This window comes from Pleurodeles waltl, chromosome 1_1 (genome assembly GCF_031143425.1).
Source record: "Pleurodeles waltl isolate 20211129_DDA chromosome 1_1, aPleWal1.hap1.20221129, whole genome shotgun sequence".
In the NCBI taxonomy this organism is placed as follows: Eukaryota; Metazoa; Chordata; class Amphibia; order Caudata; family Salamandridae; genus Pleurodeles; species Pleurodeles waltl.
In genome coordinates this window covers 912,833,458-912,905,546 of record NC_090436.1, presented here as the reverse complement: position 1 = coordinate 912,905,546, position 72,089 = coordinate 912,833,458, and positions in this window count along the sequence as shown.

Below are 72,089 nucleotides of genomic sequence, written 5' to 3'. Positions count from 1 at the left end.
GATCTGTATAGAATCAGAAAGTTGAAGACACTTTATCAAATCGGATTTGCAGATATAGACAAAGCTGAACGAGTTCAATATTCACACGGTTTTCTTTAGCAGCTTAGTCTCTTATTGGTTAGCAGCTTTGTCTTAAAATCAGTTTCAGAGTCAATCAAGTTTAGCAATGTCTTAGCCGGTTTAAAAGTCAATCAGGTTATCAATGTCTCATTCAGTAAAGTTCATGGAGTTTCACTTCTCAAGTGCCAAAGTGAAGTTCTGCCTCTTCGTTCTCGAGACTGAGAGATAAGAAATCGTCTGACCAATCGTTAGCGGCTATGTATGCCCACTGCGGACCAGAATACCTTCTGCTCGGTATTCTTTTTCTTTTCAATTTTGCATCTCCCTTTGATTCTCTCTCACGGGTGCTTTCTTCCTTGGTCAGGTCTTTCTCTTCACTTGGTGTTGCTTTTGCAACAGACACTTCTTTTCTTTTCTCTTTCAACTTTGGTTCTTCATTCTCATTTGGTATTTCTTTGATCCTTAGTTTCACTGATGATATACTTTGCCTCCGTTTCGCACTGTTTTCAACTGAGGGACCTGCAACCGGTTCCAGAAGGGGTTGAGCGATTTCACTTTGTCCCTCCTCCTTCCCTTCCTCCAGGAGGTCGATCGGATTTTCCTTTTCCTTTCCTGTATCGTCTGCTTCTGGGAAAGCCCTCCTCTGATCAGGCTCTCCTGCTTCTTCGCTTGTTGCAGGCTCTTTGTCACCCTCAGGGTCTCCGTCACTTTCTGATGTCTCTCCTCCGTTCTCCTCAAATGGATCGGCTGTTTCTTCCTCGGAGAGTATCTCTCCCTCTTCTAATTCTGCTTGTTCACCTCCAGGTTCTCGTTGCTTTGTCTCGGTGCCTGGTACTTTCTTGTCAGTCACTGGTGATTTCAGTGCTTCAACTTCCTCTTCTATGGGGCAGGTCACCCTTTTCGTGTGACTGGCGTGAACCCAGTTGGGAACTCCTGCACACTTTACAGCAGTAGTAGTCGTCAGAATCACTTGGAAAGGCCCTTTCCAACGAGGTTCCAGACACGACTTCCTCACGTGCTTCTTTATCACAACCCAGTCACCTGCTTTCAGGGCGTGTCCTGGACCTTGGATCGGTGGCAGGGTGGTTGCCTCCACCTGGTGAGAAAAAGAGCGTACCACATCAGCTAGACCTTTACAGTAGTCCAATACCATATCATCTGTAATATTCAAAAGAGCATTTGCAGGGACTGCTGGAAGTCTCATGGCTCTGCCCATGAGGATCTCGTGCGGGGACAGTCCAGTTTTCCTATCAGGGGTGTTTCTCATAGACATTAACACCAAAGGCAATGCATCAGGCCATTTCAAGTTTGTTGATGCACATATTTTCGCCATCCTTGACTTCAGTGTGCCATTCATTTGCTTCACTAGACCTGAGGCTTCAGGGCGGTAGCTACAATGCAACTTTTGCTCAATGTTCAGCGCTGCACACAGTAATTTTATTACTTCGTTATTGAAGTGACTTCCCCTATCTGATTCTAAAGAGATCGGGAATCCGAAATGCGGTATTAGTTCCCTCAAGAGTAGTTTGGCAACTGTGAGACTATCATTTATACGTGTGGGGTATGCTTCAATCCAGTGACTAAAAATACACAGAATCACCAACACATACTTCAAGCCCCCATGCACAGGCATCTCAATAAAATCCATTTGCATCCTGCTGAATGGACCTCCAGCTCTCCCAATGTGGCTCAAATTTACTACTGTTCCTTTCCCCGCGTTCATTTGTTGACAAATGGCGCAACGGTGGCAAACTGCTTCAGCAACTTGACGGAATTTGGGATTAAACCAATCAGTTTTGAAAAGTCTGACCATGGCGTCCCTTCCAAGATGAGCCTGTCCATGGTAGAATCTGGCCAATTGCGTCAACAGGCTGTTAGGCAGAACCAATTTCCCTTCACTTGAGACCCACAAATCATCTGGTTTCTTTACACATTGCAATTTACTCCATGAGAGTTTCTCATCTTCACTAACATCGTTCTGTAAAGACTTCATTTCATCTATTGTATCTGCAACCTTTAGAGCAAAGGCTTCGCTTGGTTCAAGTTCTGGTTCATTTATCAAGTTCCATTCATCTCTGAGCAATATACAGTTCAATGCGCAAAACCTTGCGACTTGATCTGCATACCCGTTTCCCAAAGAAACATAGTCTTGTGATTTCGAATGTGCACTGCATTTTACCACTGCAACTTCTCCTGGCAACTGAATGGCATGTAACAGTTCTCTTATTCTTTCACCATTTTTCACTGGTGATCCTGAAGAGGTCATGAAGCCTCTTTGTGACCACAACTGTCCGAAGTCATGCACTATTCCAAATCCGTACTGACTGTCAGTATAAATGGTGACTTTCATTAATGCGGAAAGTTGGCAAGCTCTCGTAAGTGCTACCAATTCCGCTACTTGTGCAGAGTAAACTCCTTGAAGCCAAGATGCTTCCAGAACACCTGTTATCGTACATACAGCATATCCTGCTTTCAATGTTCCCAGTGCATCTCTTAAACAGGAGCCATCAACAAAAAGGACTTGATCATTTTCTTCCAACCGGGTGTCTTTGATATCAGGTCTTGGTTTTGTACAAAATTCAGTCACCTGAAGACAGTCATGCTCGACGTCTTCAGCGTTCTCAATTTCGACATTTTCACTGGGAAACAAGGTTGCTGGATTCAACGTAGTGCACCTTTTTAGTTGCACATTTGGTGAACCCAAAATTATTGTCTCGTACCTTGTAAGCCTAGCACCAGTCATGTGCTGTGTTCGGGAATGGGTCAGAAGTATCTCAACTGAGTGAGGGACCATGACTGTTAAAGGATGTCCCATCACTATTCCTTCACTCTGGGTTAGACTGATACCAACTGCTGCTACGGTACGCAATCACCCTGGCAGTGCTGCTGCGACCGGATCCAAAGTAGCTGAAAAATATGCTACTGGTCTGTTAACGCCACCATGGGCTTGAGTCAAGACAGACAAGGAACATGCATCACATTCATGACAAAACAATGTGAAAGGCTTCGTGTAGTCAGGCATACCTAAAGCTGGAGCCCTGCACATGCATTCCTTTAATTCAATAAAAGCTTCCATCTTGTCTCCTTTCAACTCTATTTCATCCAGCGCATCTTTCTGGGTCAGTTTCAGTAAAGGTTTTGCTAGAGTTGAGAAGTTGGGAATCCATTGGCAACAATAGCTCACCATCCCCAAAAACTTTCTCACTTCTTTTCTCGTCTTCGTGGACTCATCTGAAGTTCACTTGTTATCCTTTCTTTCATAATTCTTCGTGACCCTTTCTCTATTTGGTGGCCCAAATATTTCACTTTCTTCTGGCAGAATTGTAATTTTGAAGGGGACACTTTGTGTCCGTTCCTTCCCAAATGGTTCAATAGGGCAATGGTATCTGCTGTACAGTCACTTTCTGTCTTAGATGCAATTAGCAGATCGTCAATGTATTGCACCAAGGTTGATTCAAATGGTAACTCCAATGATTCCAAATCTTTCTTTAGAATCTGATTGAAAATTGATGGTGACTCCGAAAACCCTTGAGGAATTCGACACCAACTGTAGACCCTGTCTAGGAATTTGAAACAAAAGAGGAATTGGCTGTCCTCATGAAGAGGCACAGAAAAGAATGCTTGTGACAAATCGATAACTGAGAACCACTCAGCGTCACAGGGAACTTGAAACATTATCACAGCTGGATTTGATACTACGGGACCGCATTTGACTATTATGTCATTTATCTTCCTCAAATCCTGAACAATCCGGACCTTCCACTCGGTTTTATCAGTCCCATAATTGGTGAATTACATGGACTGCTTAACACTTCCTTTAGTACTCCCTGTTTGACAAACTCATCAATGAGTTGGGCGACTTTCATGAGGGTGTCTTGCGCCATATGGTATTGTGGGGTCTGAGGAAAAGTTACATTGGGTTTCACAGTCACTTTCACTGGTTCCACTCCTTTGACCAATCCTACTTCTTTCCCGGTCATATCCCACACTTCCTTTCCGACTGTTTCCTGCAACTCAGCTGGAATGTCTGCTTCAGTGAGCATTGGGTAAAGAGTAATCAGGGGATACTCTTCATCAACAGTTTCTGCTTCGTCCCCTTCTACACTGTCCTCTTCTTCCCCATCACTGTTTGTCTGAATTTTCATTCCATCATTTGAACACATAATCGAACATCCCAATTTGCACAATAGGTCTCTCCCTAACAGTGATATCGGGCTTGAGTCACACACCACAAATTTATGTGACCCTTGATAGTTACCAATTCTGACTTGCACTGGGTCAGTGATTGGGTTTGTCAGGTACCTATTTGCTACTCCCACTACTTGAACTGTTCTCCCTGAAAGTGGCAAATTTGGTACTTCGATGCTCCTGACAGTAGAGCGTGTAGCTCCCGTGTCAACCAAGAATGAAACTCGATGACCCATAACTCTTCCTTCCACATACGGACCCTTTTGATCAACTTCCAAAGATGCTGCAAGCATACAATTTCCCTCCTCATCTGAACTTTCACTTTCCCATACATCATTTATTCCATCCTCACTGTGTAAAGGGAATTGGTGTACTGTGTCATTTTGGTTCATTACTTGACCCGTGACCTGTTGAGGAAGCATTACCTGTTGCTGATTCATTGGTGCTAAGGGTATTTGCATTTGCTGATTAGGTACCATGGGAAACTGCTGTTGCATTGGCTGCAACTGTGCCATTTGTGCACGGGGCATTTGCACCTGTTGAAGTTGTATGGGTTGTAAACCCTGCATCTGATTCATATTATTCTGAAAATTTGGGTTTGGACCCCTCAATTTCGGTCCTCTCATATTCTGAAATGCATTGACATCATTGTTTTGCTGACCTACACCTTCCTGCACCATCATTGGGCACTCCCGTTTCCAATGCCCGACGATTCCGCACGTGTGACATGGCATCACCTTCTTCATTGCCTGTATACCATTTGGAATCATAACAGTATTTATGTCAGGACCATTATTCACAAAACCTCCTCGACCTCTGCCTCTCATCTGCGGCTGAAACATAGCATTTCCCTGCTGTTGCTGTTGCGGCATCTGTTGTTGAAACCCTTGCAAACCTTGCAAACCTGTCTGAGCTGCTCTAAGCTGCATACCATCACCTTTTCTTTCAACTTCTTCTGTTTTGTCTCAATCTCATCACTGCAGTACTTTGCATAGTTCAACACTTCATTGATTGACTTTGACTGCCAACAAATCAAATGCATTTTAATCATCTGACTGACCTAGGGTCTCAGCCCTTCCACAAATCTGAACATGAAATGGAGCATGTCCTTTGCCTCAATCGTCTCCGTGCCACTGTAATTTTTAAACGCTTTCAACAATCTCTCATAGTACGCATGTATCGATTCTTTGGCCTCTTGTGCTGTTCTGTCAATCCTCTGCCAATCCACATTTTTCGACGCAACCTTGGTTTTCAAGTGCTCAATCACCTTATGGTAAAGGCTCATTACAGTAGGTGATGGTGCACCTGTATCCCTATCTCTCTCTGGTTCACTCGTCGGCCAACCAACAGCTCTTTTACAGTCTTCCCATAAATCTGCCGGAACCACTATTTCAAACAAGGTATTCAGGTCTTCCCAGAGACATTTTGCGAGTTTCACAAATCTATCTGTCTGTTGATACCATTCAATCGGTTTCTCCCTCAATTTGGGGAAATCATCAGTAAAGGATTGAATATCGCACCTGTGCCATGGTACATGTACAAGTTTTCCCCCTGCCGTCTCTCTCATTGGCAACATGGTTATTAGATCGTCATTCTGTTGTGCCTTTTCATTCCGATCTGGGGTACTTTCCTTCTTTTTGTCCTTTTTCTTTACCCATCTGCTTTCCCACTTATCTAGGCATCTCCATACCTGCGCGCTCTGCAGTATCTCCTTGAGGTGCGTTTTCATCCCTGCCGATCTCATGTGTTCAAAATCTTTTGTCTCAAAGTCTAGCCTGTAACTTCTGCTCAAGTGTTTAGTTTTACCTATATCGATCTCATTTCTGTCTGCAATTTCTTGTAACTTCTTATGTATGTTGCTCACTTCTCTTGTAATCCTGGGGCACATGTATCTCAGCTCTTCTTCTGTGTATGACTCTAACCTGTTCAGACCCATTATTCCTTCTACTAGTTCATCTGCTTCCATGCCCAATCTTATCCTATTCAGGTATTCTTCTCCCTTCCCACTGGATGTACTCTGTGGGGAGTTCAGACTGTTGAACCATTGTGCTAGCTGTTGCGCGTTCAGTCCCATCAATGTAGCACTTACATCAACTGCTACTGATGGTTGCGGTAACGTTTCAGTCTTTGAGGTTAACAGTATTAATAGTGGTGGATTTGACCTTACCACAGTCGACGGAGCACAAATTGGAATTGGACTAAATTCCGACAACGACCCAGATCCATTTGGCAGTGTTGCTATCGGAGTTGTTTCTGGAGTAATTTCTATACATCTTCTCCCTGTCTCACTTTGTGTCACTATCCCTTGATCGCATACGTTTGGGTTTGCCTGTATATATAACGGGACTGGCGGACCCACAGTAATGGGCAGAGATATTGCATCTGGATTCTGTCTGTTCCCTGAATTCTGTGGCATGTTAATCCCCACATTATGGTTCATTATTGGTGGCACGCCTAACTGGCCCTCTGTTACTCGAGTGTACCTTGGCACTTCTTGCACCTGCTTTTGAGGCATCAAAATTTGTGTTGATTCAGCTTGAATCAATGTCGGTCTTTGGTAACTCTGTCCTTCCTGAGCCCATAAGCCAGAAGTTGTTCCCAAGTTATGCTCATCACAGCAGTGTCTTTGAACCTGCGGCTGATAAGTATCGACAGGCTTCAATCTAGGCACATCAGGATATATACTCTGGACTTGTGGTATTTGTGGTGAAAAAGGCATATTGGGACCGCTCTGCCTTTGTGATATTCTCAAATTCGGTGTTACATTACCCTGTGCTGGTTCTGGAGGGGCAGTACTAATGCTTGATCCTTTTTCGCTTTCCACATATGGTGGCGGGCGATCATTCAGCAATTGTATGATAAACTCCTCATCGTCTGACTCGTCTGACCTTTTTGAGTTTCTGTTATTTTCTCTATCTCTGGACTGACTCCTGTTTGTTTTATAGGTGGCTTTCCTTCCTTCCGCCTCTGCCTCATCAGTAATTGCTGGGAACAATTTAATTCCCTGCAGTACGTCTGATCTCCAAACCTTCTGTGTGCTATCCCATCTAGCATCCGCTAGTGTCTTTTCTACTTTTCTTATTCTTGTCTCAAATTTCTTTTGTTGTTGGTTTCTAGCTATCAGCTCCCAAATTGCTAGTGCCTCAAACTGTGCTGGCCTTGGAGGTACTTTCATGTCGTATAGCACAAATCTTAAATTCTCCAAAACCCTTAGGTTAAACGACCCATGGATAGGGAACGCTACGCTTCCATGCTTCTCTGTTAATTTGCACCATTGCTTCAACCAAAGACATGGTGCTACTCCCTTTTCTTCAATCACGATGTAAGCTGGTGTACCCTCAGGTGGTGTTTCTTCTCCAACATTTGCTTTAATATAAACGTCTCCCATCATGGCAATCTTAAATGCTTTGAAAAATTTCATCTTTCAGTCTTTTATTTTTCTAAAATGTGTAATCAATAAGTGACTTTAATTCCCGGAATACTCTTCGCTTGCCTTTCCCTTCCAATTGCGCTTTCACGGACTGCGTCCAATCCGTGCGCGACCCTTCTCACCAACCAACCTATCCCAGCACGGCTCCTAGTGATGTCACACTCACACACTGTGGCTGACAAAGTCCTGCGGCTTGTCCTCTTTCATTCAGCTTTACTCGAAACTAATTTCTGCAATATATCGCGAGCACTAACCAAAAAGAAGAAAACAAATCTGTTGGTTTACTACAGGAAGGGTAACACACTCGCTTCAGAGACCTTAGGGATTTTTCACTAGCCTCTGCAGTTATTCCATCTTTCTCAGTCTCCCACTTTCGCAAGTAAAATTTGACCCGCAAACTTTACCCTCAACTGATCAATGAACTATTCTAGCGCGCTTTAGAATTCGTCAAATCTCAGTCGAAAATTTCTTTCATGCCTAAATATTCATACCAACTTGTTGACCACGCCCGATCAACCTATTAAACCGAACAGATTACAACATCAATCAAGTGTCTCATACACTTTTCAACATACTCCGGAGTCTCTTGACCTCGCAGGGCCCGTCTCAACTTCAACAACCACGTGGACATTTTTTCTGCACAAAGCGCTACACACATGTGAAGGTCGACGACTTCCCTACTCTCACACTTTGGAGTCACACTCCTCTAAAACTTCAACTGGAGTTCGTAACCCCCCTAAAATCCTTACAAACTTCTCAATTCATCTGCGGCAATAAGCTGTGCAAGCGCAAAACCCTAACTTCACTCATACCGTCACTAGAAACGCCGAAAACATTCTCACACCTCCATGTCCTTCATTAGCAAGCTCTGAGATCCCGGGAAAGTCACTGGGGACTTAGGGCATCATCATCTCTCCAACTTGTTTAATCAAAGAAAATTCTAACCTAACTCCGTCTATTGCTCGGATGGGGTCCCAAAGGGCGAAACCATCAATCTCTGCTACCATCTACTGATAACGCATCCAGCCCTTATAAATTACTTGTACCTGGACACATTGGAGGTCGGTGAACCTTTTAGCCAAGTTGGGCTCTCCTTATCCTTGAATAGTCGGGTTATTTAAATCAATAATCAATAACTGTTGTACGCGTTAGCCAATACTCGATTAGTGGATCAAAATAACACATCAGGGATCAATAACAGTTGATATTTCGACGCACCATGACCTTTCAGTCATGAATAACCACACCGGTTTATTCAAAGTTAGTGAATTTATTTCTCTATATTAACAAAGCTAATACAATGTATATAAGTCTCAAAACCAAATGATATATGTATACGAACATTACTAGCTGTCCATAGCGGCGGAAGAAACACAATCTACGAAATATCTGAATGATAGTACATTCAGTTATGGCAGTACAAATCACTAACATAAGCAACTAAATTTGACTAATTTCATACATCGGTCAGCATGACAAGATTTCAATTCAACATGGGGCATCAAGTTCATACCTCAACTAACCTCTAATTAGCATTGGCATATGGGGCTTCATGCAAAACGAATTTAGTGAACAGAAATTTGGAAAACTTCTAGCTTGGGCCCTATCAAAATAGCAGTTGGTACCTAAAAGGAAAAACACAATGCATAATACAATTATCCTTTCATATTTACCAATTACAATCAGCATTCAAGAAAGTCTTCGTCCTTCAGGTACCGGTTTGATCAGCATGGGGCAGAGTTTCAAAAGGGCAAAGTTGAGGGCAAGTTTCCTTGCAGCAGCAAGGTAAATAGGGCAAAATTACTGCATGGGCAAGACGGGGCAAATTAAAGTTAAAGTCTCTAGGGTGAGAATTCTCAAAGTCTCTTTGTCAGTAATAGAGAAAAGGGCATCAGGATGTCGTCTAAGATGGCGTCTGGCATTTGGCATCAAAGATGGCATCAAGGAAAATGGCTGACTTCTCTTTGTCCAGTGGGTTTAAGTAAGAAACATTCCAAATTCTGCAGAGTCTTCCATTGGAGGGTTCATAGGGTAGCTTCAAATTGTCCAATGAAAATTGTCTTTTTACTAGCGCTCATTTATGCATACATTGTCCTTGAGGCCTTGGAACACAAGTTGCAACATGGGTTGCCAATTATTTTACTATCTGTACCTTCATTGTCCGCACCTGCAGAGACTGACCTTGTATCAAAGGGGATGAAACCGGCCTAGCTCGAAACCTTGGAGATAAGTGTATTAGTCATCTCTACTGGAAAAATACAACTTCAAGCAAGAATATACGTTTCATTAGTTCAAGGAAAAACCATGCAGTTAGAATTTGAGACCAGGCAACTAGGCCAAAGCCTCTACTAAATTGAAGCTAAGCACAAACAGTTTCAATAAGAAATCATGGCACTCATTTGCAATTATGACGGATTACTACAATTTTCAATTCTTCATGATTAATAAAGCACGTTTATAATATTGGCGAACTACCCCGAGGGCACAATTTCCCCCGTACATTATTTTTCTTTTCTAAAATCACACTACATTATACGATTTTGGTTACATGACATATATGAATATATGTACGACCCTCTTTTTCTGCGTCATCAGTATCCATCATACTAAATGTTGCCAGGAGATCAACTCCTAGTCAGCATCCACCATTAGACTGGAGTTCTGCACCCTGTCAAAATCCAATGTGCCGCTGAATACAAAATTGTGATTTCATTGGGAAGAGCACTTATTATATCAATTTGAGATTTCCTCCCCCTTGAGGAAGGATTTAGATGTTCATTAACAATGCATTCCTCATGATAATATTACATAGAAGCCCTTCTATTATCAAAGCTTGGGCATAGGATCAATTTGTGGCTAAATTTGTGACCCTGCAGTTCACGTTAATGTTAATATATATTTCAAACCCTACACAGAATGGCCTTTTTGTGGCACTTTAAGACTTGCAAATTAAACTCTGAATAATTCTGAAGTGAGAAGGAATAAGGTAGGCAAATTTCTTGAAACATCAGGATCAAACTGAAGTAAAAAATTCCATGGCATCAGAGTCTTGACTTAATGAACTGATACCATGCACATTCCAAGAGCAGAATTTCAGAGGTGGGAGGGACTTTGAGCCTTTTGAACAGTGAGTGAATGTTTGCTTCTCAATATGCCAATTTTTCTTTTTTGGCAATAATTAGTAGGCAGCCAGCTTAAGTCCAATGAGTTGGCATGGTGCTCTAAGGGTTGTTGATCTTAGAAATTATTCCTGATGTCTGTAAACAAAAAATGTTAACATTCAAGTTTGGGGGGTAATTTGATCTGAGGGTCTTAGGACAGATATTACAACTGACTCTGGAGTTCTCAAATTAAGGCCCTCATTTCAAGTTTGGCTGTCCGAGGACTGGCACGGTGGAGGTGGCTGTAGCACTGCCTCTGGGCTAACAGAGCAGACAGTCATATTCTGACCATGGAGGTGTTCCAAACAGAACACAGCCAAGTCACCACCAGTACCCCCAGTGCGGGTGAGCATGTTTCTGCTGACCATATTACAAGGTTGCACTCTGCCAGGATATCCGCCACTGTTGCCCCGCCACAAAAAGCCTGGCGGGAATAAACACCTTCAGGAACACAGGCGCAGCCGCAGCCGCCATGAAACCCGAACTTGAAGTCTTCCTAATGCTTCTTCCGGCCATACAACTCCAGAACCATCAAGCGCGATGAAGATACCATCCTTAAGTACACCCCCCTAGCACACACTGGAGGGAAGGCCATTAGTACACACACACAACACACACACCTGCACAGCTAGCGACTGCCATGCACACACACACACAAAAAAAAACACATATACCAACACACACATATACACACACAAACCACATACAACAAATCACTTGCAAATATGTAATACTATTAAACATAAACATCACTTACAGACCAAGACACAACACCAAACACCTAACCAGAAAACTAACAGTCTCTGATCTGCTTCTTTATGTCCAGACTCTGAGGTGTATCAGGTCACTCTTTAAGAAAGTATCTACAGTCTGCAGCTATCAATAAACATGATTTTTTTATTTAGGCGCTGTGTCTTCCCCTGATCCTGTATCCATCGGAGTTCTGCAGGTGTCCAGTAACAAGCGCGTGGTGAGATGGGATTCCTTTCAGAACTCTAATAAATTATGGGGTAAACCACGCGCCCTAGTTTCCACCCATCATCTTTTTGTTGATTACTCATTATTTACTCCATTTGAGGTCATGTCGCTCCATTTGGACCTCTTTTCTACTCTCAGAAATGTGTTCTTTAAATCTGTTAGGGTAATAGCCCATTTACCCTCCCACTCCAACAACAAGTGGTTTGACAAGAGATGCAGAGAGGCCAAGAGTTCCCTGATAGAAGCATTAGGAACAAAAGACAGAGATGCAAATGCTAATGCTAGCCGAAACTATGTTTCCATGTGTATGTCTTGCAGAAATGACTGGGAAGAGGTGTTATGGAGAGAACTGGCTCAGGCCGCCAGGGCCCCTGATCCCAAACGTTTCTGGTCCTTGGTGGCCCGAAGTGATCGAAACCAAGTATCAAAGCCAGAGTGCTACATTCCCCCTGAAGTTTGGCTTAATCACTTCAGGGAACTGTATGGCTCTCCATCTGACCATGACTCTGCAAGTCCTGGGGAGGCATTACTTTCAGATCTGCCCTCGATCACCTTGACACCCTTCTCACTGAAAGAAACTGAGCTCGCCATCACTGCCCAAAAACTAGGGAAGGCTCCAGGGCCAGATGGCATACCCTCGGACATGTACAAAACAGACCTGAACAACTGGGGCCCATATGTGAATAGGGTCTCAAATGCTGTTTTGATAAATAGATCTTACCATCAGTCATGGAAGGAAGCAACCATCATAAAAAAGGGGAGAGGGGAATCCCAGGGAACTACATGCCTATTAGCCTCTTAGACAATTTACAAAAAATATTTTGCTACCAGTTACTAAGTAGGCTTAAAAAATGGATAGCGGATAACCAAGTGCTTAGCCATCTCCAGGCGGGGTTTAGAGACAAAGTAAGCACAGTCGATCAGGCATTCCGTTTTCTTTCCATTAAATGGAAAATAGTCGACGTGGACTTACGTCATCTCTATGTGGCATTTGTAGATCTGAAATCCGCCTTCGATCTCGTCCCACGCCAAAAGCTATGGGAAGTCATGAGCAGTGTGGGGGTTCCCGGCCCTATGTTAAATATAATTAGAAATCTTTAAACTGGAAATTGCGCTAGAATCCGGTGGGGTGAGAAAGGTGAGTTGACATCGGAGTTTCCCACAAATCTTGGTGTGAGGCAGGGCTGTGTGCTGGCTCCCACATTATTCCTTTTATTTATAAATGCATGCATCCCTTATCTCCTGGAATGTTCTAACGACGCCCCTAGATTGGGAGGGCAAAAGATACCATGCCTGTTATTCGAAGATGACACCCTGTTAATATCACAAACGGCCACTGGCCTTTCCAATCTGCTCATTATGTTTGTGGCCTTTTGCAAAGACCATGGCCTAGAAATTAATTCAACCAAAACCAAACACATGGTATTTGGGGTACAAGGCATAAAATGAGGAGACCCATCTGTTTGGAGGGCGTCACATTGGAAAGAGTGGGTGCCTTTTACTACCTAGGATTAAAATTGGAAGATTCACATAAATGGCATGCCCACCTCCAGAAATCAGCAATGTGCTTGAAACAAAGGGCAGGTGGCATTGTGAGATTCGCAGCTAGGTCCCCCAGATTTGCTATGACTCCCGCTATAGAATATATAAATCTCAAGCAAAGGGGGGCCCTATATGGAGCCAAATTATGGGGCTACTGCAATTTGGAGGACTTGGAAAAAGTGGAAAACTCCTTTTTAAAGATGCTGTTAAGGGTTCCATCTAGCACACCATCTTTGCCAATTCGAATAGATTTAAATATTTTTTTCAATCAGACAGATTGCCCCCCTAAGTCCACTGTTGTATTGGATTCGGCTCTGGTAATCAGACTCTCTCATCCCATATAGACTTGGGCTGATTAATTTGGTGAGCACCAGCTCTACTACAAAAATTAAGTGGTGCATCTATGTAGAGCAGACCTTTAACTCCCTTGGCCTGGGGAATTACTGGAGGGATCCTCTTTCTATTCCAAAAAATGCCACCCTGATCCTGAAGGACGCATATTGCCTCAATGTTCAAACATCGCATCTGGCAGAAGCTTCTTTTTCTACCATGACCAGCAGCTTCTTACAAACCAAATGCCACTACGAGCTTGAGCATTACATGGGCATTATACTCTCGCCATTTGCACGTGCTCTGAATACTAGATTTGGAATAGGGTCCCTACCCTTGCGTACCCTAACTTACAAATGGCCCAATTTCGCCAACAAGTCAAAGTTATGCCCAATGGGTTGCGAGAATGATGAATCTATGATTCATGTCCTCTTCCAATGCCCTGCATATTCCAAACAGAGAGCCCATTGGATTATCCATTTATGCAAACGGATGGGCTTTAGGAATTGTCTACCGTCTTTGAGGTTATTTAAATCGGATCCATCTGTGCTTCTGGCGTGTTCCCTGGCAAAAAAATTTGAATCAATTTGACACTTTCGACTTGGAGTTTCAAAAGATAAATCTTAGCTATAGATATTGATAGCAGGCAGTGTAATCTTATAGCTGTGCAACATAGTGCACGACTAGCCACGCATTCTAGGTAATGTACCATTCATATTGTAAGCTATCTACCACATTTGTATATTTATCTAAACCTCAAAGCATTCTGCCTTGTTTTGAAATCTTATTGTATTTTAAAGTTTTATTTCAAAGTTAATGATTTTATGTTCCATTCTTTTTAAATATTTTGTACTGTGCTTTTATGGTATATTTCTACCGAAATAAAGCGGATGATGATGATGGAATAAACATTAATCCTTTAATCATTCTCACAAATGTTTTGATTTCATAAAGCATCAAAGAGCCTTCTCCAAACTAATATCCAATCTGATATTATTTCCCGACAGAAAGGGCTCGGAGATGAACTTCTGCTCCTGCATCTACCAAGCAACATGCAATGTAAGTTCTTATACTCACTATGCAGAGCTCCGCAATTGTGCTGCTCCACAACTCCAACCAGCAAACCAGAAGTAAAAGCTAATATGCAGATCTGTATTTAAAGAGATATGTTCTTGTACAACAAGGGAAATCTTCAGAGCAGAAAACTATGCTGTATTTGTTTTGTTGTCACATTCAAAATCAACATATTTAATCAGAATAACAGATGGTGTTGCGGTTATGAAAGGGTTCAAAGTAGGATTTAGTCAGGGCTCTACTGATCCCAGCAATAGGTCTAAGATTGGTAAAAAGCATTACAGCATCTTGTTGTGTCATAGCCTGGAGAATGCGGAATTTACCTAAAGGAACTTATGGTACAGGTTATCTCAATTGATCTCCTGACATCCTCAGTGTTCCATCACTCTATTCCTACATTACTCAATATTGTATATGCATTATTTATTTCTTCACTATTTTAGAAACGTGTTGTATTCTCAGCTCAAATGTTGCTGAAGCTTCCTTCATTTTACTATCACATGGATAGGTATGCACCCTATGTTGCACTAAGCACTGTTTGAAGATTCTTGTTTCTAATTGAGCAATCTAAAAGGCTATGAAACATATTGCGAATGTTGTGAATGGTCTCTGCCAATTTAGAATACCCATTTTTAGATCTTTTTTCCTTGAGTTGCATTCTTAGAAATGTCATGGTAATTTGGACTGCTCTATTTACCACCAGTGTTTTCCATTTAAGATAAGACAACTGTGACACACTGTCTTATCCACTGGACTGGATTCAATTAATCACGTGTGCACACACATGTATGCATGGGTGCAGGCTGTCCATGTAAGACTACAGTCATGCACAGTGTGGTAGATGCACACAGGTAGGTTGCCTGCGGCAGTTTTCAACTTCAAATTGCAGGCCTGTCAGTTTAGGCCTGTCAAAATACCCCATCTGACGGGCCGAAACCTTCCCTTTAAATAATAACATTGCCCCCCATTTGTATACCTTATTACACATACAGGCAGGGTGGACAGATTTAAAATTAGGGCTTGTAGAACTTAATGTTAAATACTACAGTGAAACATCCCCAAAGTGATTTTTACTGTAGCATGGGTGGCTGCTGCATAGGGAATAAACAAAATAATATCCCATGGACATTAAAGTTTTCTTTCATTATGTTTTTGATAAAGAAGGATGTGTTCTGGGATGACATTATCACTATAGTACACCCAGTTTATGCACTTCTTCCCTTAGAATGTAATTCCCTTAAAAGATCTATGTGACACACAAGTTTGTCCTTCAAAGAAATAGAGACTTCTCAAATTTCACTAGACCTATCTAGTCTTTACGTTTATACACAGTAGTAATGCATGTATGTATGTATGTAAGTGGATTTGTAGAGCGCATTTCGGCTGAAACAAACGCCGAAGCGCTAATCAAAGGTGAGAGGAAGAAAACAGAAACATGGTGCCGCCATTAAGAAAAGAGGCCAGGAAAACGGGTCAGAAATTAGCGCGGGAAAAGTCGAGTTTTAATCAATTTTCGGAAGCTCCAATAATTGGATTCCTTCCTGATATGGATGGGGAGAGCATTCCAATGTCTAGCTGCGGCTGCAGTGAAGGCTTTATCCCCCCACTTGACTTTGTGGGTACGCGGAACCTGAATCAGGAAAGCTTCGAGGGACCTTAAGTGATGCCTAGGTCTGTACCAGCGAAGGTAAGTGACCAAGTAATGAGGGCCAATACCGTGTACGGCTTTATGAGTCAAGCATAGTATTTTAAAGGTCACCCATTGAGCTACTGGGAGCCAGTGCAGTTGATTGAGACTGCCTGTAGCTGAGGCAGAGCGCGGAAGATTTTAAATGGATCTTGCCGCCATATTCTGAATCATTTGAAGTTTTTTCAAGGAGACACTGTCCAAGTTATAAAGGAGGGCATTACAATAGTCAAGCCTGGGCGTGATCAAAGCTAGTGCGACAGTAACTTTCCACTCCTGTTGTAAATAGGGGAAACATTTTCTTAACATTTTTTAAATCTACAGACATGTCGAAACAGTATGGTTGACTTGGGCTATAAAAGATAAGTGATCATCAAAGATGATCCCTAAATTTCTGCTGGTGGTGGTGGGAACAGGGAGTAATCTGTAACAGTAGAAATCTCATGGACCAATGTTTACCTTATGTTCACAGACAAATCAATGTAGGCATTTTTTTGATATGTTTAAATTAAAATGGTAGGCTAGACTTTTGGGTACGGTAGAGGTTCAGTTCACATATGAAGTTTTGACCTCAAGTATAAAAAATGGCAACTACAAGATCTCATAGCAACACAACACAATGCATTATTATACTTACCATTGCAGGGTTTTACTATTTGAAAGCTGTATTATTGTATGATTCACATGCAATAAAGGTTACAAGGTCATTGATAGGGTACCTGGGGATTAGAAGCAAAAGGTTAATATTTCAGGGCAAGTCTGAAGAAAACCCTAAACCCAGATCTCAGTCAAACACTCATTAGGGTACTCTTTGACTCTCCTATTGGTAACAGCCTAAGCTCTAAACCGTATTATTTCTCTTCTCCTGATATCTGCTGTCTCTGCTCCTTCTCTAATTTTTCTTCCTAAGCCTTCCTACCTTACCACTCTTTTCTATCTCATTTCTGTGCATATTTAGTTTCCCTTGCATAGGCAGAATAAGCTCAGCACAATTTGTCGTCTGAGGGAGGTGATGTGAATGCAACTATCCAGTCACTCAAAAAAGCAGAACCGTAAAAAACAATAATAAATGTGAACTTAATTTCAAGAAACAATTTAACTATTTACCCAAAAATATGCAAATCTATCTACCAATTTCAAATTGGCACATTCCCTTACTCTTAGTCAAGAGCAACTTTTTCCTTTCTTTCCTTCTCCTCTCCTCAGGTCAAAGCTCCCTTGCATAGCAGTGGGCAGTAACCACCGTTTGGGCCTGAACACGGTGGTTGACCTGGTTTATTTGAGCGCAATACCCCAGAAACATGGTGTGAAGGGGCGTCTTCCACCAAAGCCGCCCCTCGGTGCCCCGGGTGCACACTCCAGAGTGCAGAAGGCCCAGGGAGCCTTTTGGAGATGGACACCCTGACCCGGAAGCACTTCTGGGTGTTGCATAGAGAACGGAGGATGACGGAGTATCGGGGCTTTTTAAGGGCCCCCACCATCATGCATGGTGGCAACCACCGGTGACGGAGGACGCATCCCGGAGACCTGACGACGCCGTCAAGGAGAAGGAGCGCCGAAAGCTGAAGCCTCAGGAAGCCAGGAACCAGGAGGCAGCCCTCGCTGAAGCCGGCCACACTCTGGAGAGTGTGGGCGCACCAGGCTCCTCCTGAGTTGACCCTGGGAAACGAAAGAAAGACAAGAGAACAAGCGTGAGGACCCAGATAGAAGACAGAAAGAAGGAAAAGAACAAAAGGCCATCAAAGACAAACTGAATAAGAGACTGATGTTTTCTTCTGTTAAATCAATAAAACTCCTTCTAAAGATATGTTTGCGTCCCTCCATTTTCTGACGCCTCTCACAGTGGTGTCAGAAGTGGGATTGTGGTGTGGGATGGTCCATATCCCACCATCCTTCTACCAAGCACAGAAAATGGAGGACAAGTCCTCCTTGGCAAATATGATTGCGCAGCTATCAGAGGATCAGAGGCATCTTCAACTGGTATGGGAGGAACAAAACCAAGAAGCCAGGGAAGAAAGTGAGGCCCTTCAAACGGCCCTGTAGAGTCAGGCAACCATCATGGCTAACAACCAATTGGTTCATGAGACAGCCTTGGGGAAATTGACGGATACTATTGCCCACAGTAAAGTTCATCCAAATGTTCCCAGTAGCATGTTGCAGAAATACCAGGAAAACGACAACCCAGATTCCTTTTTTATCAACTTCGAGAGGGTTGTTAGGTCCGCTAATTGGCCAGCAGATAAATGGGGGTGATATATCGCACCTCTCCTCACTGGGACCCTACAAGCCGCCTATCAGGCTGTCAATCTAGGGGGTGTGACTCTTTATTCAGATATCAAAAAGGCCATTCTGGAAAGAGTCAGATTGGATCAAGAAAACTACAGGGTTAGGTTTAGACAAACAAAGTGGACATCCCAAGAAAATCTTCATAGATTGTATCACCTGGCAAAATATGCTGCGGGGAAACGGCTCAATCCCACAGACACTTCTAAAGACAATGGCCCTCATTACAACCCTGGCGGTCGGTGTTAAAACGGCGGTAAAAGCGCCAACAGGACGGCGGAAAAAAAAATTGAATCACGACCATGGTGGAAACGGCCAACATAGACAGCCTCTTTAACACTCCGACCGCCACGGCTGTACAAACAAACATGCGGCGGTAACCGCCAACAGACAGGCGGAAGACAATGTACCGCCCACAGTATTACAACAGGCCAATCCGCCACCTTTTCCGGGGCAGTTTCACCGTGAACAAACACACAGCAGAAACAGGACTTGGAAGGGAAAACGCTCACCTCTACACACCCCACGAGGAACCAGGACGCCATGGAGCCAGAACTCCATATTCTACCTGCCTTTGTCTTCCTGCTCCTCTACCAGGAGCACGAACACCGGCGGCGATGACCACAGTGAGTACTGCACCTACGACACAGGGGAGGGGAGGGAAAAGAGAGTGACACACACACTCAACACGAAACACCCCCACCCTCACCCACTACAACACACACACTAATACATGTTGATTCATTACAGTTACACCCCCCGAGAAGAATGCAAAGACAAAAGGAAATGACTGTAATGATTGTAATCAATTAAAATCCAGTACTCAAAAATATATATACACTATAAACAAATATATACACCAATAATACAAGTCCAAGTATTGCACCATTTATAGTCCGTGGACCACTGGGCTCAAAATGCATGGGCGAGGCCCACACTCGATACCCGATCAAAACGGAGAGAACACTGCAGGGGCATCAGATAGAAATACAACAGGCACCTCAGGGGGAAGGGAAGGGGGGCACCTCAGCCGGATGAGTGCACAACGCCAGCTCCACGATGGGGCTCAATGCCCACTGCTTTATCCTGGGGAGTGCAAAGCCACAGTCTCTCAATTCCTTCTAGTGGGTGGATTGCCCACTGCTTTATCCTGAGGAGTGCAAAGCCACAGTCTCTCAAGTCTCTCCAGTGAGTGGTTTGCCCACTGCTTTATCCTGGGGAGTGCAATGCCACAGTCTCTCAAGTCTCTCCAGTGGGTGGTTTGCCCACTGCTTTATCCTGGGGAGTGCAACGCCACAGTCTCTCAAGTATCTCAAGTGGGTGGTTTGCCCACTGCTTTATCCTGGGGAGTGCAAAGCCACAGTCTCTCAAGTCTCTCAAGTGGGTGGTTTGTCCACTGCTTTATCCTGGGGAGTGCAAAGCCATAGTCTCTCGAGTGGATCACAGTCCCCACTGGTTCTGGAGGGGGCTTTGTGCCCAGAGTGCTTCATCCTGCCACGGACAGAGGTAGTGGATGTGAATCTCCACTGGTTCTGGAGGGGGCTTTGTGCCCAGAGTACTTCATCCCTCCAAGGACAGAGGTAGTGGATGTCTTTCTCCACTGGTTCTGGAGGGGGCTTCGTGCCCAGAGTGCTTCATCCTGCTCGTGGCAGCCTCAGTAGCGGCGGTGCTTGCAGTGCTCATTGGCCTGCGCTGCTGGTGGGTGGCTCAGTGAGCATGCTTCTGGCGGCGGTGTCCTTGGCAGCGGTGCTGGTGGTGGCGGTGTCCTTGGCAGCGGTGCTGGTGGTGGTGGTGTCCTGGGCAGCGGCGCTGGTGGCGGCGGTGTCCTGGGCAGCGGTGCTGGTGGTGGCGGTGTGCTTGGCAGCGGTGCTGGTGGCGGCGGTGTCCTGGGCAGCGGTGCTGGTGGCGGCGGTGTCCTGGGCAGCGGTGCTGATAGCTGTCTTGTCAGCCGTGCAGGTTGGCGGCGACTTCCCTTTCTTTCTGTGCCCCTTCCCCACCTTGGAAGGTGGCACAGCTTTCTTCCCACTCCCAACTGTAGTCCTGGGAGGGGCCTTGGTGGCAGGTGTTTTACCCTTCTCCCTCCGGGCAGTGGCCAACTTCTTATGCTTCTGAGATGGGGGACTGTCCGTCGTCTGGCTCCTTGGCACACTGGCTGCCCTCCTGCTTGGCGCACTCCAGAAGCCGGTTACTGCTGGCACCACTGTTCACGCTGATGTGGTGGCTGAGGTGCTGGGTTGGGACCTAGAAAGGTGTGCCCTAGGGGACTGAAGGGGTGGGGGAGGTGAGGGGAAGAGGTCAAGGTTGGACAGGAAACATTTTTTAGACACACTGGGATGGGTATATGGAGGGGGTTTGGGAGTGGAGGAAGAGGTAGTGGTTGTAAGAGGTGTACGTTTGCTGACTTTGGGTGAAGGTGCATGGGCTGGAGGCTCTCGTGAGGTGGATGGCTGTTGGGTGGGTGTGTGACTGCATTTTTGTACCTTGGTAGGGGGGCTCACAGACACACTGGGATAGGACCCAGGGGATGTGTGAATGGTAGTGGGGGTGGTGAGTGCACGTGAGCGGTGTGTGGTGATGGGTGTGCTGGTGATGGACGTAGTGGATGAAGATGTAGTGCATGCAGGTGTGAGTGGAGACGTGACAGGGAGGGAGGAGGGAGACCAGGAGGAGGGGGACACAGTGGAGGCAGTGGCTGTTGGTATGTCTGCATGGGTATGATGCTTGTGTGAGTGCCTGTGGGATGTGAGGTGCTTATGTTTGCCAGAGGTTCCCTTGTGTGTGGAGGTGTGTGCATGCTGGTCTGATGGTGTGCTTGGGATAGGCTGAGTTACAGGGGTTTGGATCTGGGTGGAGAAAGTTGGAGGGGGAGGCTGGACACAGGGACACAGGGACACAGGGACAATGGCTGCCATCAGTGCTGAGGCCAGAGTCTGAAAAGCTCACTGTTGGGCTGCCTGACCAGAATTAATGCCCTCCAGGTATGCATTGGTCTGTTGCAACTGCCTCTCTAAACCCTGGATGGCATTCAGAATGGTAGACTGCCCAACAGTGAGGGATCTGAGGAGGTCAATGGCCTCCTCACTGAGGGCAGCAGGGCTGACAAGGGCAGGGGCTGAGGTGCCTGTGGCGAAGGTGATGCCCTTCCTCCTGGGTGAGCAGCCACGGGGCACACACTGAGGGGCTGCTGGGAGGGCGGTGCTAAAAGGGAGGGTGGCAGCTGTACCTGTAGATGCGGAGGGCACAGAGATGGAGTCTATGTCGCTGGTCTCAGCTCCTGTCCCCGTCGTGGAGCTCCTCTCACCCGTCCCACTGGTGCCTTCAGACTTGGTTGTCTCGCCCTCCAGGGCCATGTGGAATGCAGCTCCCTCCTGCTCCGGTGCCACTGCTCCTCCGCCTGATGATGCTATTGCACACAAGAACAGGGAGACCAAAAAAAGGTAGGGGGAAGACAGAAGAAAGACATGTTGAGTGCATGCAATACCGCTACCATTGGCGGACACTACAGACACAGAAGACCTCCGCACTACGCCGTGCACTTAGAGTTCCCTAATTAATCACATGGACATGGGGTACAAGGCCTATGCCCGATTGATGCACACATGGAAGTCACACAAGCCTGACTAGGTGTAGTTGTCTCTGAACACTGGTGGGGTGGGCTGCCACATGGCCTGCCTTAGGAAGGGACCTTGCCTACTAAACTCGCCCTGGCCTAGGGGAACCCACAACCCACCTCCCCCACCCAGACACCTCGTAATGCGCACTGAATCAGCTGAATGAGAGTGCACTCACCCCCTTGTGGCTGCTGTGATGCTCTCAAGTGCCCATCCAACTCCGGATATGCCACCGCCAGGATCTGGAACATCAGGGGGGTCATGGTGCGACGGGCACCCCTCCCACGTAGGGAGGCCATCCCCAGCTGGGCCTCCGCCGTCTTCTTGCTCCAGCGGCGAATGTCCTCCCATCTTTTCTGGCAGTGGGTGCTCCGTCTGTGGCGGACCCCCAGGGTCCAGACTTCCATGCCGATGGCACGCCAAATATCCTTCATCTGTTGGGTGCTGACCTACAGGAATAGTACAGGGGAAAAGGAGAAGATATAACGGTCCGGACCGTCACAGTCATTGGTCCGCATTCCTACCCTTGCCATGACACACATGCACTCACCGTCGTTTTCATGCACGCCTCTTTCTCCCCCCCCATCTTCCATCCACACCACTCCACACAGGCATTGCCCATACAGCATGCTCCCAGTGTACTTACCTGTTTGTCTGGAGGACCGTAGAGTAGTGTGTACTGGGGGAGGACCCCATCTACTAGTTTCTCCAAATCCTCCGATATGAAGGCAGGGGCCCTTTCCCCAGACACATGAGGTCACAGCAGCACTTGCAGTGTAGGTCCTCTCCTGTTGAAGATCAGGTATCAAGCGAGTGAACAGATACAAAATGGCGGTCACGTCCGCGGCGGTGCGTACCGTCACCGCCTGAGTACATCGTCATGGGACCCATAGGGTCCACTGTTAACCAATGCAGGATTGCGCTGTGGTCTTTGACCACCTACCGCGACGGTGTACAACGCCAGCGCAGTTACCTCATATCCCCTTGTCCCACATTACAGGTCAGGCAGCCGCCATTTCAAGCGGCCACATGGCATTAATTTTAAATGTGTCACACATATCTAGGCCTTGCATACACATTAAGACAGGGACATAGCGGATTGAAAAATGTGTGCAATAAAGTAGTGTTTTCGTACCTCAGTGTTGCCTGACCCTATGCTCGCTGTTGTCCTCCATAGAGCACGTCCGCTGGGGCAGGTGAGGAGATGGTGGCATCCTCCGGTGTACAGACCGCTGTTGGACCTGTCGACAATGGAAGAGCGACATGTAATTGTCACCTACAGACTGGACCGTGCCACAGTCCAGGAACTGTGTGCCCAGTTGGAGCCGGACCTGATGTCAGCTATCCGCCATCCCACAGGTATCTTCCTCTAGTGCAGGTGCTGTTAGTACTCCATTTCCTGGCAAGTGGGTCTTTTCAGACGACAGTGGCCATAGCATCAGGGATGTCCCAGCCTATGTTTTCCAACGTGTTGTCCAGAGTGTTGTCTGCCCATGCACAGCTACATCGTTTTCCCTCAGGTGGAGGATTTGCCTACAGTGAAAGGTTACTTCTATGCCCTGGGACATATCCCTAACATCATAGGTGCCATTGATGGGACACATGTGGCCTTGCCCCCCCCGCAGGAGTGAACAGGTGTACAGAAACCGGAAGAGTTACCATTCTATGAATGTGCAGATGGTGTGTTTGGCCGACCAGTACATCTCCCATGTGAACGCCAAATTTCCTGGCTCAGTGCATGGCGCTTACATTCTGAGGAATAGCAGCATCCCTTATGTGATGGGGCAACTCCAGAGGCACTGTGTGTGGCTATTAGGTGAGGACATGGACCCTATACAGTGTAACTAGGTGTCTGAGTCTGGGGTTGTCCATAACGGTTAGTGTGCGTCTAACAGTTGCCCCTCGACATTTGCAGGTGACTCTGGGTACCCCAACCTGTCATGGCTACTGACCTCAGTGAGGAATCCCAGGACAAGGGCAGAGGAATGCTACAATGAGGCCCATGGGCGAACTAGGAGGGTTATAGAGAGGACCTTCGGCCTCCTGAAAGCAAGGTTCAGGTGCCTCCATATGACAAGTGGTTCCCTATTCTACTCATCAAAGAAGGTGTGCCAGATCATTGTGGCCTGCTGTCTGCTTCACAACTTGGCTTTGCGACGACAGGTGCCTTTTCTGCAGGAGGATGGTCCAGATGGAGGTCTTGTGGCAGCTGTGGAGCCTGTGGACAGTGAAGACGAGGAAGCAGAAGAAGAGGATATCAACAACAGAAATACAGTGATTCATCAATACTTCCAGTAAGACACAGGTAAGAAGACATCACTGCCTGCTACATCTGATACACTTGTTCTACGTCTCATCTGTCTGTCACTTTCACCCAGTGTATGGACCCTGAGTTGTCACTTTCCCTTTCGATTTGACAGATGTGGGTCCCACTGTGTGACATCTTCTTTGTTTCCTCATGGACTAGAGCTGTGTGACATAGGTATGTTGACAATACAATGGATATATAATTTTTCCTCAGTTATTGCAAATACACATTTTCGAAAGCACAGACTGACTCCAGATAGTTTTGTGATTTAAGGGTGTTTATTTAAGTGCAAAATAGTGGAGGAGGTTGTAAAATGGTCAGGGGTGATGGTGGAGGAATGTCCATGGCAGATTCCAGTCTATTAGTCTCACTGGTGCAGTCCAAAGGGGCATAGGAAGTGGAGCTGGGGCAGTTGATGGATGGACCTGGTGACAAAGTGGGACAAAAGGATGGCAATCAGGGTGGTCTCATTTCTTGGGGGGGGGTCTTGGCATTGTTCTCTGTCTTTGTTCTGGACCTCAGGGACCGTTTGCGGGGTGGTTCTCCATCTGCAGGGGGTGGGGTGTTGTGGTCCTGTGGCGGGGCCTCCTGTCCACTATCGCCGGCAGAGGTGGTGGCCAGTTCATCGTCCAGGCTAGTGTCAGGGGCCCCTTTTTGTGCCACAGTGTCCCTCCTGGTGTTCACGAGTTCCTTCAGCACCCCTACAATGGTTCCCAGGGTAGTATTGATGGATTTTAGTTCCTCCCTGAACCCCAAATACTGTTCCTCCTGCAGCCACTGGGTCTCCTGAAACTTGGCCAGTACTGTTGCCATCGTCTCCTGGGAATGGTGGTAGGCTCCCATGATATTGGAGAGGGCCTCGTGGAGAGTGGGTTTCCTGGGCCTGTCCTCCCCATGTTGCACAGCAGCCCTCCCAGTTCCCCTGTGTTCCTGGGCCTCTGTCCCCGGAACTGTGTGCCCACTGCCGTTGCCCCCAGGTCCCTGCTGTTGCTGGGTTGGTGGGTTTGCCTGGGTTCCCTGTAGTGGTGGGCACACTGCTGCTTGACGTGTCCTGGGGACAGAGGTATGGGCCCGCTGGGTGGGTGCTATGCTGGTGTTTCCAGAGGGGGCGGGGGGCTCTGTTGTGGCTTGTGCCAGTGTGAGGGGAACCGACTGTCCCGAAGTCCCAGATGGGCCGGGCTGGTCATCTAGATCCAGTTGGACAGAGCTGCTGTCATCACTGTGGGGGGAGTGGACATGTCTGGAACCTCCTGTCCGGTGACGTTGGGTAGGGGTCCTGCAGGGGTGTAAAGGCAGAATTATTGCATCTGTGTGCGCCATGGTGTGCAATGGGTGGGTGTCCCTGTACCGCAGTGCTTGCATTCTTGTGTAGGACCTTGTGTGATAATTGTTTAGGGGTGTGTGTGGGTATGTGCAGTGGCAATGCATTGGTGATGGGTGTCCATGCTTTGGTGTTGCATGCAGGGCTTGGTGTTGGGATGGGTGGGCTGTGATAGTGGGACATATGTGAGTAGTTGGAGTGATGGGGGTGAGGGCAAGGGTGGGGGTATGTGATAGCATGCAGGTAGGGTGGGGGATGAAGTAGTGAAAGATTTGACTTACCAGAGTCCATTCCTCCAGCTACTCCTGCGAGGCCTCAGGATGCAGTATAGCCAAGTTTAGCAAAACAAAAGGATGATAGACGGAGTGCTGAACAATGCAAACACTCACCCCCAGTCACAGATCTGGGTTTAATCCATCATTCTTTTGCTCACCATGCCACCCCAGTTTGGACCCAGTCATATGCAAATCAATCTTGACCCTGTTCCTAAGTGGGAAGGGTATGCCCAGACGTGGGTCCCGTGCTTCCCATGCCACTGGATTCAAGCTAGCCTGGCTGATGAGGGGTGTAACCCCGAAACCCGTCCCAGGATGCTTGTTTCCAGTCCAGGGAAGACCCGGCCTGGCAGTTCGGTCTGGACTGTTCCCATGGGGAACAGCGTCAAGACTGATTTGCATATGACTGGGTCCAAACTGGAATGGCATGGGCAGCAAAAAAACGATGGATTTAGGCCCAGATCTCTGTACTGGGGGTGAATGTTTGACATTGTTCAGCATTCCTTCCATCACTTGTTCTTTTTGCATTTGCAGTATAGCCAAGACCCGCTACTCCCATGTTGTTAGTAGGGTGGGTGGAGGTGGGGGTCTGCCGCCAGTCCTCTGAACCACGATGTGATGTCTTGAGAACACGGAACGTACCTTCCCCCATAGGTTGTTCCACCTCTTCCCTAGTTCTTGGGTGCTGTCCCACTGCGTTGACCCTGTTGACGATTCTGCGGCATAGCTTCATCTTCCTAGCTATGGTGGTGTGCTGCACCTGTGATCCAAATAGCTGTGGCTCTACCCGGATGATTTCCTCCACCATGACCCTGAGCTCCTCCTCCGAAAACCTGGGGTGTCTTTGCGGTGTCATGGGGTGGTGTGGGTGATGTGTGAGGCGGTGTGTGTTGTGATGTTTAGGGGTGTGTGGTGTTTTGTGCGTGGATGTGGATGTGTATGTGTGATGGTGTTGTGTGCCTCTGTATGGGTGGGTTGTCTTTGCTGTGCTGTCTCATTGGCCTTCGTCTAAATTTCTGGTCGTAAGGGTTTGTGGGTGATGTGAGTGTGTGTTTTATATTGTATTGAGTGTGTGGGAGTGGTGTGTGTATGTGTATCAGGTGTGTATATTTGGAATTGTCCAATGTGGTAGTGTTTTGTAAATGTGTGTGTATTTTGAGCGCAGCGGTGGGTACCACCAATGGAATACTGTGGTTGAAAGACCGCTGCGTGGATTCGTGGGTCGTGATAGTGTGGGCGTATTCCTGTTGGCGTGACGGTGGAGGTTTTGTTATCAACAGTTTATTACTTACCTTTGGCGTGGCAGACGTGTGGGTGTCTGGATTTTGGCAGATTCTGAGCTGTGGGTCATAATAGCTGTGGCGGAATTCCAAGGCCGCGGCTGTGTGTTGGCGGTCTTCTGCATGGCGGTATGCGCCATTTACCGCCAATGTTGTAATGACCCCCAATATGTTTGATACAATAGTATTAGAACAGTATTTAGATGTGCTTCCTCCTTCTACTAGAAATTAGATTCGACAACATCCAAACCTAACTAGCACGGCTACTGTGGAATTAGCATGCACGTTCCATCGAGCTCCAGAATTCCGAGGCACCCCTACCAGAGTAGCTCCTCCTACCAATAAGGGTCCTATTCCTAAACCACTGTTTGGGCGTCCCCACCCAAACCCAAATCTAGAAAAACCTGGTAGCTCTTGTGGCCCTCCGAGAGACTTCCCTTTTGGGCCCCAGTGCTTCCACTGCATGGAGTGAGGCCACATAGCCTGGCACTGTCCTCTCAAGAAGGCACTGTAAGAACCGATGGACATTAGCGCAACAAAAGGACGAGTTCTCTGGGCCAGCGCAGGAAAACCGAAGTATACTATACCTATAATAATTAATAAGGAGATAAGGAATATACTAGTGGACTCAGGATGTAACCAGAGTGGGGTTAACAAAAACTATGTACAGCCCCAACAATGGGAGAAAGGAGCAAATGTCTTAATAACATGCATCCACGGGGATCAAAAACTGTATCCGGTAGCTAACGTATCCATTAAGTGGAGAGGCCAAGAAGAATAGCTCACTGTGGGGGTCATACCCGATTTAGGGGAGGACCTTCTAATTGGAACAGATTATGTAGCTTTCCCTGAGCTTCTGGAGAGTCTCAAGCAGAAAAGCACCTCAGGGAAGTGGTGGAAAGAAGCCCTGTTTTCTTCAATACAAATAGATGAGAGCATATCCAGAAAAAAACTCCCAAAAGCGCAAAAGAGAGAGAACAATAGACATTACATGTTGACCTGTTTCCTGACTGACGCCCGAAGACCGTTCTTTCAGTAGCCAGTCATTTTCATTTATCCCAAAAGGAAGACACATCCTTGAAACATGCCTGGAACATGGCTCTTTCTCCAACAAGGCAGGCGGTAGGTCCTTCCTTCCATCTAAAAAATGACTTGCTATATAGACAAGGTCCACATTCCAATACCCAGTTAGTGGTTCCTCAACCTTTTAGAGAACAGGTATTGCATTCAGCCCATGGAGATAACAGGGAGGGACACCTAGGAAGAGAAGAAACAGAAGAGGCTATTACAAAACGGTTTTATTGCCCCAGATTTTATGGGGATATTAGGAAACACTGCCAGACTTGTCCTTGTTGCCAACTCATTAACCCATCTAATGACCCTAAGGCCCCACTCCAACCCTTACCTATTATCGAGGTATCATTTACTCTGGTTGGTATGGACATAGTAGGCCCCTTAACTCCCTCAGTCAAAGGCCACCAATATCTACTGGTTTTGGTCGATTATGCAACCCGTTATCCTGAGGCTATTCCCCTTGCTAGTATGACCACGAGAACGATAGCACAAGCCACGATAGAATTCTTTTCGAGAGTGGGTTTTCCTAAAGAAATATTGACTGATCAGGGGACACCTTTTATGTCCCGCCTCATGGGCGAGATATGTCAGATATTGGGAATACAACAGATCAGAACCTCAGTATACCATGCCCAGACTGACGGTCTCGTAGAACGATACAACCAAACCATTTAAAATCTTCTACGAAAGGCTATTAATGAATCAGGCAAAAATTGAGAGATGAAATTGCCCTTGGTTCTTTATGCCCTGCGGACCCATATCCAATCGTCCACCGGGCACAACCCATTCGAGCTCCTCTTCGGACATCAACCCCACACCTTGCTCGACATGTTGGTGGAGCAATGGGAGGAGGTAGACGCATAAAGCAAAGACGTGCTCAGTTATGCAATGGAACTAAAAGACACCCTACACAAGGTATGGGAAACTGCGCATATATGTTTGAAGAATGCCCAAGACACTCAAAAAAGATATTTTGACAAAACCTCTCGACCGAGAACCTTAGACATAGGGCAGAAAGTCCTGGTACTATTACCAAGTACAGAAAATAAACCACTAGCCCAGTGGCAAGGACCCTTTTCAATGCTCGAACAAGTCACTGCTGTGACATATAAATTAGAAATTCCCAATGGGAGGGAGCAGATTTATCACATAAATCTCCTTAAACCATGGCATGAGGCTCAAGAAACCCACCAGGTTTTCTAGTCAGTACCGGTTCTACAGGAGACCTACCTTTATATTCTTTGAGCTCACAGGAGACCCACAAAAGTAAACCCCAATTTGGTACATGTCTCACTGCACTACGGAAATCACAGTTAACCACAATAGTAAATAATAACTTAGAAGTTTTTTCAAAAACCCCCAGGAAGACCCATTTAATCTCCCATCACATATGGACAATAGGAGAGAAAATAGCTAGACAAAGACCCTATCGGATACCTGAGGCAAGGCGGAAAATGGTAGAACAAGGAGTCGAAAAAATGTTACAGGCCGGTTTCATTGAACGGTCTTCGAGTCCCTGGTGCTCTCCCGTCGTCTTGGTACCAAAACCCGATTGTACTATAAGATTTTGCATTGACTTCCACCAATTAACTGCTCGGTCCCACTTCAACACTTATCCTATGCCCCGAATTGATGACTTGTTAGAACGGCTAGGAAAAGCCAAATACATGACCCCCTGGATATAACAAAAGGGTATTGGCAGATACCGTTAAAAGAAGAAGACATAGAAAAAACAGTGTTTTCCACCCCAGCCGGCCTTTATCACTTTAGAGTCCTCCCTTTCGGTCTCCATGGCGCTCCCGCAACCTTCCGACACTTAATAGATCTAGTGCTGAGACCATTTAAAAAAAAATGCAGCGGCCTACTTAGATGACATCATCATCTATAGTGACTCATGGAAAGACCACCTAACCCATTTAATCAATATCTTATCTGCCCTTAGAGAAGCAGGCCTCACTGCCAATCTGGATAAATGTACATTGGGGTACAACTCCATTAATTACCTGGGCTACATTATGGGTCAGGGCACAGTGAAATCACAACTGGAAAAAGTGCAGGCCATCACACAGATTCCTCTTCCCAAACGTATGAAAGATGTCAGAGCCTGTTTGGGGATGGTCAGATATTACAGAAGATTCATCCCTCATTTTAATGACATCGCAGGCCCCTCTCACCGCTCTCTTGTCACAATCCAAACCCAACCAGATTTCTCACTTGTCTGAATTGGAGATAAGTCGCTTTGAGCGCCTGAAACATCTCCTCACTGTTAAACCTGTGTTACAATGTCCTGATTTTCAGCAGCCTTTCAAAGTTCAAACAGATTCCTCAGACCAGGGTCTCGGGGCTGTTCTCTCCCAGGCTGATGAAAATGGTCTCTACCATCCCATAGTCTTCCTGAGCCACAAGCTTTTACCCCAAGAGCGGCATTATCCTACCTTGGAGAAGGAGTGCTTGGCGAGCAAGTGGGCCGTTGAATCTCTATGCTATTATTTGTCAGGCTGTACCTTTACCTTATTTACCAACCATGCCCCCTTGACTTGGTTGGTGAAGCATAAATACTCTAATGTGCGAGTTCTCCATTGGTTCTTATCCCTCCAATCCTTTTCCTTTCAGGTCTGTCACTCGCTTGGCCACCTGCTTTCCAATGCTGATTTCCTCTCCCATTATCCGGGTGACCTGTGGCCCGAACGGCTACTGTCCAGGGGGAGTGACTGTGACTGGGCGTCATCCACCAAAGCTGCCCCTGGGTACCCCTGGGGCACACTCCAGAGTGTGGAAGGCCCCGGGGAGCGTTCCTGAGACGGACGCCCTGACCTGGGAGCACTTCTGGGTGTTGCTGGCAGAATGGAGGAAGACAGAGTATCAGGGCTTTCTAAGGGCCCCCACCATCACGCATGGTGGCAACCACTGGTGACGGAGAACGCATCCCGGAGACCCGACGACGCCATCCAGGAGAAGGATCGAGGCAAGCTGAAGCCCCTGGAAGCCAGGAACCAGGAGGAAGCCCACGCTGAAGCCAGCCACGCTCTGGAGGGTGTGGCCACACCAGGCACCTCCTGAGTTGACCCTGGGAAACGAAAGAAAGACAAGAGAACAAGCGTGAAGACCCAGATAGAAGACAGAAAGAAGGAAAAGAACAAACAGCCATCAAAGACAACCTGAATAAGACATTGATATTGCCTTATGTTAAATCAATAAAACTCTGTCTAAAGATATGTTCGCGTCCCTCCATTTTCTGACGCCTCTCACACATGGATAATTATAACCTTGAGGAATGTTCCTGAGAGTAACTGCTCTTCCTACCAGAAAGATTCAAAACAACATAATCAATCTGCAGTTACCGCTATTCAGTGTTTTTCCAGACAAGGGAACATTCACTGGTTGTCTAACTGATATACATTTTCAATTGCCAAAATCTGGTATAGTATAATTGTGTTAATGTGGATTTTGCTAGCAGGCAGAAACTAAAATGCAATTTAAATCCAGTTCAGAAGTTGCCAGACATAGGGGGTCATTACAACCCTGACGGTCGGTGTTAAAGCGGTGGCCAAACCGCAAACAGGCTGGAGGAAAAAAAATGGAATTCCACCCTGGCGGAAACTGCCAACAGCAACCGCCACATCAACACACCACCCGCCACGGCGGTACAAACAAACAGCGCTGCGGTCACCGCCAACAGACAGGCGGGAGACAATGTACCGCCAACTGTATCACAACCTACCAATCCGCCACCTTTTCCGGGGCGGTAGCCCCGCCGATAAAAACACGGCGGAAACAGCCATTTCGATGGGAAAACGCTCACCTCCATACAGCCCACGAGGAATCAGGACAGCATGGAACCCGAACTCCACATACTCCCAGCGATAGTGTTCCTGCTCCTCTACCAGGAGCATGAACGCCGGCGCAGAAGACAACGGTGAGTACTGCACCTACGACACAGGGGAGGAAGAGGGGAAATTATTACGGGTCGACACATACGCGACGCACCCACCCTCACCCTCACCCACTACAACACAAACATCAATGCATAGCAACACATGAGAGTGACACCCCCCAAACCCCCCGGAAGAATGCAAATACAAAAGGAAATGATTCTAAAGATTGGAATATATTGTATTACTGCCCAAAAAAAATATATATACACATCAAAAACTCTTATATACATAAATGTACAAGTCCGAGCATTGTAGCAGACATTGTTCGTGGACCACTGGGCCCAAATCACATGGGCAAAGCCCACACAGGATACCTGACTCCAACGGAGAGAACACTGCAGGGGCATCAGATAGCAAAACTACAGTCACCTCAGGGGGAAGGAAAGGGGGGGCACCTCAGCCAGATGAGTGCACAACGCCAGATCCACGAGGGGCCTCCATGGTCACTGTTCAATCCTGGGGAGTGCAAAGCCACAGTCTCACAGATCCAGAGAGTGGGTGGACTGCCCACTGTTCAATCCTGGGGAGTGCAAAGCCACAGTCTCACAAGTCTTTGCAGTGGGTGGGCTGCCCACTGTTCAATCCTGGGGAGTGCAAAGCCACAGTCTCACAAGTCCAGACAGTGGGTGGACTGCCCACTGTTCAATCCTGGGGAGTGCAAAGCCACAGTCTCACATGTCTTTGCAGTGGGTGGGCTTCCCACTGTTCAATCCTGGGGAGTGCAAAGCCACAGTCTCACAAGTCCAGACAGTGGGTGGGCTGCCCACTGTTACATCCTGGGGAGTGCAAAGCCACAGTCTCGCAAGTCCAGACAGTGGGTGGGCTGCCCACTGTTACATCCTGGGGAGTGCAAAGCCACAGTCTCACAAGTCTTTGCAGTGGGTGGGCTGCCCACTGTTCAATCCTGGGGAGTGCAAAGCCACAGTCTCACAAGTCCAGACAGTGGGTGGGCTGCCCACTGTTACATCCTGGGGAGTGCAAAGCCACAGTCTCACAAGTGGATAACAGTCTCCACTGCTTCTGGAGGGGGCCTGGTGCCCAGAGTGCTTTGTGCAGCCCTGCCCAACACAGATGCTGGCCAGCCCCTGCCGCTCATGGGCCAGCGGTACTTGAGATGAAGGGCCCAGTGCAGCGGTACTTGAGATGAAGGGCCCAGTGCAGCGGTGCTTGAGATGAAGGGCCCAGTGCAGCGGTGCTTGAGACAGCGGTTCCCAGTGCAGCGGTACTTGAGACGGCGGTGCCCAGTGCAGCGGTACTTGAGACGGCGGTGCCCAGTGCAGCGGTACTTGAGATGAAGGGCCCAGTGCAGCGGTGCTTGAGACGGCGGTGCCCAGTGCAGCGGTAATTGAGACAGCGGTGCCCAGTGCAGCGGTGCTTGAGATGAAGGGCCCAGTGCAGCGGTGCTTTAGACGGCGGTGCCCACTGCACGGGTGCTTGTGATGGTGGTGCCCAGTTCAGCGGTGCTTGAGATGAAAGGCCCAGTGCAGCGGTGCTTGAGATGAAGGGCCCAGTGCAGCGGTGATTGAGATGAAGGGCCCAGTTCAGCGGTGCTTGAGACGGCAGTGCCCAGTGCAGAGGTACTTGAGACGGCGGTGCCCAGTGCAGCGGTACTTGAGACGGCGGTGCCCAGTGCAGCGGTGCTTGAGATGAAGGGCCCAGTTCAGCGGTGCTTGAGACGGCGGTGCCCAGTTCAGCGGTGCTTGAGATGAAGGGCCCAGTGCAGCGGTGCTTGAGATGAAGGGCCCAGTTCAGCTGTGCTTGAGACGGCGGTGCCCAGTGCAGCGGTGCTTGAGATGAAGGGCCCAGTGCAGCGGTGCTTGAGATGAAGGGCCCAGTTCAGCGGTGCTTGAGATGAAGGGCCCAGTGCAGCGGTGCTTGAGATGAAGGGCCCAGTTCAGCGGTGCTTGAGACGGCGGTGCCAAGTGCAGCGGTGCTTGAGATGAAGGGCCCAGTTCAGCATTGCTTGAGATGAAGGGCCCAGTGCAGCGGTGCTTGAGATGAAGGGCCCAGTTCAGCGGTGCTTGAGACGGCGGTGCCCAGTGCAGCGGTGCTTGAGATAAAGGGCCCAGTGCAGCGGTGCTTGAGATGAAGGGTCCAGTTCAACGGTGCTTAAGATGAAGGGCCCAGTGCAGCGGTGCTTGAGATGGCGGTGCCAAGTGCAGCGGTACTTGAGACGGTGGTGCCCAGTGCAGCGGTACTTGAGACGGTGGTGCCCAGTGCAGCGGTGCTTGAGATGAAGGGCCCAGTTCAGCAGTGCTTGAGACAGCGGTGCCCAGTTCAGCGGTGCTTGAGATGAAGGGCCCAGTGCAGCGGTGCTTGAGATGAAGGGCCCAGTTCAGCGGTGCTTGAGACGGCGGTGCCCAGTGCAGCGGTGCTTGAGATGAAGGGCCCAGTGCAGCGGTGCTTGAGATGAAGGGCCCAGTTCAGCGGTGCTTGAAATGAAGGGCCCAGTGCAGTGGTGCTTGAGATGAAGGGCCCAGTTCAGCGGTGCTTGAGACGGCGGTGCCCAGTGCAGCGGTCCTTGAGATGAAGGGCCCAGTTCAGCGGTGCTTGAGATGAAGGGCCCAGTGCAGCGGTGCTTGAGATGAAGGGCCCAGTTCAGTGGTGCTTGAGACGGCGGTGCCCAGTGCAGCGGTGCTTGAGATGAAGGGCCCAGTGCAGTGGTGCTTGAGATGAAGGGCCCAGTTCAGCGGTGCTTGAGATGAAGGGCCCAGTGCAGCGGTGCTTGAGATGAAGGGCCCAGTTCAGCAGATCCGGCCATGGTGGGGAGGTCATTTGCCACCTGTCCTTTGGCTGGCGGGGCCCTCCTGCCCATCTGTCCTGTGGCTGGCGGGGCCCTCCTGGGCAGCTGTGCCGGGCCTGTTGGTGGCCTCCTGCCCACCTGGGATGGGGCTGGCGGGGCCCTCCTGGCCAGCTGGGCTGATGGCGGTGTTGTCGGGCGTGCTGCCCTTCCCAGCCTTCCCTGATCGCCTGTGGCCCTTCCCCACCTTGGGCGGTGTGCCAGCTGTCTCCACACTTCCTGCCGGAGCCATGGTAGGGGTTTTAGTCCCTAGTGTTTTCACCCTCTCGCGCCGGCCACTGCCTATCTTGGGATGTTTCTCCGGGGGTGGGCTGCCCGTGCCTTGGCTTCGTACCAAACTGGCTGCCCTGGAGGGTGGGGCACTCCACAGTCCATGGCAGACTGTGATGACAGGGGCCGGTTTTGTCATGGCTGAGGTGCTGACTGTAGTCCTATGACATGGACGGGGTGGGGGAGTTGGGGGAAAGAGGTTGAGTTTGGACAGGAAAAGCTTTTTAGGAGCAGTTGGACGGGTAGGTGTAGTGGGTATGGGAGTGGAGGAAGAGGTTGTGGTTGTAGGAGTTGTAAGTTTGGTGTCTTTGGGTGCAGGTGCTTGGGCTGGAGGCTGTCGTGAGGTGGATGGCTGTTGGGTGGGTGGCTGCCTGCGTTTGTGTATCTTGGAAGAGGGGGTCACAGACACACTGGGAGAGGACACAGGGGACGTGTAAATGGCAGTGGGGGTGGTGACTGCACGTGTGCGGGGGGTTCTGGTGTGTGTGCTGCTGAGGGACGTAGTGGCTGAAGATGTTGTGCATGCAGGTGTGAGTGGAGACGTGACAGGGAGGGAGGAGGGAGACGAGGAGGAGGGGGACACAGTGGAGGCAGTGGGTGTTGGTATGTCTGTATGTGGATGTTGCTTGGGTGAATGCCTGTGTGATGTGTGGTGCTTATGTTTGCCTGAGCTTCCCTTGGGTGTTGAGGTGTGTGCAGGCTGGTCTGATGGTGTGTCTGGGATAGGCAGAGGTACAGGTGATAGGGTATGGGTGGAGGAAGTTGGAGGGGAGAGGCTAGAGACAGGGACAATGGCTGCCATCAGTGCTGAGGCCAGAGTCTGGAACGATCGCTGAAGGGCAGCCTGACCAGAATGAATGCCCTCCAGGTATGCATTACTCTGGTGCACCTCCCTTTCTACACCCTGGATGGCATTCAAAATGGTAGACTGCCCAACAGTGGGTGTCCTCAAGAGGTCAATGACCTCCTCACTGAGGGCAGCAGGGGTGACTGGGGCAGGGCCTGAGGCGCCTGGGGCGAAGGAGATGCCCACTTCCTGGGTGAGCGGGCACGGGGCAAACGCTGAGGGGCTGCTGGGAGGGCGGTGCTGGTGCGGTGGGTGGCGGCTGTACCTGTTGTTGCGGGGGGGACAGATGTTGCCGCCACCACAAGGGAGCTCCCTTCAGAGGACGAGTCGGTGTCACTGATGTCTGCCCGAGTCCCCGCTGTGGAGCTCCCCTCACCCTCTGTCCCACTGGTGAATTCGGAGTCCGTTGCATGGCCCTCCAGGGCCATGTGGGATGCAGCTCCCTCGTGCTCCGATGCTAATGCACACATGAACAGGAAGACCACAAAAAAGGGGGGGGAGAAAATAAAGACATGTTGAGTGCATGCATTGGCGACACCGTTGGCGGACAGGACAGACACAGAAGCCCCCTGCACTACGCCGCGCACTTGGGGTCGACTACTCAATCCGTGGGACATGGCCTACAAGCCTATGGATGACATCTGCACACATAGATGACACAGGGCCATGAATAGCTGTACTAGGTACCCTACAGAGGTGGGGGGCGGGGGCACAGGGCCATGCCTTAAGGAGGGGCCTAGCCTACAGAAATCGCCCTGGCCTAGGGATACCCACAGCCCTCCTCCCCCACCCAGACTCCTCCACTGCGCGCAAAGTCAACAAAATGAGAGTGTACTCACCCCCTTGTGTCTGCTGTGATGTCCTCACTCGCCCATCCAAATCGGGGTAGGCCACCACCAGGATCCGGGACATCAGGCGGGGCAAAGTCCGACTGGCACCCCTCCCACGTTGGGAGGCCATCCCCAGCTGAGCCTCCGCCGTCTTCCTGCTCCAGCGGCGGATGTCCTCCCATCTCTTCCGGCAGTGGGTGCCCCGTCTGTGGTGGACCCCCAGGGTCCGGACGTCCTTGGCGATGGCACGCCAAATATCGATCTTCTGGTGGGCGCTGACCTATGTGAAATGTACAGGGGGAGAAAAATAGTCATCACCTTCTGCATATTCAATGTGAGTGGCCCCTCATCCCTACCCTTGCCATGTGGCACATGCTCTCACCGTCGTTTGATGCATGCCTCAATCGCTCCCCTCCCCACCATCTTTCATCCACCCACTCAACACAGGCATTGCCCATGAAGCATGCTCCCAGTGTACTTACCTGTTGGTCTGGAGGACCGTAGAGTAGCGCGTCTGGGGGAGGACCCCATCCACAAGTATCTCCAACTCCTGAGCTGAGAAGGCAGGGGCCCTTTCCCCAGTCGCATAAGCCATTGTCTCTTCCAGACCGAGGTCACAGCAGCACTTGCAGTGTAGGTCCTCTCCTGTCGAAGATCAGGTATCGAGTGATTTAGCAGATAGAAAATGGCGGTCACGCCTGCGGCGGTGCGTACCGCGGCGGTGCGTACCACGACCGCCGGCGCACATCGTCATTGGCTCATGAGACCCATAGGGTTCAATGTTAACCAATGCTGCTTTGCGCCGCGGTCTTCGACCGCCTACCGCCACGGTGTGCCACGCCAGAGCATTTACCTCACATTCCTTTGTCGCACTTCACAGGTCAGGCAGCCGCCATTTCAGGGGCCCACATGGCTTACTTTTTACTGCGTCACACATACCTAGGCCTTGCATCAACACTCATACAAACCATTCAATGGAGTGAGAATCGTGTTATGTGCAAGCTGTGGTTACGTACCTGTGGGTTGATTGACTCTGTGCTCGCTGTTGTCCTTCATAGGCACCGTCCGCTGGGACATGCGAGGAGATGGCGGAATCTTCTGGTGTACAGACCGCTGGTGGACCTGTCGACAATGGAGGAACGACATGTCATACTGACATACAGGCTTGACCGAGCCACTATTCATGAACTGTGTGCCCAGCTGGAGCCAGACCTGATGTCACCAATCCGCCAACCCACAGGGATCCCCCCTCTAGTGCAGGTGCTGTCAGTGCTCCATTTCCTTGCAAGCGGGTCATTTCAAGCAACAGTGGCCATATCATCAGGGATGTCCCAGCCTATGTTTTCCAAGGTGTTGTCCAGAGTGTTGTCTGCCCTGCTGAAACACATGCGCAGCTACATCGTTTTCCCAGAGGTGGGGGATTTGCCTACAGTGAAGGGTGATTTCTATGCCCTTGGACATATCCCCAACATCATAGGTGCCATTGATGGGGCCCATGTGGCTTTGATTCCCCCCCACAGGAGTGAACAGGTGTACAGAAACAGGAAGAGTTATCATTCCATGAATGTGCAGATGGTATGTTTGGCGGACCAGTACATCTCCCATGTTAATGCCAAGTTCCCTGGCTCAGTGCATGACACGTACATCATGCGGAATAGCAGCATCCCTTTTCGTGATGGGTCAACTCCAGAGGCAACGTGTGTGGCTAATTGGTGACTCTGGTTACCCCAACCTGTCATGGCTACTGACCCCAGTGAGGAATCCCAGGACAAGGGCAGAGGAACGCTACAATGAGGCCCATGGGAGAACTAGGAGGGTGATCGAGCGGACCTTCGGCCTCCTGAAGGCCAGGTTCCGCTGCCTCCATATGACAGGTGGATCCCTATTCTACTCACCAAAGAAGGAGTGTCAGATCATCGTGGCCTGCTGTATGCTTCACAACCTTGCTTTGCGACGACAGGTGCCTTTTCTGCAGGAGGATGGTCCAGATGGGGGTGTTGTAGCACCTGTGGAGCCTGTGGAGAGTGAAGACGAGGAAGCCGAAGAAGACGACATAGACAACAGGAACACAGTAATACAGCAGTATTTCCAATGACACACAGGTAAGAATACACACCGGCATATTACATATACTTAAACACTACTACCTCTCTACTGTCTGTCCTTTTCCCCCAGTGTATGGTAACTGAATTGTGACTTTCCCTTCCGATTTCAGAGATGTGGGCCCCACTGCGTGACATCTGCTTTGTTTCCCCATGAACTACAGCTGTGTGACATTGGTATGTTGGCATCACAATGTAAATAAGCATTTTGGCACGTTAATGTCTAATACATTTGTTCAAAATCACAGCCAGACTCCTGATTGTTTTGTGCAATAACTGTGTTTATTACAGTGCTCTATATTGGTGGGTGGTTGCAAATCGGTGAGGGGTGATGGTGGAGGATTGTCCATGGCAGAGTCCAGACTATTTGTATCACAGGTGCATTGTCCAAATGCCTGTGGAAAGTGGAGCACGGGCAGTTTAAGGATGGACAGGGTGAAAATGTGGGACAGTGGGATGACAATCAGGGAGGTATCCTTTCCTGGCGGGGGTCTTGGCATCTTACTCTGTCTTCTTCCTGGATCTCAGGACCCGCTTGCGGGGTGGTTCTCCTTCTGCAGGGGGTGGGGTGCTGGTGGCCTGTTGGTCCTGTGGCGGGGCCTCCTGTCCACTAGCGCCGGCAGAGGTGGTTGGCAGTTCTTGGTCCATGCTAGTGTCAGGGGCCCTTTGTGGTGCCACAGTGTCCCGCAATGTGGTGACTACCAGATTCAGAGCCCCTACAATGGTGCCCAGGGCGGAACTGATGGTTCGTAGTTCCTCCCTGAACCCCAAATACTGTTCCGTCTGCAGGGGCTGGATCTCCTGAAACCTGGCCAGTACCGTCGCCATCGTCTCCTGGGAATGATGGTAAGCTCCCATGATGGAGGACAGGGCCTCGTGGAGAGTGGGTTCCCTGGGCCTGTCCCCCCCCTGTCGCACAGAGGCCCTCCCAGTTCCCCTGTTTCCCTGGGCCTCTGTCCCCTGGACCGTGTGCCCACTACCACTGCCCCCAGGTCCCTGGTGTTGTTGGGGTGGTGGGTTAACCTGGGTGCCCTGTAGTGGTGGACACACCGCTGCTTGACGTGTCCTGGGGACAGAGGTATGGGCCCGCTGGGTGGGTGCTGTGCTGGTGTTCCCAGAGGGGGGTAGGTCTGCAGTGGCCTGTGGCTGTGTGAGGGGAACCGTCTGTCCCGAGGTCCCCGATGGGCCGGGCTGGTCATCTAGATCCAGGTCGACAGAGGTGCTGTCATCACTGTGGGCCTCTTCTGGGGGTGGAGTGGACATTTGTGGACCCTCCTGCGCGGTGACGTGGCGTTCGGGTCCTGCGGGGTATAAAGGGATGGTTATTGCATCTGTGTGTGCCATAGCGTGCAATGGGTGGGTGCCCGTGTACCCCAGTGCTTGCATTCCTGTGTGTGGGCTTTTGTGAGGGTGGTTTGGGGGGGGTATGGGGATGTGCAGTGGGCATGCTTTGGTGATGGGTGTCCATGCTTTGTGGTCGCATGCAGGGCTTGGGGTTGGGATGGGTGGGTTGTGATGGTGAGAAATTTGCAAGGAGTAGGTGTGATGGGGGTGAGGGTGTGTGTGGGGGTATCAGTTGGTGTGATGGGGTTGAGGGTGTGGGTGGGGGTATGAGTTGGCATGCTGGTGGGGTGGGGGGGATGAAGTAGTGAAGATGAGACTTACCAGAGTCCATTCCTCGAGATACTCCTGCGAGGCCCTCAGGATGCAGGATTGCCAAGACCTGCTCCTCCCATGTTGTAAATTCTGGGGGAGGAGGTGGTGGACCGCCGCCAGTCCGCTGAACTGCGATGTTGTGCCTGGATACCATTGAACGCACCTTCCCCCGTAGGTCGTTCCACCGCTTCCTAATGTCGTCCCTATTTCTTGGGTGCTGTCCCACAGAAATTATTACGGGTACACACATACGCAACGCACCCACCCTCACCCTCACCCACTAAAACACACACATCAATGCATAGCAACACATGAGAGTGACACCCCCCAACCCCCCCGGAAGAATGCAAATACAAAAGGAAATGATTCTAAACATTGGAATATATTGTATTACTGCCCCAAAAAAATATATATACACATCAAAAACTCTTATATACATAAATGTACAAGTCCGAGCATTGTAGCAGGCATTGTTCGTGGACCACTGGGCCCAAATCACATGGGCAAAGCCCACACAGGATACCTGACTCCAACGGAGAGAACACTGCAGGGGCATCAGATAGCAAAACTACAGGCACCTCAGGGGGAAGGAAAGGGGGGGCACCTCAGCCAGATGAGTGCACAACGCCAGATCCACGAGGGGCCTCCATGGTCACTGTTCAATCCTGGGGAGTGCAAAGCCACAGTCTCACAAATCCAGACAGTGGGTGGACTGCCCACTGTTCAATCCTGGGGAGTGCAAAGCCACAGTCTCACAAGTCTTTGCAGTGGGTGGGCTGCCCACTGTTCAATCCTGGGGAGTGCAAAGCCACAGTCTCACAAGTCCAGACAGTGGGTGGACTGCCCACTGTTCAATCCTGGGGAGTGCAAAGCCACAGTCTCACATGTCTTTGCAGTGGGTGGGCTGCCCACTGTTCAATCCTGGGGAGTGCAAAGCCACAGTCTCGCAAGTCCAGACAGTGGGTGGGCTGCCCACTGTTACATCCTGGGGAGTGCAAAGCCACAGTCTCACAAGTCTTTGCAGTGGGTGGGCTGCCCACTGTTCAATCCTGGGGAGTGCAAAGCCACAGTCTCACAAGTCCAGACAGTGGGTGGGCTGCCCACTGTTACATCCTGGGAGTGCAAAGCCACAGTCTCACAAGTGGATAACAGTATCCACTGCTTCTGGAGGGGGCCTGGTGCCCAGAGTGCTTCGTGCAGCCCTGCCCGACACAGATGCTGGCCAGCCCCTGCCGCTCATGGGCCAGCGGTACTTGAGAGGAAGGGCCCAGTGCAGTGGTGTTTGAGATGAAGGGCCCAGTGCACCGGTGCTTGAGATGAAGGGCCCAGTTCAGCGGTGCTTGAGATGGCGGTGCCCAGTGCAGCGGTACTTGAGACGGCGGTGCCCAGTGCAGCGGTGCTTGAGATGAAGGGCCCAGTGCAGCGGTGCTTGTGACGGCGGTACCCAGTGCAGCTGTACTTGAGACAACGGTGCCCAGTGCAGCGGTGCTTGAGATGAAGGGCCCAGTGCAGCGGTGCTTGAGATGAAGGGCCCAGTGCAGCGGTGCGTGAGATGAAGGGCCCAGTTCATCGGTGCTTGAGACGGCAGTGCCCAGTGCAGCGGTACTTGAGACGGCGGTGCCCAGTGCAGCGGTACTTGAGACGGCGGTGCCCAGTGCAGCGGTGCTTGAGATGAAGGGCCCAGTTCAGCGGTGCTTGAGACGGCGGTGCCCAGTTCAGTGGTGCTTGAGATGAAGGGCCCAGTGCAGCGGTGCTTGAGATGAAGGGCTCAGTGCAGCGGTGCTTGAGATGAAGGGCTCAGTTCAGCGGTGCTTGAGATGAAGGGCCCAGTGCAGCGGTGCTTGAGATGAAGGGCCCAGTTCAGCGGTGCTTGAGATGAAGGGCCCAGTGCAGCGGTGCTTGAGATGAAGGGCCAAGTTCAGCAGTGCTTGAGACGGCGGTGCCAAGTGCAGCGGTGCTTGAGATGAAGGGCCCAGTTCAGCGGTGCTTGAGATGAAGGGCCCAGTGCAGCGGTGCTTGAGATGAAGGGCCCAGTTCAGCGGTGCTTGAGACGGCGGTGCCCAATTCAACGGTGCTTGAGATGAAGGGCCCAGTGCATCGGTGCTTGAGATGGCGGTGTCCAGTGCAGCGGTACTTGAGACGGTGGTGCCCAGTGCAGCGGTACTTGAGACGGCGGTGCCCAGTGCAGCGGTGCTTGAGATGAAGGGCCCAGTTCAGCAGTGCTTGAGACGGCAGTGCCCAGTTCAGCGGTGCTTCAGATGAAGGGCCCAGTGCAGCGGTGCTTGGGATGAAGGGCCCAGTTCAGCGGTGCTTGAGACGGCGGTGCCCAGTGCAGCGGTGCTTGAGATGAAGGGCCCAGTGCAGCGGTGCTTGAGATGAAGGGCCCAGTTCAGCGGTGCTTGAAATAAAGGGCCCAGTGCAGCGGTGCTTGAGATGAAGGGCCCAGTTCAGCAGTGCTTGAGACGGCGGTGCCCAGTTCAGCGGTGCTTGAGATGAAGGGCCCAGTGCAGCGGTGCTTGAGATGAAGGGCCCAGTTCAGCGGTGCTTGAGACGGCGGTGCCCAGTGCAGCGGTGCTTGAGATCAAGGGCCCAGTGCAGCGGTGCTTGAGATGAAGGGCCCAGTTCAGCGGTGCTTGAGATGAAGGGCCCAGTGCTGCGGTGCTTGAGATGAAGGGCCCAGTTCAGCAGATCGGGCCATGGGGGGAGGTCATTTGCCACCTGTCCTGTGGCTGGCGGGGCACTCCTGCCCATCTGTCCTGTGTCTGGCGGGGCCCTCCTGGGCAGCTGTGCCGGGCCTGTTGGTGGCCTCCTGCCCACCTGGGATGGGGCTGGCGGGGCCCTCCTGGCCAGCTGGGCTGATGGCGGTGTTGTCGGGCGTGCTGCCCTTCCCAGCCTTCCCTGATCGTCTGTGGCCCTTCCCCACCTTGGGCGGTGTGCCAGCTGTCTCCACACTTCCTGCCGGAGCCATGGTAGGGGTTTTAGTCCCTGGTGTTTTCACCCTCTCGCGCCGGCCACTGCCTATCTTGGGATGTTTCTCTGGGGGTGGGCTGCCCGTGCCTTGGCTTCATACCAAACTGGCTGCCCTGGAGGGTGGGGCACTCCACAGTCCATGGCAGACTGTGATGACAGGGGCTGGTTTTGTCGTGGCTGAGGTGCTGACTGTAGTCCTATGACATGGACGGGGTGGGGGAGTTGGGGGAAAGAGGTTGAGTTTGGACAGGAAAAGCTTTTTAGGAGCAGTTGGACGGGTAGGTGTAGTGGGTATGGGAGTGGGAGTGGAGGAAGAGGTTGTGGTTGTAGGAGTTGTAAGTTTGGTGTCTTTGGGTGCAGGTGCTTGGGCTGGAGGCTGTCGTGAGGTGGATGGCTGTTGGGTGGGTAGCTGCCTGCGTTTGTGTATCTTGGAAGAGGGGGTCACAGACACACTGGGAGAGGACACAGGGGACGTGTAAATGGCAGTGGGGGTGGTGACTGCATGTGTGCCGGGGGTTCTGGTGTGTGTGCTGCTGAGGGACGTAGTGGCTGAAGATGTTGTGCATGCAGGTGTGAGTGGAGACGTGACAGGGAGGGAGGAGGGAGACGAGGAGGAGGGGGACACAGTGGAGGCAGTGGATGTTGGTATGTCTGTATGTGGATGTTGCTTGGGTGAATGCCTGTGTGATGTGTGGTGCTTATGTTTGCCTGAGCTTCCCTTGGGTGTTGAGTTGTGTGCAGGCTGGTCTGATGGTGTGTCTGGGATAGGCAGAGGTACAGGTGATAGGGTATGGGTGGAGGAAGTTGGAGGGGGGAGGCTAGAGACAGGGACAACGGCTGCCATCAGTGCTGAGGCCAGAGTCTGGAACGATCGCTGAAGGGCAGCCTGACCAGAATGAATGCCCTCTAGGTATGCATTACTCTGGTGCACCTCCCTTTCTACACCCTGGATGGCATTCAAAATGGTAGACTGCCCAACAGTGAGCGTCCTCAGGAGGTCAATGACCTCCTCACTGAGGGCAGCAGGGGTGACTGGGGCAGGGCCTGAGGTGCCTGGGGCGAAGGAGATGCCCACCTTCCTGGGTGAGCGGGCACGGGGCAAACACTGAGGGGCTGCTGGGAGGGCGGTACTGGTGCGGTGGGTGCCGGCTGTACCTGTTGTTGCGGGGGGCACAGATGTTGCCGCCACCACAAGGGAGCTCCCTTCAGAGGACGAGTCGGTGTCACTGATGTCTGCCCGAGTCCCCGCTGTGGAGCTCCCCTCGCCCTCTGTCCCACTGGTGAATTCGGAGTCCGTTGCATGGCCCTCCAGGGCCATGTGGGATGCAGCTCCCTCGTGCTCCGATGCTAATGCACACATGAACAGGAAGACCATAAAAAAGCGGGGGGGGAAATAAAGACATGTTGAGTGCATGCATTGGCGACACCATTGGCGGACAGGACAGACACAGAAGCCCCCTGCACTACGCCGCGCACTTGAGGTCGACTACTCAATCCGTGGGACAAGGCCTACAAGCCTATGGACGACATCTGCACACATAGATGACACAGGGCCATGAATAGCTGTACTAGCACCCTACAGAGGTGGGGGGCGGGGGCACAGGGCCATGCCTTACGGAGGGGCCTAGCCTACAGAAATCGCCCTGGCCTAGGGATACCCACAGCCCTCCTCCCCCACCCAGACACCTCCACTGCGCGCAAAGTCAACAAAATGAGAGTGTACTCACCCCCTTGTGTCTGCTGTGATGTCCTCACGCGCCCATCCAAATCGGGGTAGGCCACCACCAGGATCCGGGACATCAGGGGGGTCAAAGTCCGACTGGCACCCCTCCCACGTTGGGAGGCCATCCCCAGCTGAGCCTCCGCCGTCTTCCTGCTCCAGCGGCGGATGTCCTCCCATCTCTTCCGGCAGTGGGTGCCCCGTCTGTGATGGACCCCCAGGGTCCGGACGTCCTTGGCGATGGCACGCCAAATATCGATCTTCTGGTGGGCGCTGACCTATGTGAAATGTACAGGGGGAGAAAAATAGTCATCACCTTCTGCATATACAATGTGAGTGGCCCCCCATCCCTACCCTTGGCATGTGGCACATGCTCTCACCGTCGTTTGATGCATGCCTCAATCGCTCCCCTCCCCACCATCTTTCATCCACCCCACTCAACACAGGCATTGCCCATGAAGCATGCTCCCAGTGTACTTACCTGTTGGTCTGGAGGACCGTAGAGCAGCGCGTACTGGGGGAGGACCCCATCCACAAGTATCTCCAACTCCTGAGCTGTGAAGGCAGGGGCCCTTTCCCCAGTCGCATAAGCCATTGTCTCTTCCAGACCGAGGTCACAGCAGCACTTGCAGTGTAGGTCCTCTCCTGTCGAAGATCAGGTATCGAGTGATTAAGCAGATAGAAAATGGCGGTCACGCCCGCGGCGGTGCGTACCGCGGCAGTGCGTACCACGACCGCCGGCGCACATCGTCATTGGCTCATGAGACCCATAGGGTTCAATGTTAACCAATGCTGCTTTGTGCCGCGGTCTTCGACCGCCTACCGCCATGGTGTGCCATACCAGAGCATTTACCTCACATTCCATTGTCGCACTTCACAGGTCAGGCAGCCGCCATTTCAGGGGCCCACATGGCTTACTTTTTACTGCGTCACACATACCTAGGCCTTGCATCAACACTCATACAAACCATTCAATGGAGTGAGAATCGTGTTATGTGCAAGCTGTGGTTACGTACCTGTGGGTTGATTGACTCTGTGCTCGCTGTTGTCCTTCATAGGCACCGTCCGCTGGGACATGCGAGGAGATGGCGGAATCTTCCGGTGTACAGACCGCTGGTGGACCTGTCGACAATGGAGGAACGACATGTCATACTGACATACAGGCTTGACCGAGCCACTATTCATGAACTGTGTGCCCAGCTGGAGCCAGACCTGATGTCACCAATCCGCCAACCCACAGGGATCCCCCCTCTAGTGCAGGTGCTGTCAGTGCTCCATTTCCTTGCAAGTGGGTCATTTCAAGCAACAGTGGCCATATCATCAGGGATGTCCCAGCCTATGTTTTCCAAGGTGTTGTCCAGAGTGTTGTCTGCCCTGCTGAAACACATGCGCAGCTACATCGTTTTCCCAGAGGTGGGGGATTTGCCTACAGTGAAGGGTGATTTCTATGCCCTTGGACATATCCCCAACATCATAGGTGCCATTGATGGGACCCATGTGGCTTTGATTCCCCCCCACAGGAGTGAACAGGTGTACAGAAACAGGAAGAGTTATCATTCCATGAATGTGCAGATGGTATGTTTGGCGGACCAGTACATCTCCCATGTTAATGCCAAGTTCCCTGGCTCAGTGCATGACACGTACATCATGGGGAATAGCAGCATCCCTTTTCGTGATGGGTCAACTCCAGAGGCAACGTGTGTGGCTAATTGGTGACTCTGGTGACTCTGGTTACCCCAACCTGTCATCGCTACTGACCCCAGTGTGGAATCCCAGGACAAGGGCAGAGGAACGCTACAATGAGGCCCATGGGAGAACTAGGAGGGTGATCGAGCGGACCTTCGGCCTCCTGAAGGCCAGGTTCCGCTGCCTCCATATGACAGGTGGATCCCTATTCTACTCACCAAAGAAGGAGTGTCAGATCATCGTGGCCTGCTGTATGCTTCACAACCTTGCTTTGCGACGACAGGTGCCTTTTCTGCAGGAGGATGGTCCAGATGGGGGTGTTGTAGCACCTGTGGAGCCTGTGGAGAGTGAAGACGAGGAAGCCGAAGAAGACGACATAGACAACAGGAACACAGTAATACAGCAGTATTTCCAATGACACACAGGTAAGAATACACACCGGCATATTACATACACTTAAACACTACTACCTCTCTACTGTCTGTCCTTTTCCCCCAGTGTATGGTAACTGAGTTGTGACTTTCCCTTCCGATTTCAGAGATGTGGGCCCCACTGCGTGACATCTGCTTTGTTTCCCCATGAACTACAGCTGTGTGACATTGGTATGTTGGCATCACAATGTAAATAAGCATTTTGGCACGTTAATGTCTAATACATTTGTTCAATATCACAGCCTGGCCTGTTGGTCCTGTGGCGGGGCCTCCTGTCCACTAGCGCCGGCAGAGGTGGTTGGCAGTTCTTGGTCCATGTTAGTGTCAGGGGCCCTTTGTGGTGCCACAGTGTCCCGTAATCTGGTGACTACCAGATTCAGAGCCCCTACAATGGTGCCCAGGGCGGAACTGATGGTTCGTAGTTCCTCCCTGAACCCCAAATACTGTTCCTCCTGCAGGAGCTGGATCTCCTGAAACCTGGACAGTACAGTCGCCATCGTCTCCTGGGAATGATGGTAGGCTCCAATGATGGAGGAGAGGGCCTCGTGGAGAGTGGGTCCCCTGGGCCTGTACCCCCCCTGTCGCACAGCAGCCCTCCCAGTTCCCCTGTTTCCCTGGGCCTCTGTCCCCTGGACCGTGTGCCCACTACCACTGCCCCCAGGTCCCTGGTGTTGTTGGGGTGGTGGGTTAACCTGGGTGCCCTGTAGTGGTGGACACACCGCTGCATGACGTGTCCTAGCGACAGAGGTATGGGCCCGCTGGGTGGGTGCTGTGCTGGTGTTCCCAGAGGGGGGTAGGTCTGCAGTGGCCTGTGGCTGTGTGAGGGGAACCGACTGTCCCGAGGTCCCCGATGGGCTGGGCTGGTCATCTAGATCCAGGTCGACAGAGGTGCTGTCATCACTGTGTGCCTCTTCTGGGGGTGGAGTGGACATTTGTGGACCCTCCTGCGCGGTGACGTGGCGTTCGGGTCCTGCGGGGTATAAAGGGATGGTTATTGCATCTGTGTGTGCCATAGCGTGCAATGGGTGGGTGCCTGTGTACCCCAGTGCTTGCATTCCTGTGTGTGGGCTTTTGTGAGGGTGGTTTGGGGGGGGGGATGGGGATGTGCAGTGGGCATGCTTTGGTGATGGGTGTCCATGCTTTGTGGTCGCATGCAGGGCTTGGGGTTGGCATGGGTGGGTTGTGATGGTGAGAAATTTGCAAGGAGTAGGTGTGATGGGGGTGAGGGTGTGGGTGGGGGTATGAGTTGGCATGGTGGTGGGGTGGGGGGGATGAAGTAGTGAAGATGAGACTTACCAGAGTCCATTCCTCCAGATACTCCTGCGAGGCCCTCAGGATGCAGCATGGCCAAGACCTGCTCCTCCCATGTTGTAAATTCTGGGGGAGGAGGTGGTGGACCCCCGCCAGTCCGCTGAACTGCGATGTTGTGCCTGGATACCATTGAACGCACGTTCCCCCGTAGGTCGTTCCACCGCTTCCTGATGTCATCCCTATTTCTTGGGTGCTGTCCCACAGAAATTATTACGGGTACACACATACGCGACGCACCCACCCTCATCCTCACCCACTACAACACACACATCAATGCATAGCAACACATGAGAGTGACACCCCCCAAACCCCCCAGAAGAATGCAAATACAAAAGGAAATGATTCTAAACATTGGAATATATTGTATTACTGCCCCAAAAAAATATATATACACATCAAAAACTCTTATATACATAAATGTACAAGTCCGAGCATTGTAGCAGGCATTGTTCGTGGACCACTGGGCCCAAATCACATGGGCAAAGCCCACACAGGATACCTGACTCCAACGGAGAGAACACTGCAGGGGCATCAGATAGCAAAACTACAGGCACCTCAGGGGGAAGGAAAGGGGGGGCACCTCAGCCAGATGAGTGCACAACGCCAGATCCACGAGGGGCCTCCATGGTCACTGTTCAATCCTGGGGAGTGCAAAGCCACAGTCTCACAAATCCAGACAGTGGGTGGACTGCCCACTGTTCAAACCTGGGGAGTGCAAAGCCACAGTCTCACAAGTCTTTGCAGTGGGTGGGCTGCCCACTGTTCAATCCTGGGGAGTGCAAAGCCACAGTCTCACAAGTCCAGACAGTGGGTGGACTGCCCACTGTTCAATCCTGGGGAGTGCAAAGCCACAGTCTCACATGTCTTTGCAGTGGGTGGGCTGCCCACTGTTCAATCCTGGGGAGTGCAAAGCCACAGTCTCACAAGTCCAGACAGTGGGTGGGCTGCCCACTGTTACATCCTGGGGAGTGCAAAGCCACAGTCTCGCAAGTCCAGACAGTGGGTGGGCTGCCCACTGTTACATCCTGGGGAGTGCAAATCCACAGTCTCACAAGTGGATAACAGTCTCCACTGCTTCTGGAGGGGGCCTGGTGCCCAGAGTGCTTCGTGCAGCCCTGCTCGACACAGATGCTGGCCAGCCCCTGCCGCTCATGGGCCAGCGGTACTTGAGATGAAGGGCCCAGTGCAGCGGTGCTTGAGATGAAGGGCCCAGTGCAGCGGTGCTTGAGATGAAGGGCCCAGTTCAGCGGTGCTTGAGACAGCGGTGCCCAGTGCAGCGGTACTTGAGACGGCGGTGCCCAGTGCAGCGGTAATTGAGACGGCGGTGCCCAGTGCAGCGGTGCTTGAGATGAAGGGCCCAGTGCAGCGGTGCTTGAGACGGCGGTGCCCAGTGCAGCGGTACTTGAGACGGCGGTGCCCAGTGCAGCGGTGCTTGAGATGAAGGGCCCAGTGCAGCGGTGCTTGAGACGGCGGTGCCCAGTGCACGGGTGCTTGAGACGGCGGTGCCCAGTTCAGCGGTGCTTGAGATGAAGGGCCCAGTGGAGCGGTGCTTGAGATGAAGGGCCCAGTGCAGCGGTGCTTGAGATGAAGGGCCCAGTTCAGCGGTGCTTGAGACGGCAGTACCCAGTGCAGCGGTACTTGAGACGGCGGTGCCCAGTGCAGCGGTACTTGAGACGGCGGTGCCCAGTGCAACGGTGCTTGAGATGAAGGGCCCAGTTCAGCGGTGCTTGAGACGGCGGTGCCCAGTTCAGCGGTGCCTGAGATGAAGGGCCCAGTGCAGCGGTGCTTGAGATGAAGGGCCCAGTTCAGCGGTGCTTGAGACAGCGGTGCCCAGTGCAGCGGTGCTTGAGATGAAGGGCCCAGTGCAGCGGTGCTTGAGATGAAGGGCCCAGGTCAGCGGTGCTTGAGATGAAGGGCCCAGTGCAGCGGTGCATGAGATGAAGGGCCAAGTTCAGCGGTGCTTGAGACGGCGGTGCCCAGTGCAGCGGTGCTTGAGATGAAGGGCCCAGTTCAGTGGTGCTTGAGATGAAGGGCCCAGTGCAGCGGTGCTTGAGATGAAGGGCCCAGTTCAGCGGTGCTTGAGACGGCGGTGCCCAGTGCAGCGGTGCTTGAGATAAAGGGCCCAGTTCAACGGTGCTTGAGATGAAGGGCCCAGTGCAGCGGTGCTTGAGATGCTTGTGCCCAGTGCAGCGGTACTTGAGACGGTGGTGCCCAGTGCAGCGGTACTTGAGACGGCGGTGCCCAGTGCAGCGGTGCTTGAGATGAAGGGCCCAGTTCAGCAGTGCTTGAGACGGCGGTGCCCAGTTCAGCGGTGCTTGAGATGAAGGGCCCAGTGCAGCGGTGCTTGAGATGAAGGGCCCAGTTCAGTGGTGCTTGAGACGGCGGTGCCCAGTGCAGCGGTGCTTGAGATGAAGGACCCAGTGCAGCGGTGCTTGAGATGAAGGGCCCAGTTCAGCGGTGCTTGAAATGAAGGGCCCAGTGCAGCGGTGCTTGAGATGAAGGGCCCAGTTCAGCAGTGCTTGAGACGGCGGTGCCCAGTTCAGCGGTGCTTGAGATGAAGGGCCCAGTGCAGCGGTGCTTGAGATGAAGGGCCCAGTTCAGCGGTGCATGAGACGGCGGTGCCCAGTGCAGCGGTGCTTGAGATGAAGGGCCCAGTGCAGCGGTGCTTGAGATGAAGGGCCCAGTTCAGCGGTGCTTGAAATGAAGGGCCCAGTGCAGTGGTGCTTGAGATGAAGGGCCCAGTTCAGCGGTGCTTGAGACGGCGGTGCCCAGTGCAGCGGTGCTTGAGATGAAGGGCCCAGTTCAGCGGTGCTTGAGATGAAGGGCCCAGTGCAGCGGTGCTTGAGATGAAGGGCCCAGTTCAGCGGTGCTTGAGACGGTGGTGCCCAGTGCAGCGGTGCTTGAGATAAAGGGCCCAGTTCAACGGTGCTTGAGATGAAGGGCCCAGTGCAGCGGTGCTTGAGATGCCGGTGCCCAGTGCAGCGGTACTTGAGACGGTGGTGCACAGTGCAGCGGTACTTGAGACGGCGGTGCCCAGTGCAGAGGTGCTTGAGATGAAGGGCCCAGTTCAGCAGTGCTTGAGACGGCGGTGCCCAGTTCAGCGGTGCTTGAGATGAAGGGCCCAGTGCAGCAGTGGTTGAGATGAAGGGCACAGTTCAGCAGATCCGGCCATGGTGGGGAGGTCATTTGCCACCTGTCCTGTGGCTGGCGGGACCCTCCTGCCCATCTGTCCTGTGGCTGGCGGGGCCCTCCTGGGCAGCTGTGCCGGGCCTGTTGGTGGCCTCCTGCCCACCTGGGATAGGGCTGGCGGGGCCCTCCTGGCCAGCTGGGCTGATGGCGGTGTTGTCGGGCGTACTGCCCTTCCCAGCCTTCCCTGATCGCCTGTGGCCCTTCCCCACCTTGGGCGGTGTGCCAGCTGTCTCCACACTTCCTGCCGGAGCCATGGTAGGGGTTTTAGTCCTTGGTGTTTTCACCCTCTCGCGCCGGCCACTGCCTATCTTGGGATGTTTCTCCGGGGGTGGGCTGCCCGTGCCTTGGCTACGTACCAAACTGGCTGCCCTGGAGGGTGGGGCACTCCACAGTCCATGGCAGACTGTGAAGACAGGGGCCGGTTTTGTAGTGGCTGAGGTGCTGACTGTAGTCCTATGACATGGACGGGGTGGGGGAGTTGGGGAAAGAGGTTGAGTTTGGACAGGAAAAGCATTTTAGGAGCAGTTGGACGGGTAGGTGTAGTGGGTATGGGAGTGGAGGAAGAGGTTGTGGTTGTAGGAGTTGTAAGTTTGGTGTCTTTGGGTGCAGGTGCTTGGGCTGGAGGTTGTCGTGAGGTGGATGGCTGTTGCGTGGGTGGCTGCCTGCGTTTGTGTATCTTGGAAGAGGGGGTCACAGACACACTGGGAGAGGACACAGGGGACGTGTAAATGGCAGTGGGGGTGGTGACTGCACGTGTGCCGGGGGTTCTGGTGTGTGTGCTGCTGAGGGACGTAGTGGCTGAAGATGTTGTGCATGCAGGTGTGAGTGGAGACGTGACAGGGAGGGAGGAGGGAGACGAGGAGGAGGGGGACACAGTGGAGGCAGTGGGTGTTGGTATGTCTGTATGTGGATGTTGCTTGGGTGAATGCCTGTCTGATGTGTGGTGCTTATGTTTGCCTGAGCTTCCCTTGGGTGTTGAGGTGTGTGCAGGCTGGTCTGATGGTGTGTCTGGGATAGGCAGAGGTACAGGTGATAGGGTATGGGTGGAGGAAGTTGGAGGGGGGAGGCTAGAGACAGGGACAATGGCTGCCGTCAGTGCTGAGGCCAGAGTCTGGAACGATCGCTGAAAGGCAGCCTGACCAGAATGAATGCCCTCCAGGTATGCATTACTCTGGTGCACCTCCCTTTCTACACCCTGGATGGCATTCAAAATGGTAGACTGCCCAACAGTGAGCGTCCTCAGGAGGTCAATGACCTCCTCACTGAGGGCAGCAGGGGTGACTGGGGCAGGGCCTGAGGTGCCTGGGGCGAAGGAGATGCCCACCTTCCTGGGTGAGCGGGCACGGGGCAAACGCTGAGGGGCTGCTGGGAGGGTGGTGCTGGTGCGGAGGGTGACGGCTGTACCTGTTGTTGCGGGGGGCACAGATGTTGCCGCCACCACAAGGGAGCTCCCTTCAGAGGACGAGTCGGTGTCACTGATGTCTGCCCGAGTCCCCGCTGTGGAGCTCCCCTCGCCCTCTGTTCCACTGGTGAATTCGGAGTCCGTTGCATGGCCCTCCAGGGCCAATTGGGATGCAGCTCCCTCGTGCTCCGATGCTAATGCACACATGAACAGGAAGACCACAAAAAAGGGGGGGGGGGAAATAAAGACATGTTGAGTGCATGCATTGGCGACACCGTTGGCGGACAGGACAGACACAGAAGCCCCCTGCACTACGCCGCGCACTTGGGGTCGACTACTCAATCCGTGGGACATGGCCTACAAGCCTATGGACGACATCTGCACACATAGATGACACAGGGCCATGAATAGCTGTACTAGGCACCCTACAGACGTGGGGGGCGGGGGCACAGGGCCATGCCTTACGGAGGGGCCTAGCCTACAGAAATCGCCCTGGCCTAGGGATAACCACAGCCCTCCTCCCCCACCCAGACACCTCCACTGCGCGCAAAGTCAACAAAATGAGAGTGTACTCACCCCCTTGTGTCTGCTGTGATGTCCTCACGCGCCCATCCAAATCGGGGTAGGCCACCACCAGGATCCGGGACATCAGGGGGGGCAAAGTCCGACTGGCACCCCTCCCACGTTGGGAGGCCATCCCCAGCTGAGCCTCCGCCGTCTTCCTGCTCCAGCGGCGGATGTCCTCCCATCTCTTCCGGCAGTGGGTGCCCCGTCTGTGGTGGACCCCCAGGGTCCGGACGTCCTTGGCGATGGCACGCCAAATATCGATCTTCTGGTGGGCGCTGACCTATGTGAAATGTACAGGGGGAGAAAAATAGTCATCACCTTCTGCATATACAATGTGAGTGGCCCCCCATCCCTACCCTTGCCATGTGGCACATGCTCTCACCGTCGTTTGATGCATGCCTCAATCGCTCCCCTCCCCACCATCTTTCATCCACCCCACTCAACACAGGCATTGCCCATGAAGCATGCTCCCAGTGTACTTACCTGTTGGTCTGGAGGACCGTAGAGTAGCGCGTACTGGGGGAGGACCCCATCCACAAGTATCTCCAACTCCTGAGCTGTGAAGGCAGGGGCCCTTTCCCCAGTCGCATAAGCCATTGTCTCTTCCAGACCGAGGTCACAGCAGCACTTGCAGTGTAGGTCCTCTCCTGTCGAAGATCAGGTATTGAGTGATTAAGCAGATAGAAAATGGCGGTCACGCCCGCGGCGGTGCGTACCGCGGCAGTGCGTACCACGACCGCTGGCGCACATCGTCATTGGCTCTTGAGACCCATAGGGTTCAATGTTAACCAATGCTGCTTTGCGCCGCGGTCTTCGACCGCCTACAGCCACGGTGTGCCACGCCAGAGCATTTACCTCACATTCCATTGTCACACTTCACAGGTCAGGCAGCCGCCATTTCAGGGGCCCACATGGCTTACTTTTTACTGCGTCACACATACCTAGGCCTTGCATCAACACTCATACAAACCATTCAATGGAGTGAGAATCGTGTTATGTGCAAGCTGTGGTTACGTACCTGTGGGTTGATTGACTCTGTTCTCGCTGTTGTCCTTCATAGGCACCGTCCGCTGGGACATGCGAGGAGATGGCGGAATCTTCCGGTGTACAGACCGCTGGTGGACCTGTCGACAATGGAGGAACGACATGTCATACTGACATACAGGCTTGACCGAGCCACTATTCATGAACTGTGTGCCCAGCTGGAGCCAGACCTGATGTCACCAATCCGCCAAACCCACAGGGATCCCCCCTCTAGTGCAGGTGCTGTCAGTGCTCCATTTCCTTGCAAGTGGGTCATTTCAAGCAACAGTGGCCATATCATCAGGGATGTCCCAGCCTATGTTTTCCAAGGTGTTGTCCAGAGTGTTGTCTGCCCTACTGAAACACATGCGCAGCTACATCGTTTTCCCAGAGGTGGGGGATTTGCCTACAGTGAAGGGTGATTTCTATGCCCTTGGACATATCCCCAACATCATAGGTGCCATTGATGGGACCCATGTGGCTTTGATTCCCCCCCACACGAGTGAACAGGTGTACAGAAACAGGAAGAGTTATCATTCCATGAATGTGCAGATGGTATGTTTGGCGGACCAGTACATCTCCCATGTTAATGCCAAGTTCCCTGGCTCAGTGCATGACACGTACATCATGGGGAATAGCAGCATCCCTTTTCGTGATGGGTCAACTCCAGAGGCAACGTGTGTGGCTAATTGGTGACTCTGGTTACCCCAACCTGTCATGGCTACTGACCCCAGTGTGGAATCCCAGGACAAGGGCAGAGGAACGCTACAATGAGGCCCATGGGAGAACTAGGAGGGTGATTGAGCGGACCTTCGGCCTCCTGAAGGCCAGGTTCCGCTGCCTCCATATGACAGGTGGATCCCTATTCTACTCACCAAAGAAGGAGTGTCAGATCATCGTGGCCTGCTGTATGCTTCACAACTTTGCTTTGCGACGACAGGCGCCTTTTCTGCAGGAGGATGGTCCAGATGGGGGTGTTGTAGCACCTGTGGAGCCTGTGGAGAGTGAAGACGAGGAAGCCGAAGAAGACGACATAGACAACAGGAACACAGTAATACAGCAGTATTTCCAATGACACACAGGTAAGAATACACACCGGCATATTACATACACTTAAACACTACTACCTCTCTACTGTCTGTCCTTTTCCCCCAGTGTATGGTAACTGAGTTGTGACTTTCCCTTCCGATTTCAGAGATGTGGGCCCCACTGCGTGACATCTGCTTTGTTTCCCCATGAACTACAGCTGTGTGACATTGGTATGTTGGCATCACAATGTAAATAAGCATTTTGGCACGTTAATGTCTAATACATTTGTTCAAAATCACAGCCAGACTCCTGATTGTTTTGTGCAATAACTGTGTTTATTACAGTGCTCTATATTGGTGGGTGGTTGCAAATCGGTGAGGGGTGATGGTGGAGGATTGTCCATGGCAGAGTCCAGACTATTTGTATCACAGGTGCATTGTCCAAATGCCTGTGGAAAGTGGAGCATGGGCAGTTTAAGGATGGGCAGGGTGAAAATGTGGGACAGTGGGATGATAATCAGGGAGGTATCCTTTCCTGGCGGGGGTCTTGCCATCTTACTCTGTCTTCTTCCTGGATCTCAGGACCCGCTTGCGGGGTGGTTCTCCTTCTGCAGGGGGTGGGGTGCTGGTGGCCTGTTGGTCCTGTGGCGGGGCCTCCTGTCCACTAGCGCCGGCAGAGGTGGTTGGCAGTTCTTGGTCCATGTTATTGTCAGGGGCCCTTTGTGGTGCCACAGTGTCCCGTAATCTGGTGACTACCAGATTCAGAGCCCCTACAATGGTGCCCAGGGCGGAACTGATGGTTCGTAGTTCCTCCCTGAACCCCAAATACTGTTCCTCCTGCAGGAGCTGGATCTCCTGAAACCTGGCCAGTACAGTCGCCATCGTCTCCTGGGAATGATGGTAGGCTCCCATGATGGAGGAGAGGGCCTCGTGGAGAGTGGGTCCCCTGGGCCTGTACCCCCCCTGTCGCACAGCAGCCCTCCCAGTTCCCCTGTTTCCCTGGGCCTCTGTCCCCTGGACCGTGTGCCCACTACCACTGCCCCCAGGTCCCTGGTGTTGTTGGGGTGGTGGGTTAACCTGGGTACCCTGTAGTGGTGGACACACCGCTGCTTGAAGTGTCCTGGGGACAGAGGTATGGGCCCGCTGGGTGGGTGCTGTGCTGGTGTTCCCAGAGGGGGGTAGGTCTGCAGTGGCCTGTGGCTGTGTGAGGGGAACCGACTGTCCCGAGGTCCCCGATGGGCCGGGCTGGTCATCTAGATCCAGGTCGACAGAGGTGCTGTCATCACTGTGTGCCTCTTCTGGGGGTGGAGTGGACATTTGTGGACCCTCCTGCGCGGTGACGTGGCGTTCGGGTCCTGCGGGGTATAAAGGGATGGTTATTGCATCTGTGTGTGCCATAGCGTGCAATGGGTGGGTGCCTGTGTACCCCAGTGCTTGCATTCCTGTGTGTGGGCTTTTGTGAGGGTGGTTTGGGGGGGGGATGGGGATGTGCAGTGGGCATGCTTTGGTGATGGGTGTCCATGCTTTGTGGTCGCATGCAGGGCTTGGGGTTGGGATGGGTGGGTTGTGATGGTGAGAAATTTGCAAGGAGTAGGTGTGATGGGGGTGAGGGTGTGGGTGGGGGTATGAGTTGGCATGGTGGTGGGGTGGGGGGGATGAAGTAGTGAAGATGAGACTTACCAGAGTCCATTCCTCCAGATACTCCTGTGAGGCCCTCAGGATGCAGCATTGCCAAGACCTGCTCCTCCCATGTTGTAAATTCTGGGGGAGGAGGTGGTGGACCGCCGCCAGTCCGCTGAACTGCGATGTTGTGCCTGGATACCATTGAACGCACGTTCCCCCGTAGGTCGTTCCACCGCTTCCTGATGTCATCCCTATTTCTTGGGTGCTGTCCCACAGAAATTATTACGGGTACACACATACGCGACGCACCCACCCTCACCCTCACCCACTACAACACACACATCAATGCATAGCAACACATGAGAGTGACACCCCCCACACCCCCCGGAAGAATGCAAATACAAAAGGAAATGATTCTAAACATTGGAATATATTGTATTACTGCCCCAAAAAAATATATATACACATCAAAAACTCTTATATACATAAATGTACAAGTCCGAGCATTGTAGCAGGCACTGGGCCCAAATCACATGGGCAAAGCCCACACAGGATACCTGACTCCAACGGAGAGAACACTGCAGGGGCATCAGATAGCAAAACTACAGGCACTTCAGGGGGAAGGAAAGGGGGGGCACCTCAGCCAGATGAGTGCACAACGCCAGATCCACGAGGGGCCTCCATGGTCACTGTTCAATCCTGGGGAGTGCAAAGCCACAGTCTCACAAATCCAGACAGTGGGTGGACTGCCCACTGTTCAATCCTGGGGAGTGCAAAGCCACAGTCTCACAAGTCTTTGCAGTGGGTGGGCTGCCCACTGTTCAATCCTGGGGAGTGCAAAGCCACAGTCTCACAAGTCCAGACAGTGGGTGGACTGCCCACTGTTCAATCCTGGGGAGTGCAAAGCCACAGTCTCACATGTCTTTGCAGTGGGTGGGCTGCCCACTGTTCAATCCTGGGGAGTGCAAAGCCACAGTCTCACAAGTCCAGACAGTGGGTGGGCTGCCCACTGTTACATCCTGGGGAGTGCAAAGCCACAGTCTTGCAAGTCCAGACAGTGGGTGGGCTGCCCACTGTTATATCCTGGGGAGTGCAAAGCCACAGTCTCACAAGTCTTTGCAGTGGGTGGGCTGCCCACTGTTCAATCCTGGGGAGTGCAAAGCCACAGTCTCATAAGTCCAGACAGTGGGTGGGCTGCCCTCTGTTACATCCTGGGGAGTGCAAAGCCACAGTCTCACAAGTGGATAACAGTCTCCACTGCTTCTGGAGGGGGCCTGGTGCCCAGAGTGCTTCGTGCAGCCCTGCCCGACACAGATGCTGGCCAGCCCCTGCCTCTCATGGGCCAGCGGTACTTGAGATGAAGGGGCCAGTGCAGCGGTGCTTGAGATGAAGGGCCCAGTGCAGCAGTGCTTGAGATGAAGGGCCCAGTTCAGCGGTGCTTGAGACGGCGGTGCCCAGTGCAGCGGTACTTGAGACGGCGGTGCCCAGTGCAGCGGTACTTGAGATGAAGGGCCCAGTGCAGCGGTGCTTGAGACGGCGGTGCCCAGTGCAGCGGTACTTGAGACAGCGCTGCCCAGTGCAGCGGTGCTTGAGATGAAGGGCCCAGTGTAGCGGTGCTTGAGACGGCGGTGCCCAGTTCAGCGGTGCTTGAGATGAAGGGCCCAGTGCAGCGGTGCTTGAGATGAAGGGCCCAGTGCAGCGGTCCTTGAGATGAAGGGCCCAGTTCAGCGGTGCTTGAGACGGCAGTGCCCAGTGCAGCGGTACTTGAGACGGCGGTGCCCAGTGCAGCGGTACTTGAGACGGCGGTGCCCAGTGCAGCGGTGCTTGAGATGAAGGGCCCAGTTCAGCGGTGCTTGAGACGGCGGTGCCCAGTTCAGCGGTGCTTGAGATGAAGGGCCCAGTGCAGCAGTGCTTGAGATGAAGGGCCCAGTTCAGCAGTGCTTGAGACGGCGGTGCCCAGTGCAGCGGTGCTTGAGATGAAGGGCCCAGTGCAGCGGTGCTTGAGATGAAGGGCCCAGTGCAGCGGTGCTTGAGATGAAGGGCCAAGTTCAGCGGTGCTTGAGACGGCGGTGCCCAGTGCAGCGGTGCTTGAGATGAAGGGCCCAGTTCAGTGGTGCTTGAGATGAAGGGCCCAGTGCAGCGGTGCTTGAGATGAAGGGCCCAGTTCAGCAGTGCTTGAGACAGCGGTGCCCAGTGCAGCGGTGCTTGAGATAAAGGGCCCAGTGCAGCGGTGCTTGAGATGAAGGGCCCAGTTCAACGGTGCTTGAGATGAAGGGCCCAGTGCAGCGGTGCTTGAGATGGCGGTGCCCAGTGCAGCGGTGCTTGAGATGAAGGGCCGAGTTCAGCAGTGCTTGAGACGGCGGTGCCCAGTTCAGCGGTGCTTGAGATGAAGGGCCCAGTGCAGCGGTGCTTGAGATGAAGGGCCCAGTTCAGCGGTGCTTGAGACGGCGGTGCCCAGTGCAGCGGTGCTTGAGATGAAGGGCCCAGTGCAGCGGTGCTTGAGATGAAGGGCCCAGTTCAGCGGTGCTTGAAATGAAGGGCCCAGTGCAGCGGTGCTTGAGATGAAGGGCCCAGTTCAGCAGTGCTTGAGACGGCGGTGCCCAGTTCAGCGGTGCTTGAGATGAAGGGCCCAGTGCAGAGGTGCTTGAGATGAAGGGCCCAGTTCAGCGGTGCATGAGACGGCGGTGCCCAGTGCAGCGGTGCTTGAGATGAAGGGCCCAGTGCAGCGGTGCTTGAGATGAAGGGCCCAGTTCAGCGGTGCTTGAAATGAAGGGCCCAGTGCAGTGGTGCTTGAGATGAAGGGCCCAGTTCAGCGGTGCTTGAGACGGCGGTGCCCAGTGCAGCGGTGCTTGAGATGAAGGGCCCAGTTCAGCGGTGCTTGAGATGAAGGGCCCAGTGCAGCGGTGCCTGAGATGAAGGGCCCAGTTCAGTGGTGCTTGAGACGGCGGTGCCCAGTGCAGCGGTGCTTGAGATGAAGGGCCCAGTGCAGCGGTGCTTGAGATGAAGGGCCCAGTTCAGCGGTGCTTGAGATGAAGGGCCCAGTGCAGCGGTGCTTGAGATGAAGGGCCCAGTTCAGCAGATCCGGCCATGGTGGGGAGGTCATTTGCCACCTGTCCTGTGGCTGGCGGGGCCCTCCTGCCCATCTGTCCTGTGGCTGGCGGGGCCCTCCTGGGCAGCTGTGCCGGGCCTGTTGGTGGCCTCCTGCCCACCTGGGATGGGGCTGGCGGGCCCTCCTGGCCAGCTGGGCTGATGGCGGTGTTGTCGGGCGTGCTGCCCTTCCCAGCCTTCCCTGATCGCCTGTGGCCCTTCCCCACCTTGGGCGGTGTGCCAGCTGTCTCCACACTTCCTGCCGGAGCCATGGTAGGGGTTTTAGTCCCTGGTGTTTTCACCCTCTCGCGCCGGCCACTGCCTATCTTGGGATGTTTCTCCGGGGGTGGGCTGCCCGTGCCTTTGGCTTCGTACCAAACTGGCTGCCCTGGAGGGTGGGGCACTTCACAGTCCATGGCAGACTGTGATGACAGGGGCCGGTTTTGTCGTGTCTGAGGTGCTGACTGTAGTCCTATGATATGGACGGGGTGGGGGAGTTGGGGGAAAGAGGTTGAGTTTGGACAGGAAAAGCTTTTTAGGAGCAGTTGGACGGGTAGGTGTAGTGGGTATGGGAGTGGAGGAAGAGGTTGTGGATGTAGGAGTTGTAAGTTTGGTGTCTTTGGGTGCAGGTGCTTGGGCTGGAGGCTGTCGTGAGGTGGATGGCTGTTGGGTGGGTGGCTGCCTGCGTTTGTGTATCTTGGAAGAGGGGGTCACAGACACACTGCGAGAGGACACAGGGGACGTGTAAATGGCAGTGGGGGTGGTGACTGCACGTGTGCGGGGGGTTCTGGTGTGTGTGCTGCTGAGGGATGTAGTGGCTGAAGATGTTGTGCATGCAGGTGTGAGTGGAGACGTGATAGGGAGGGAGGAGGGAGACGAGGAGGAGGGGGACACAGTGGAGGCAGTGGGTGTTGGTATGTCTGTATGTGGATGTTGCTTGGGTGAATGCCTGTGTGATGTGTGGTGCTTATGTTTGCCTGAGCTTCCCTTGGGTGTTGAGGTGTGTGCAGGCTGGTCTGATGGTGTGTCTGGGATAGGCAGAGGTACAGGTGATAGGGTATGGGTGGAGGAAGTTGGAGGGGGGAGGCTAGAGACAGGGACAACGGCTGCCATCAGTGCTGAGGCCAGAGTCTGGAACGATCGCTGAAGGGCAGCCTGACCAGAATGAATGCCAGGTATGCATTACTCTGGTGCACCTCCCTTTCTATACCCTGGATGGCATTCAAAATGGTAGACTGCCCAACAGTGAGCGTCCTCAGGAGGTCAATGACCTCCTCACTGAGGGCAGCAGGGGTGACTGGGGCAGGGCCTGAGGTGCCTGGGGCGAAGGAGATGCCCACCTTCCTGGGTGAGCGGGCACGGGGCAAACGCTGAGGGGCTGCTGGGAGGACGGTGCTGGTGCGGTGGGTGGCGGCTGTACCTGTTGTTGCGGGGGGCACAGATGTTGCCGCCACCACAAGGGAGCTCCCTTCAGAGGACGAGTCGGTGTCACTGATGTCTGCCCGAGTCCCCGCTGTGGAGCTCCCCTCGCCCTCTGTCCCACTGGTGAATTCGGAGTCCGTTGCATGGCCCTCCAGGGCCATGTGGGATGCAGCTCCCTCGTGCTCCGATGCTAATGCACACATGAACAGGAAGACCACAAAAAAGGGGGGGGAGAAAATAAAGACATGTTGAGTGCATGCATTGGCGACACCGTTGGCAGACAGGACAGACTCAGAAGCCCCCTGCACTACGCCGCTCACTTGGGGTCGACTACTCAATCCGTGGGACATGGCCTACAAGCCTATGGACGACATCTGCACACATAGATGACACAGGGCCATGAATAGCTGTACTAGGCACCTTACAGAGGTGGGGGGCGGGGGCACAGGGCCATGCCTTACGGAGGGGCCTAGCCTATAGAAATCGCCCTGGCCTAGGGATACCCACAGCCCTCCTCCCCCACCCAGACACCTCCACTGCGCGCAAAGTCAACAAAATGAGAGTGTACTCACCCCCTTGTGTCTGCTGTGATGTCCTCACGCGGCCATCCAAATCAGGGTAGGCCACCACCAGGATCCGGGACATCAGGGGGGTCAAAGTCCGACTGGCACCCCTCCCACGTTGGGAGGCCATCCCCAGCTGAGCCTCCGCCGTCTTCCTGCTCCAGCGGCGGAAGTCCTCCCATCTCTTCCGGCAGTGGGTGCCCCGTCTGTGGTGGACCCCCAGGGTCCGGACGTCCTTGGCGATGGCACGCCAAATATCGATCTTCTGGTGGGTGCTGACCTATGTGAAATGTACAGGGGGAGAAAAATAGTCATCACCTTCTGCATATACAATGTGAGTGGCCCCCCATCCCTACCATTGCCATGTGGCACATGCTCTCACCGTCGTTTGATGCATGCCTCAATCGCTCCCCTCCCCACCATCTTTCATCCACCCCACTCAACACAGGCATTGCCCATGAAGCATGCTCCCAGTGTACTTACCTGTTGGTCTGGAGGACCGTAGAGTAGCGCGTACTGGGGGAGGACCCCATCCACAAGTATCTCCAACTCCTGAGCTGTGAAGGCAGGGGCCCTTTCCCCAGTCGCATAAGCCATTGTCTCTTCCAGACCGAGGTCACAGCAGCACTTGCAGTGTAGGTCCTCTCCTGTCGAAGATCAGGTATCGAGTGATTAAGCAGATAGAAAATGGCGGTCGTACCACGACCGCCGGTGCATATCGTCATTGGCTCAAGAGACCCATAGGGTTCAATGTTAACCAATGCTGCTTTGCGCCGCGGTCTTCGACCGCCTACCGCCACGGTGTGCCACGCCAGAGCATTTACCTCACATTCCATTGTGATCCCTATTCTACTCACCAAAGAAGGAGTGTCAGATCATCGTGGCCTGCTGTATGCTTCACAACCTTGCCTTGCGACGACAGGTGCCTTTTCTGCAGGAGGCTGGTCCAGATGGGGGTGTTGTAGCACCTTTGGAGCCTGTGGAGAATGAAGACAAGGAAGCCGAAGAAGACGACATAGACAACAGGAACACAGTAATACAGCAGCAATATTTCCAATGACACACAGGTAAGAATACACACCGGCATATTACATATACTTAAACACTACTACCTCTCTACTGTCTGTCCTTTTCCCCCAGTGTATGGTAACTGAGTTGTGACTTTCCCTTCCGATTTCAGAGATGTGGGCCCCACTGCGTGACATCTGCTTTGTTTCCCCATGAACTACAGCTGTGTGACATTGGTATGTTGGCATCACAATGTAAATAAGCATTTTGGCACGTTAATGTCTAATACATTTGTTCAAAATCACAGCCAGACTCCTGATTGTTTTGTGCAATAACTGTGTTTATTACAGTGCTCTATATTGGTGGGTGGTTGCAAATCGGTGAGGGGTGATGGTGGAGGATTGTCCATGGCAGAGTCCAGACTATTTGTATCACAGGTGCATTGTCCAAATGCCTGTGGAAAGTGGAGCATGGGCAGTTTAAGGATGGACAGGGTGAAAATGTGGGACAGTGGGATGACAATCAGGGAGGTATCCTTTCCTGGCGGGGGTCTTGGCATCTTACTCTGTCTTCTTCCTGGATCTCAGGACCCGCTTGCGGGGTGGTTCTCCTTCTGCAGGGGGTGGGGTGCTGGTGGCCTGTTGGTCCTGTGGCGGGGCCTCCTGTCCACTAGCGCCGGCAGAGGTGGTTGGCAGTTCTTGGTCCATGCTAGTGTCAGGGGCCCTTTGTGGTGCCACAGTGTCCCGCAATCTGGTGACTACCAGATTCAGAGCCCCTACAATGGTGCCCAGGGCGGAACTGATGGTTCGTAGTTCCTCCCTGAACCCCAAATACTGTTCCTCCTGCAGGAACTGGATCTCCTGAAACCTGGCCAGTACCGTCGCCATCGTCTCCTGGGAATGATGGTAGGCTCCCATGATGGAGGAGAGGGCCTCGTGGAGAGTGGGTTCCCTGGGCCTGTCCCCCCCCTGTCGCACAGCAGCCCTCCCAGTTCCCCTGTTTCCCTGGGCCTCTGTCCCCTGGACCGTGTGCCCACTACCACTGCCCCCAGGTCCCTGGTGTTGTTGGGGTGGTGGGTTAACCTGGGTGCCCTGTAGTGGTGGACACACCGCTGCTTGACGTGTCTGGGGACAGAGGTATGGGCCTGCTGGGTGGGTGCTGTGCTGGTGTTCCCAGAGGGGGGTAGGTCTGCAGTGGCCTGTGGCTGTGTGAGGGGAACCGACTGTCCCGAGGTCCCCGATGGGCCGGGCTGGTCATCTAGATCCAGGTCGACAGAGGTGCTGTCATCACTGTGGTCCTCTTCTGGGGGTGGAGTGGACATTTGTGGACCCTCCTGCGCGGTGACGTGGCGTTCGGGTCCTGCGGGGTATAAAGGGATGGTTATTGCATCTGTGTGTGCCATAGCGTGCAATGGGTGGGTGCCCGTGTACCCCAGTACTTGCATTCCTGTGTGTGGGCTTTTGTGAGGGTGGTTTGGGGGGGGATGGGGATGTGCAGTGGGCATGCTTTGGTGATGGGTGTCCATGCTTTGTGGTCTCATGCAGGGCTTGGGGTTGGGATGGGTGGTGAGAAATTTGCAAGGAGTAGGTGTGATGGGGGTGAGGGTATGGGTGGGGGTATGAGTTGGCATGCTGGTGGGGTGGGGGGGATGAAGTATTGAAGATGAGACTTACCAGAGTCCATTCCTCGAGATACTCCTGCGAGGCCCTCAGGATGCAGGATTGCCAAGACCTGATCCTCCCATGTTGTAAATTCTGGGGGAGGAGGTGGTGGATCGCCGCCAGTCCGCTGAACTGCGATGTTGTGCCTGGATACCATTGAACGCACCTTCCCCCGTACGTCGTTCCACCGCTTCCTGATGTCGTCCCTATTTCTTGGGTGCTGTCCCACAGCATTGACCCTGTCGACTATTCTGCTCCATAGCTCCATATTCCTGGCAATGGAGGTGTGTTGTACCTGTGTTCCAAAGAGCTGTGGCTCTACCCGTACGATTTCCTCCACCATGACCCTGAGTTCATCCTCAGAAAACCTGGGGTGTCTTTGCGGTGCCATGGGGTGGTGTGGGTGATGTGTGGTGTGGATTGTGTGGTGCTAAGTGTGGTGATGTGTATTGGTGTGTTGTGTGAAGTGCGTGGTAATATTGCTGGGTGAATGTAATATGCGCGTCTGGGTGATCGGATATCTATTTCTCTGTGCGTGGTACCGATTCTCTAGGAGTGGAGGTTTGTGGGTGATGTGGGTGTGTGTTTTATATTTAATTGGGTGTGTGGGAGTGGTGTGTGTATGGGTATCAGGTGTGTGTATTTTGAATTGTCCAATGTGGCTATGTTTTGTAAGAGTGTGTGTATTTTGAGCGCGGCGGTGTGTACCACCAATGGAATACCGCGGTTGAAAGACCGCCGCATGGATTCGTGTGTCGTGATAGTGTGGGCGTATTTCTGTTGGCGTGACGGTGGAGTTTTGGTCATCGGCAGTTTCTCGCTGGCCTTTGGTGTGGTGGACTTTTGTGGATGTCTGTATTTTGGCGGTTTGCCTGTTGTTGGACAGAATGACCGTGGCGGTTTACCGCGGCCGCGGCGGGATGTTGGCGGTCTTCTGACAGCGGTAATCGGCTTTTACCGCCAAGGTTGGAATGACCACCATAGTGCCCTGTGGGAACTTCTCAGTTTGGAAATGCCCAGTGCAGCAGAAACTCATGTTCTTCATGAGACATATTTTAAAAGTAGTATAATAATCTGAAATGGGGGGGGGGGGGTTTCCCTTAAACTTAGGAAAAAAAAATCTATGTGGATTTTTAATTAATTGTGATCGGGCATCCCCGATCCCGGCGCCGGCAGCAGCAGGAGACGCTGTATCGGGTGAACCCGAAACGTCATTTCCGCATCCCCATGTTACCATGGGGACGCTCAATCCAAGGCAGCTGCATTTCCCCGTTGCCGGGGAAACGCTCGAGCACAACGAGACCGCGGGACGCCATAAAGGGCCGAGACACGGCGAAGAGAGGTGTGTGGGCGGCGAGAGGAGGACAGACGACGGAGACACCGCGGAGCAGCAGGAGACAGCAGAGCACGAACCAAACAGCCTCAGAGAAGTGGAGAGCAAGACCACGGACCCTGGAACACCGGAGATCCGGACTAAGGAGCCCAGCCACGACCCTGGAGGGTCGTGGCTCACAAAGGTACGGTCCCTCCTAGGGACAAGGGAAAGAAGTCTTAAAACCCCACTGGGAAAGGGAACTGGGGAGGGGTGAGAGGGAAAAGGGGTAAAGGAAGGGCACAGCCTTTTTAAGGACTGACTAACCTAACCTCTCGGGGCACCCCAAGTTACTTACCTGAATCACAGACAGTGTTTGGAGTTAAACAGTACACGGGTGAACGCACACTTTTCCTATCTCCCTACTTACCCATTCCCTATTCCCTCTTAATAGAGAAAACCCCAGAAAACACCTTTATACTTACCGTGGCATTCTTCTGTTTTCTTGCCGGTATCTCCCTGGAGCCTCACCAAGTTCCCAGAACACCCTGACCGAGGAGGAAAAGAAAGAGAAGAACGACTGAGTTAAAGAAGAGACATTTAACCTAGTTACGCCATAAAAATTGAACTGTATTAAAACTCTATCTATAAATAAACCCTTACTTACCCTGTTATCAGATCTCCGTCTGGTTTATACCGGTCAGCCTGTTACAGTGGTGTCAGAAGTGGGATACTACCCCACCGGCGGCTGAGGAACGGTATAACCATGAGTGAACAACCTAGCCTAGAGGACATGATTAAACAGCTGGCGGAAGGCCAGCGTAATTTACAGCTGGTTTGGGAAGCTCACCAGCGCGAGGCCAAAGAGGATAGGGAAGCTTTACAGTCCGCCCTAAAAAGCCAAGCCACCATATTGGCAAATAATCAGCTGGTTCATGAGACGGTCATGAAAAAGTTAACTGAGACCATAGCTGCTAGTAAAGTGCACCCTAATGTCCCCAGTTCAGTTCTCCAACGATATCAGGAAGGGGAAGATCCAGATTCGTTCTTTACTAACTTTGAGCGGGTCGCCTCTTCAGCTCAGTGGCCCGAAGAGAGATGGGGACAATACATTGTGCCTTTACTCACCGGACTTATACAGGCAGCTTATCAGGCGGCCAATCCTGACGGAACTACACCCTATAAAGACATTAAAAAGAGCATTTTAGAACGGGTGGGTCACAACACCGAGTATTATAGAGTAAGGTTCCGTAAAGTCAAATGTGGACAAAATGAGGACCCCCGAACCTTTTATTTTAGGGTTAAGGACTTGGCGCTCAAATGGCTGGGTCCTATAGGAACTAACCGAGAGGATGTTATCAAAACAATCATCCTCGAACAATACTTGGACTCCTTACCCACAGGTACAAAAAACTGGATAAGACAACATCCCAATGTGGATACGGACATGGCTATAGACCTGGCTTGTGCATATCACAGATCCACGGACGTAAGATCAATATCACCCTGGCCCAATCCCAAACCCATTACACCTCCAGCAAGGCCCACACAGAGATATCCGTAGAAGACCCATTTCCACGTAAACCAGGAGAGGCTCATCCAATACCCGGACCCCAATGTTTTAACTGTGGAGAGTGGGGACATATAGCTCGCATGTGTCCCAGGAAAACAGAGGGGGCGGAACCTATGGAAATAGGAGTAACTCAGCACAGGGTCTTATGTACAGGAAAAGGGGACACCAAATTTAAACAGACTTTAAGAATCAATGGTCATCTCCTCTCTGCCCTCATAGACTCGGGTTGCAGTCAGTCGGTCATACGACAAGATATGATAGACCCGGTGGATGAAAACACCTGCCAAAGAGTAACTATTTGCTGTATACACGGCGATAAGGCACAATACCCCCTTTCCACAGTAGAGTTAGAGTGGGGGAATTATAGAGACTTTCTTCCCGTGGGTGTTATGGAGCAACTAATTGAAGAATGTATTGTGGGCACAGACTACGTACACTTCGAGCAACTCCTAAATGGTACCCAAAAGGAGAACTTCGAATGGTGGACCGAGGCTCCTTTTTCTTATAGCGAAATTGACTGTCCCCCATAACGTAGGAAACTTTCCCGTCGGGAAAAAAGAGAAGGCAAGGCCCAGTTTCGAGAGGTTAAAGAACAACATCAACCTATAAGAGTTATAGGCGAGAATTATAGAGCACCCATCAGTTTCCGCCAGCATCAGAGGGAGGACCCTACTCTCACTCATGCTTGGAGAACAGCAAAAACGGAAGAAACCGACGAGGTGGGTCCCTATTTCCTTATACAACGCAACCTTTTGTATAGGGTAACCACCACCAGGGCAGGGGAACGCAAATTCCAATTAGTGGTCCCAGAGACATATAGAGACCAAGTACTTTTCCTAGCCCACAATCAACCGGGTGGGGGCGATTTTGGCAGGGACAAAACCGAGGAATATCTCCTCCGAAGATTCTACTGGCCAGGAGTTTTTGCCCACATTATGAAATATTGCTCGCAATGCCCTAGGTGTCAACTCACCGAACCAGGCCGGCCCCGGAAAGCACCTCTCCTACCTCTTCCTATCATTGAGATCCCGTTTAGTAGGGTGGGGATGGATCTAATTGGACCCTTGCTTCCCTCAACTAAGGGACATACTTATATACTAGTGATAGTAGACTATGCGACACAGTATCCCGAAGCCATTCCTCTTGCCAGCATGACGACTAAAACAGTAGCACAGGCAATGATAACGGTATTCACTCGGACAGGGTTTCCCCGAGAGATTCTTACTGACCAGGGTACACCCTTCATGTCCAACCTCATGAAACAGATCTGCAAAGTACTCGGCATCAACCAGATTAAAACTTCAGTTTATCATCCCCAGACAGACGGACTCGTAGAACGATACAATCGGACTATTAAAACACTATTGAAGAAAATAGTAGACGAGACAGGGAGGGATTGGGACCAGAAACTGCCCTTAGTGTTATATGCCATTCCAACACACGAACAGTCCTCAACAGGACATAGTCCGTTCTAACTGGTTTTCGGGAGGCAACCCCGTTCCCTTTTGGATATGGCCGTCGAAACATGGGAGGAAGAAGAAGAAGAGGAAGGGCGACCAGTGTTAGAATACGTTCAGAAGCTCAAATCACATTTACAAGACTTATGGGAGAATGTACGACAACATATGGAAAAGGCCCAAGAGTCGCAGAAACAATATTATGATAGGGGAAGTAAACTGCGTACATTCCTTCCTAATGACCAAGTGTTGATCATGAGACCCACATCTGATCAAAAGTTATTAGCCAGATGGCAGGGGCCATATAGGGTTATTCGAGCAATCTCCCCTGTCACCTATCTCATCGAGTTAAGTGTCAACCCCAACCCCAAAACAAATTTATCATGTGAATCTCCTCAAGAAATGGGAAGCAGAAGAGGAGGTTAGCGAGAGAGTAGCAATGAGTTGTCTTTTATCTCCCGTTAAGGAAGTAGAGATAGAGTTGTTTCCCTCTGGGAATCAACAAGAGGCAAAAATGCCTGGTGTCAACACTTCATTGACAAGGTCCCAGAAGGATCAGTTATGCACCCTATTAACCCAGTACCCAGGGGTGTTTTCGGACACACCTGGCAGAACGTCCCTGATCTATCACAGAATAAGAACACCAACAGGACAGACTATTCGATTACGGCCCTATCGTATTCCCGAGGCTAGGAAACATATCATAGAAGACGAAATAGAAAAGATGATACACTTAGGGGTAATTGTGCCTTCGGTCAGTCCTTGGTGCTCACCGGTAGTTCTGGTCCCCAAACCGGACGGAACAGTTCGTTTTTGTATTGATTTCCGCCAACTCAATGCAATCTCTGTGTTTGACTCTTATCCTATTCCCCGGGTGGATGATGTTCTCGAGAAGCTAGGAACAGCTAAGTATATGTCTACCTTGGACCTTACTAAAGGATATTGGCAGATACCTCTTTTCCCCGAAGACAAAGAAAAAACAGCCTTCTCTACTCAATCTGGTTTATATCAGTTCACCGTGTTACCGTTTGGTCTTCATGGAGCGCCGGCAACCTTTCAGAGGTTGATGGATAGATTGTTAAAACCTTTCCATTCATTCTCTGCCGCTTATCTTGATGATGTCGTCATCTTTAGCAATACTTGGCCAGACCATCTGTGCCACCTACACCAAATTTTGACTACTCTCGTAGAAGCAGGGTTGACGGCTAATCCTAAGAAATGCGTCTTAGGGAAGACTGACATATCATATCTCGGCTATAAAAGAGGCAGTGGTATGTTACAACCGCAAATGACTAAAGTGGAAGCAATTCAAAACGCACCAACCCCAAAAACGAAGAAAGATTTGCGTTCTTTTCTTGGGCTAGTGGGATACTACCGTAGATTTATCCTGGGTTACTCCACTGTGGCGGCCCCCCTTACAGATCTATAATCCATAAAACACCCCAACAAATTGGCTCCTTTGTCTAATAGTCAAAGAGATAGTTTTGATCAGTTAAAATCCTCCCTTACCTCAGAATCGGTTTTGCAATGTCCTGATTTCTCTAAACCTTTTCATTTGTACACGGATGCTTCTAATGTGGGCATTGGTGCAGTGCTCACACAGCCGGACTCGGATGGTAGAGATCACCCGATTGTGTTTATCAGCCGAAAGCTGCTTCCCCGGGAGTGGCATTACCCCACCATTGAGAAAGAGTGTTTGGCCATTAAATGGGCAGTACAGACCTTGCAATATTACCTCCTGGGTCGACCTTTTGTACTGTATACTGATCATGCTCCCCTTACCTGGCTTGCTTCACATAAGGATTCCAACTCTAGAATTCTGCAATGGTTTCTTGAACTTCAGCCTTTTTCATTCCAGGTTTGTCATGTATCTGGAACACAACAGGGTCCTGCTTATTACTTATCCAGGTTTCCTTGCACTACTCCGGTCCTCGAACAGGACCGTCCTTGGGAAGGGGTATGTGATCGGGCATCCCCGATCCCGGCGCCGGCAGCAGCAGGAGACGCTGTATCG